Source organism: Mus caroli, unplaced genomic scaffold (assembly GCF_978045245.1).
Source record: "Mus caroli unplaced genomic scaffold, Mus_caroli_1 scaffold_13, whole genome shotgun sequence".
NCBI lineage: Eukaryota > Metazoa > Chordata > Mammalia > Rodentia > Muridae > Mus > Mus caroli.
Window position 1 is genome coordinate 49,315,519 of NW_028227268.1, and position 72,089 is coordinate 49,387,607.

General features: G+C 39.9%; 3 protein-coding genes and 1 pseudogene across 3 annotated transcripts; all 4 read left to right on the plus strand.

Annotated features, from left to right (window-relative positions):
- The first annotated feature begins 5,549 nt into the window (after window positions 1-5,549).
- Window positions 5,550-6,485, plus strand: LOC147001464 (olfactory receptor 1468-like; annotated as a pseudogene).
- A 19,246-nt stretch (window positions 6,486-25,731) lies between these two features.
- Window positions 25,732-30,509, plus strand: LOC110288261 (olfactory receptor 1496-like). The gene is made up of 2 exons (XM_021154655.1): window positions 25,732-26,522; window positions 30,350-30,509. Exons 1-2 carry the CDS (start codon window positions 25,732-25,734, stop codon window positions 30,507-30,509), a joined length of 951 nt encoding a protein of 316 aa, XP_021010314.1.
- Window positions 30,510-43,171: 12,662 nt separating this feature from the next.
- Window positions 43,172-44,110, plus strand: LOC110288262 (olfactory receptor 1468-like). Its single transcript, XM_021154656.1, has one exon. It carries the CDS (start codon window positions 43,172-43,174, stop codon window positions 44,108-44,110), a length of 939 nt encoding a protein of 312 aa, XP_021010315.1.
- Window positions 44,111-67,126: 23,016 nt separating this feature from the next.
- LOC110288287 (olfactory receptor 1468-like) lies at window positions 67,127-68,062 on the plus strand. The gene has a single exon (XM_021154677.2). The coding sequence runs from the start codon at window positions 67,127-67,129 to the stop codon at window positions 68,060-68,062; it is 936 nt and encodes a 311-aa protein (XP_021010336.2).
- The last annotated feature ends 4,027 nt before the right edge of the window (window positions 68,063-72,089 follow it).

The window sequence follows — 72,089 nt, forward strand, 5'->3', positions numbered from 1 at the left end:
GAACATTGGAATCCCTGAGAAGAGTGGAGGTTAAAGATGTATCTAAGGCAGAAGATGCAAACATTTTCTATAATAAATTGTATTTTTCCACCTAAATCCTTCATCTGACTGTATGAAGCTCATCATGTAATTGAGTGTTTCTTATTCATGCAAAGTCCACACACTTTAATGACATTTAGAGAATATCTGCATATCTATTAAAATTATTTAAAAATAAATGTTGGACTTAACCCACTTGATGCATAAATTAATCATCATATATAGAGTAAATGTCTAAGGAATAACAAGTAAAGATTCAAAGAATTTTGTTCCTTCATTTTATAATTTATAAATATATCATCCTATTTGTGTTCCACATCAGAATCAATTACATCTTGATGATTAGAGCATATGAATATGATTTGCAGTCATTGATTCCTCTGAGAAGTGAAACAAATAATTAACCCTAACACTGAAAACATACGTTAGATCTATAACACTCACCATAGAGTGTAAAATTAAGTGTTAACAATTCAAGTATTTATATTTAAATTTATATTTAGATGGTAATTTTTCTACCATTGAGGTTGAACTAATCTGTGTCAATTTGAACTGCAGGAAACAAATATTCACTGGCCAAATTCATGCAACATGATAGGTATTAACCCTAGTTGGAGATTATGAATGATTGTAAACAACAAAATGGAATGAAGTCATATGTGACCTTTCCAGCATATACTTTACAATTGATGGGAATATTGTTTCAAGCCATAATCAAAGTATTAAGTGCATGGTATATAAGTATATGATGCTATAAAGCATGGCTTAGGGTCTCACATAGTATGGGAAGACAGGATAATGTTAGCTGTGTATGTGATAAGCAATAACTGTTACATATGAGTGAGGATGAATGAAATGATATGGAAGGGAAGGGGAGGAAGTGAGAAGCATGAGAACCAAAAATTCTAAAATGAGGATTGTGAAGAGATTGACCCAGAATTGAATAATGAGAGGAAAGCATGTGGTACTGTATGGGATGTACCACTGACACCTGTGAGATAACAAAAGAGAATTTGTGTCCCAGATAGGAGCTTTGTTCTTATCCTCAAAGTAAGAGTGGTAATCTGAAGAATAAATCAGAAAAGATGTGAAGGAACTCCTATGTTAGAATGCCAAGAAAGCAAGGATCCTTCTGATTTCTGTCTGCACCTAGAGCTGACTCTGTGCCACAATGCTCCATACCCAAGTACTACTGTGAGAGAGCTGATCTCTCAGGAGTGCTGACAAGCCTGTGAGCACAGGTATGACCACCACTTCTGGTCAAATTCCTGACCCAAGAGGGTCCTGCCCAGATCCATCAGGATATAGGAACCAAGGAAAAGTCAGGGACAGGATCCTTCCACTTTCTCTATATACCCCAGAGCTGACTCTATGCCAGAGTTATCCATACCCAAATTCCTCCAGGAGAAAAGTGGTCGCCCAGGAGTACTGACACACAGGCTTGCAGGAGGGACAAGTCAGAGACAGCAAGACCAGCTCACAACAGAGATAACCAGATGGCAAGAGGCAAAGGTAAGAACATAAGCAACAGAAACCAAGGCAACTGGGCATCATCAGAACCCAGTTCTCCCACCACAGAAAATGTTGGATATCCCAACACGCCAGAAAAGAAAGACTATGATTTAAAATCACTTCTCATGATGATGATAGAGGACATAAAGAGGTACATAAATAAATTCCTTAAAGATATACAGGAGAAAAAAAGAAAGAAAGAAAGAAAGAAAGAAAGAAAGAAAGAAAGAAAGAAAGAAAGAAAGAAAGAAAGAAAGAAAGAAAAGAGAAAAAAGAAAAAGAAAAAGAAAAAATAAGAAAATAAGACCAGGCATGGTGGCACACGCCTTTAATCCCAGCACTTGGGAGTCAGAGGCAGGCAGATTTCTGAGTTCGAGGCCAGCATGGTCTACAAAGTGAGTTCCAGGACAGCCAGGGCTATACTGAGAAACCCTGTCTCAAAAAACCAAAAAGAAAAAAAAAAGGAAGGAAGGAAGGAAGGAAGGAAGGAAGGAAGGAAGGAAGGAAGGAAGGAAGGAAGGAAGGAAGGAAAAGAAATACAGGAGAACACAGGTAAACAACTAGAACCCCTTAAAGAGGAAACACACAAAAGAAAATCCCTTAAAGAATTACAGGAAAACACAACCAAACAGGTGGAAAAATTAAGCAAAACCTTCCAGGATCAAAAAAATGGAAAGAAGAACCTTTACCCAAAACATCTAGGAATTCAAGTACATAATGAAAAGATCAAACCTAAGAATAATAGGTAAAGAAGAGAGTGAAGATTGCCAACTTAAAGGGCCACTAAACATCTTCAACAAAATTATAGAAGAAAATTTCCCTCCCCTAAAGAAACACATCCCCATAAACATACAAGAAGCCTACAGAACTCCACATAGATTGGACCAGAAAACAAATTCCTCCTGTCACATAATAACTAAAACACAAAATGCACAAAACAAAGAAAGAATATTAAAGACAGTAAGGGATAGAAGTCAAGTAACATATAAAAGCTATCCTATCAGAATTACACCAGATTTCTCACCAGAGACTATGAAAGCCAGAAGACCCTGGACAGATGTCATACAGACCCTAAAAGAACACAAATGCCAGCCCAGGCTACTATATCCAGCAAAACTCTCAATTGACATAGATGGAGAAAACAAGATATTCTATGACAAAACCAAATTTACAAAATATCTTCCCATAAATCAAGCCCTAAAAAGGATAATAGATGGAAAACGCCAACACAAGGAGGGAACTATACCCCAGAAAAAGCTTGAAAGTAATCTTTCAACAAATCCCAAAGAAGATAGCCACACAAACATAATTCCACCTATAACAACAAAAATAACAGGAAGCAACAATAACTATTCCTTAATATCTCTTAACAACAATGGACTCAATTCCTCAATAAAAAGACATAGACTAACAGACTGGATATGTAAACAGGACACAGTATTTTGCTGAATACAGGAAACCCACCTTAGTGACAAAGGCAGACACTACCTCAGAGTAAAAGGCTGGGAAACAAATTTCCAAGCAAAGGGTCCCAAGGAACAAGCTGGAGTAGCCATTCTATTATCTAATGAAATCAACTTTTAACCAAAAGCTATCAAAAAAGATAAGGGTGAATACTTTATACTGGTCAGAGGGAAAATATCTATCAGAATAAACTCTCAATTCTGGACATCTATGCTCCAAATGAAAGGGCACTCAAATTCATAAAAGAAACTTTTCCAAAGCTCAAAGCACACATTGCACCCCACACAATAATAGTGGGAGACTTCAACTCCCCATTCTCAGCAATGGAGAGATCATGGAAATAGAAACTAAATAGAGACACAGTGACACTATGAACCAAATCGATATAACAGATATTTATAGAACATTTTATCCTAAAACAAAAGCATATACCGTCTTCTCAGCACCTCAGGGTACCTTCTCCAAAATTCACCATATAATTGGTCACAAAACCGGCCTCAACAGATATAAGAAGATTTCAATAGTCCCATGCACTCTATCAGATCACCATGGACTAAGAATGTTCTCAAATAACAACAAAAACAAGGGAAAGTACACATGGAAGTTAACGACACTCTGCTCTATGTTAACTTGGTCAAAGAAGAAAAAAAGAAAGTATTTAAAGACCTTTCAGAATTTAATGAAAGTAAAGGCACAACACGCCCAAACACGGGACACAATGAAAGCAGAGGTAGAAGGAAAACTCATAGCTCGGAGTGCCTCCAAAAAGAAACTGGAGAGAGCTTACACTACCAGCTTAACAGCATACCTGAAAACTCTATAACAAAAAAAAGCAAATACACCCAAGAGGAGTAGACAGCAGGAAATAATCAAACTCAGGGCTGAAATCAACCAAGTATAAACAAAAAGAATGATACAAAGAATCAACCAAACTAGGAGCTGGTTCTTTGAGAAAATCAAAAACAGAGAGAACCCAGACTAACCAGAGGGCACAGAGACAGTATCCAAATTGACAAAATCAGAAATGAAAAGGGAAATATAGCAACAGAAACTGAGAAAACTCAAAAAATTATCAGTTCCTACTACAAAAGCCTATATTCAACAAAACTGTAAAATCTGGATGAAATGGACAATTTTCTAGAGAGGTACCAAGTGCCAAAGTTAAATCGGGATCAGATAAACTGTCTAAACAGTCCTATATCCCCTAAAGAAATAGAAGCAGTCATTAATAACCTCCAAATCAAAAAATATAAGCCCAGGACCAGATGGCTTTAGTGCAGAATTCTATCACACCTTCAAAGAAGACTTAATACCAATCAATCCATAACATGAAATAGAAACAGAAGGGACACTTCCCAATTCATTCTATGAAGCCACAGTTACGCTGCATATACTCACTTGGAGATGCAATGGTTTCTGTTTAATCAGGAACTTGTCATAGTTTCCTTTCATAAAGGACTTCATAAGAGTTTTTTTCTACTTCTATCTTGTTTAATGTTCCAAATAGATTTTAAAAACTGGTTGAGTGCATACTACTTTTAGCTTCAGAAGATATCATGTAATGCATTTAAGAGGTATTTAACTATTATAAATTATTTTAAGAACCTAAAAATGTCAATACTAACAGGTATATCTTTTAATGTTATTAATTTAATAATTAAAAAAGAAAACAAAAATGCCACAGAATAAATGAAGCTTGTTGAAGGAGAAAAGAAGGTTCAGGAGACAGGAGAACACAGACATGAACTGAGTCTGCTTCTCTATTCCAGTAAAGACAAGATGTGGTCCTGATAAATGGATAAACTCTCACAGAGAAGAAAGGATGAAATAGGAGGATAATGGAGAAGAGACTTTGTAAAATATGCAACAGCAGTTCAAGTTAAGGGAAAAAATGAATGGATCTAAAATCACAAATTTCTGATGAAAATCTCATTGGCTTTGTGGTTCTATGGGAGACTGGAATGGTAGAAGAACAAGGGATGCATTGGGAAATAAAAATTGACAGCATTAATTTCACTTGGGACTTTGAGCTTGATGCCTGTCATACATGCAATGGAAGGAAGATGATTAGTCAATGGTGAAGCAGAAATCTGTGTTACAGGGACATACAGGACTGATTTTCAAATTGTAATATAACACATTGGGGTATGTGAGATTTTCTTCTATTTTATATTAAATTGTGTTGACAAAGTTTATCCAAATTCATCAAGAATATCAAAATATAAAATCTCATAGAGCAAATTACAAACAACAATTGAGCAGGAGGCCAGAGAGGAAAGAATTAGTCATTTTTTTTCTCTCAATAGAAGTGCTTAGTGGCATTTAGAAAAGGATTGGAAACAGAAATCTGTTAAAGAGAAGTTAAGAATAATCATTAATAATTTTAATGAGTACAGACATTTGGAGTTTTAAAATTATAATTTCTAGGAAGATGGTCAAATCCATTGTTGTAGAATATATACCCTAGATATATATTGATTTATTTTTTATTTAAAGGAACTGACATTTTCCCATTAGGATACTGGAGAGGAAGAATGATAATGAATAACAAAACTGTCATCACCCAGTTCATTCTCCTGGGCCTGCCCATCCTGCCAGAGTACCAGCACCTGTTCTATGCCCTGTTCCTGGCCATGTACCTCACCACCATCCTGGGGAACCTCATCATCATCATCCTCATTTGACTGGACTCCCATCTCCACACACCCATGTACTTGTTTCTCAGCAACTTGTCCTTCTCTGATCTCTGCTTTTCCTTTGTTACAATGCCCAAGTTGCTGCAGAACATGCAGAGCCAGGACACATCCATCCCCTATGCAGGTTGCCTGACACAAATGTACTTTTCCAATCTTTTCGGAGGCCTGGAAATCTTCCTCCTTTTGGTCATGGCCTATGACCGCTATGTGGCCATCTGCCTTCCCCTTCACTACGCCAGCATCATGAGCCCCAAGCTCTGTGTGTTTCTGGTGCTGCTGTCCTGGGTGATTAGTATGCTGTATTCCATGTTGCACACTCTACTCTTGGCTAGATTGTTATTCTGTGAGGACAATGTGATCCCTCACTTCTTCTGTGACATATCTGCACTGCTCAAGTTGGCCTGCTCTGACATTCATATTAATGAACTAATGACATTTTTCTTAGGAGGGCCCCTTATGATCATCCCATTCTTACTCACTGTTGTGTCCTATATACAAATTGTCTTCTCTATTCTAAAGGTTTCATTTACTCGGGCCATCCACAAGGTCTTCTCCACCTGTGGCTCACACCTGTCTGTGGTCTCACTGTTCTATGGGACAATTATTGGTCTCTACTTATGTCCATCAGCTAATAACTTTTCAGTGAAGAAGGCTTCCATTACCATGATGTACACAGTGATGACTCCCATGCTGAACCCTTTCATCTACAGCCTGAGGAACAGAGATATAAAAGAGGCCCTTGTAAGAGTCCTTATAAAGAAAATATCATTATAATGGCAACCCTGGGATTTTTACTTAAATTTTAATGAATACATTGATATTTTAATATTACAAAATGTATCCTTCAAAAGGGACCCACATACAAGAACATAATACATAATAATCTCATTTGCAAAGTGTGGGTACTTCAGAACTTCTTAGAAGGGGAAACAAAATACTCACAGGAGCAAATATAGAGACACAGTGTGGAGCAGAGACTGAAGGAAAGGCCATTCAGAGAATGCCCCACTTGGGGATACATCCCAAATAGTCACCAAACACACCCATTACTGTGGATGCCAAGAAGTAAGAAGATGCCATGCTGATAGGAGCCTGATATAGCTGTCTCCTGAGAGGTTTTGCCAGACAGAGCCTGACATATACAGAGGTGGATGCTTGCAGCCAACCATTGAACTGATCACAGAGTCCCCAGTGAAGGACTTAGAGAATGGACTGAAGGAGCTGAAGAGAGTTGCAACCCATAGGAAGAACAACAATATCAACCAACCAGACCCCCTTCCAGAGCTTCCAGGGACTAAACCACCAACCAAGGAGTACACATGGAGGAACCCATGGCTCCAGCCGCATAAGTAGCAGAGGATGGACTTGTCAGGCATCAATGTGAGAAGAGGCCCTTGGTCCCTTGAAGGCTGGATGCCCCAGTATAGGGGAATGCGAGGGCAAGGAGGCGGGAGTGGATAGTAGGTAGGGGTACACCCTCATAGAAGCAGGAGGAGGGGGATGGGATAGAGTTTCAGAGGGAAAATCGGGAAACGGGGAAACATTTGAAATGTAAATAAATAAAATATCCAATTAAAAAGTGAAAAAAATAATGATCCCATTTGCAAAAGGAAGTTTTACAAAGTAGTTCAGTCAGTGAAAGGGACCTTGGTGACTCACTGATGCCATCCTAAGCCTTGAATAAGTGATTCTAGAAAATCATAAGGGAAGAACTAATGTTTTATTAGATTCTATTCCTTACATTCTTTTTATTGTTATAGAAAATAGAATCTTCTCTCTTTCAATACATGCCAGCCACAGTTTCTTCTCCCTCCACTCCTTTTAGTTCCTCCTACCCCCCTTCCCCAAATTTAACTCCCTCTCTCTTTCCTCTTCTGAAAATATCTGGCGTCCAAGAGAGAAGAACTAAATACCACAAAACAAGGTACAATAAGAAAAGGTGGAAGCCCTCCTGTCAAGGATTGCCAAGAAAACAATCAGGAGGAATAGACTCTTAAGGTCAGGCAAAAGATTCAGAAATAAACCTGAAAACACTGTTTGTAGTCCCACAAAAACACCAAGTTAACAGCCCTAACATATAGGCAGAGGACCTGGTAGAGATCCCTGCAGCACATCTATGTGGAGCAATGGACTATGCACAGACATTCTAGCCAGAATGTCAGAAGCTTGGGACATTGTCTGCATGACTGATAGCTACAGAGCTCCCCTGTGGCGACTGTGGGGCAGTAATTTCGACAAGAGCCAGGGATCCAGGAGACATGCTTGAAGGCTTTCCATCCCATGTAGGTGGAAATTAACACCCACCGGGTTTCACCGGGGTTCAAGACCTAAGCTGGAGACCTAAGACTGGATGGAGACCAGGCTGTCTGTGCATAGCCCATTGCCCCACACCCCTGCTTGCCTTGTCAGGCTTTGGGATCCCTGTGAGCAATTGTTTAGTTAATTTGGTGGGACCATGATCTCCTGGTATCCTCCAACCCCTTTGACTCCTACAGTCTTTCCTCCCCCTCTTCCATAGGGTTTCCCCATCTCTGAGGAGAGGGAAACAGTGGAATACTTCAATTTATACTGTCTTTATGCATAATGCTTGGCTGTGAGTCTCTGCATCTGCTCAATCTGGTGCCAGAAGAATTCTATCTGATAATATCTGGACAAGACTCTAACATATGTGTACAGAATAATATCATTAGGAGTCATTTCAATTACTTTTCTCTAGTAATGTTTGGTTCTACTCTAGGTCTCTTCTCTATTCATTCTCTGGATCCTGGCTATCTAGCCAGTATAGGGCATGAGGTCATTTCATCTACACTCTGAGGAACAAAGACATAAAGAAGGTCCTTGTAAGAGTTACGTGCAATAAAAAAATCCTTTGTATTGGTAGCATTTGGAATGGTTATAAATGTATTGAGGCAAATATTTTATATCAGATACTATCCATCGTCATAGGAGCTACATGAAAGAACATGGTACCTAACTGTTCAATACATGCAATAGAGGATGTTTAGCAGAATAGCCAAAGTAGGAAAGGATGTCTTTTATATCTGGCTACAACTTCCTCCTTATCTCACATAAACAATCCTGGAAGTGCATATTGACTAAGGCATTTCCAGGTATTGTCTAATATGGTCTCCATTCACGTTAGGTCACTGCAAACATTTATCATTTTACCCTAATTTCTGTGTTCACTGATAGAACAGTTAAAATAGTTTAAGCAATGGATTCATGACACTGGATAGCAATGAAACATCTTCACTACCCTGCTTCCTTCTAAAATTTTCAACTGATATACAAACACTAAATTTGACATTATTTTTCCCTCAACTCCCCCACATTCTCCCCATATACCCATGTTATCTTTGCTGACAAGTCTTTACACTGAACAAATTAGTTAGAATCATTTTGTACAATTGTCATTTGTATAATTTTTGTCTTAAATTGGAATTGATTGATAAACGGGGCAATTCAATTTACTTCTCTAAGAGCAAAGGGAAAAGAAAAAAAGCTAAAATCTTGTAAAGTCTAATGTATGTTCATATTTTACTTTATAAAACATGTTTCTAGTGGGTGGCTTTATTTTACTCTTATGACAATTTCAAGGAGGTAGAGAAACTTCTGTTTCACAGACTAAAGAATGAGAAGTTCACTGATTTTCCATCTCACACAGAGGGGCAATTAATGAGCATGATTGTGGTCACAGAGCAATTCCCCTATTTTGTCCCATTTCTGTAGAAAAAAAGAATTTTTCTTTACTTTTTAAAATTCTTTGCCTCACTATGGCATGAAATAACCCTGGCCCCTTATTTCCTCAGGTGTCCTTGTTAGGTGCTGGCACACAAACCCAGATCTTTCTTTTTTCTTTCTTAATTTTTTTTTTACTTAAATGTTTTATACATCAAACATATTAATAATATTGAGTATTTTTTTTGTTTTTTGAGACAGGGTTTCTCTGTGTATCCCTGGCTGTCTTGGAACTCACTCTGGCCTTAAACTCAGAAATCCACCTGCCTCTGCCTCCCAAGTGCTGGGATGAAAGGCATTCGCCACCACCGCCCTGATAATATTGAGTATTTTGAGAATCAAATAATACATAAAAGATTTGTTCAACTTTTATATTCATACCCTTTCTTACCCTAAAAATATTAATGAATATTTCATACTATACATAACTAAAGATCCTATATCTAATGTTTAATACCAAATTGTTTCAAAACCTACAAAATATTCTTTGAGTGTTAAGCATTTACTAGTAAAAGAGGAAAAAATATTAAAATGAATCATTAAGAAATACATTCAAAAGCCCTTATATGAAACCACCTGACATAGTGAGAGAATATTTAAAACACATTATATATCTGTGTACATTGTCTAACAATCAGTTTACTTAAAAAAGATTATCAGTGTTTCTAGGAGAGAAACTATTTTATCAGTAACAATATTTTAAAAATTTCAAAATAGCAAAAACTGTTTGAAGTTAAACATTAAGAAAATGTTAATTTCAAGCACAGTGAGAAAAATTATCAATATTTCCATGATTTTTATAGAATATGATTCCAATATTTTCAACTGTTAATATTTGCCAAACAGAATAATTATTTTAAGATATATTTCGCTGTTATGGCTCCCTTCTCATTTCTGATTTTATTAATTTGGATACTGTCTCTGTGCCCTCTGGTTAGTCTGGCTAATGGTTTATCTATCTTGTTGATTTTCTCAAAGAACCAGTTCCTAGTATTGTTGATTCTCTGTATAGTTATTTTTGTTTCTATTTGGTTGCTTTTAGCCCTGAGTTTGATTATTTCCTGCCATCTTCTCCTCTTGGATCTATTTGCTTTTTTTGTTCTATAGCTTTCAGATGTGCTGTCAAGCTGGTAGTATATGATCTCTCCAGTATCTTTTTGGAGGCACTTAGAGCTATGTGTTTTCCTCTTATCACTGCTTTCATTGTGTCCCCTAAGTTTTGATATGATGTGTCTTATTTTCTTTAAATTCCGAAAAGCCTTTAATTTCTTTCTTTATTTTGCCTTGGCCAAGTTATCATTGGGTAGAAAATTGTTCAGGAGCCATGTGTAAGCAAAATTTGCTTATACTTTTTACTGAAATAGAAGAAAATAGCATTCATACAGAAGAAAAGATCTTGGATATCCAAATAAATCAGTGAGATCTTCAAAATAATAAGAAAGTACAATTTGTTAGCGTTTTTCTTCTATTATCCTCTGTAGGGCTAGATTAGTGGAAATATAGTGTTTAAATTTAGTTTTGTCATGGGATATTTTGTTTTCTCCATCTATGTTGAGAGAAATTTTTGCTGTGTATAGAAGTCTAAGCTGGTATCTATGATCTGTTAGACTTTTAAAGTCTTTGTTGAGAAGTCTAGTATAATTCCAATAGGTCTGCCTTTATATGTTACTTGGCCTTTATTCCTTGAAGCTTTTAATATTCAAATATGTTGATTGCAGCTTTCTTTGTAAAAGCCAAAAGCTGGAAACAACCTAGATGTTCCTCAGCTGAAAATAGATAAAGAAAATGTGGTTCATTTACACAATGGAATACTATTCAGTTGTTAAAAACAAGAGAACTTGTAGAGTTCACCTTCAATAGAAAGATAGGACATCAAGTTGAAGTATGGGGATGCCATCCTACAGTCAAAAACTCTGGCCCAGAATTGTTCCTATCTAAAGAAACTTCAGAAGCAAAAATGGAGAAGGGCCTGAAGGAAAGGAGGTCCAGTGGCAGGCCCAAATTGAGACCCAGCTCAAAGGAAGGCCTCGAGGCTTGACACTATTACTGATGCTATGGTGTGCTTACAAACAAGGGCCTGTCATTACTGCCCTCCAAAAAGGCCCAAAAAGCAGCTGAAAGAGTCAGATACAAATATTTATACCCAACCAATGGACAGAAGCTGGTGACCCCTGTGTTTGAATTAGGGAAAGGCTGGAAGAAACTGAGCAGGAGGGCAACCCTAAAGGAAGACCAGCAGTTTCAACTAACCTGGACCCCCAGGATCTCTCAGTCACTAAGCCACCAACCAGGCAGCATACACCAGCTGATATGAGACCTCCCAACACATATACAGCAGAGGACTGCCAGGTCTGGACTCAGTCAGAGAAGATGCACCTAACTGTGGAGAGACTTGGAGCCCCAGGTAATGGGAAGATCTGGTTGAGTTGAGGGGGTGAGGGTGGGACTTTGATAGGCAGCCTATTTTGTTTGAATGGGGCTTGTTCCAGTGAACCAGTAGAGAACTCTACAAGGGATGGAAAAGTGAGCCACATTCCCAGAATCAGGTGCCTGAAATCACAGAGCCCCCAACTCCATTATTCTGTGACTATCAGTGATGTAGACAATGTCCTAAGCTTCTGTCATTCTGGCTTGACTCCACCCCCACAGTTACCTGACTATAGCCAGGTATGCTCCTCCCCACAATTACCTGGTAACAGCAAGATAGCTCAGCCCACTGTAAGAGGGGCTGCTTGGCCCCTCCTTGCTCTCTTTAAGCTCTTACCTTACTCTCTAGCCCTCCTTCTCTCTCTCCCTTTCCCTCTCTCTCTCCACGTGGCCATGGCCAGCCTCTCTCTTTCTACCTTCTCTCCTTTTTCCCTGCCTTTCTACAATAAAGCTCTAAGACCTTAGAATGTCTCTGATCATCAAGGCCTGCCATGATTGAATGATGGGATAGGGTTTCCCCTACAAGTTGCATCTAACCTCCCACCAGAAGGCCACCCTGTGCTCCAGCCATGGACCTGACCAAGGACTCTTGCCGGTGTGGGAACCATCCAGCACCCCCTCTATCCCTGCCCTCTGCTTCCTTTGGCCCCAGGGCTCAGTGCCACCCCAGGACCCCCATTCTGTTCTCAGCTATTCTGCAGTATCCAGGGTGGAATGTCAGAGGCTGGGAACCTGGTGCCTAGGATTGCCCCTTGTCCACCACCCACCAAGTGGGGTCAATGGCTTCACACAGCCAGACACCCACCCAAGACCATGTGGAAAGTGTCCAGCAGTCCTCCTGCATCCGCCCGCCAGAGCACCAGAACTCTGGCAGGATGCAGGTTCTCTCCCAATCCCCTCTTTCCCCCACACCCATGGCCCCACAAATGGGGGCACCCTCTTAGAGGTGGGGGGAGGAGGTGTGGGATGTCAAACAGTTTGAGAGTGGACTGGGACAGGGATAAAATCTGGACTGTAAAAAAAAAGATTAAAGAATAAATTTTAAAAAGAACAAGGATATCATGGATTTTGCAAGGAAGTGGATGAAACTAGAAAAGATACTGAGTGAGGTAGCTCAATATCTAAAAGGAGATGCATGCTATGTATTCACTTATAGATGAATAATAGCCTTAAAACCCAGGATAACCACTCTATAATCCACAGACCCAAAGAAGCCAAATAACGAGGGTCAAAAAGGATGCTTTCATAGAAAGAGGAAAGCTTTCACAGAAGAGGAAATAAAATAATTATCTGAGGTGGATGGATGGAGGCAAATGGGTGACAGAAGGGATGAGAGGGTCAGGAGTAGAAAGAGCAGGAAGAGAAAATGATATCAGCAGGGGAGGATCTCTAGATAGACCTGAGACCTGTGATGGGGAGATGCTCCAGGTTGTCTACAGAAGTGACTCTGACAGAAACTCCTCGCAATAGGGGATACAGATCCTGAAGTGTACACTTCCTTTAGCCAGACAGGACTCCCAGTGGAGGGAAACATGTAGGCATAATAAATTTTTCTCAGCCTACTTTAATAAAGGTTCAACTTCCCCTCTAGCCCACCACCTATCAGAGATAGTGTGGGGGGGGGTTATTAGGAAAAGGAGGAAGTGGGCCTAATTAGAAATAGTTCTTTGGGACAACTCCAATCTTAATGGTTTTCAGTCCAGTTCACTAGCAAACGCCACACATGAATCAGCAGCTGCAGTCCAGTCCACTAACCAAAACTCCCAGCAGTAAGAAGGCCCCACATGTGAATCAGCAAGGGCAGTTCAATCCAGAAAAAAAAATGCAAGGCTTGCAAACCACCTCTAGCTCACAAATGCAGCAAGAAGCTGCAGGAACCTCACAGGAAGTTCTTTGGCAAATTCCTTTCTATAAAGTCACCACAAGCAAGCTTAGCAATGCAATGTATTGAAGTTTGTATTGTAATACAAAGTGCAGGTCCCCAAGATCTGGAGTTTGCATGTAAACCCAAGTGACACTATGTGACCCTGCCCCCAACTTATTTCTGATTGGTAAATAGAGAAGCCAACAGCCAATAGCTGGGCAGAAGGAGCATAGATAAGGTTTAGGATTCTTGGGATTGGGGTTGAAGGAGAACCATGAGAAAGAGAAGAAGGTGAATGGAGGAGGAGCCACCATGGGTTAGGTGACATCAAGAGAACATAGCCCTGAAGGCTGGCCAAATGGAGCTAAGAGCAGCCCAGATGAAACATAATAAGTAATAGCTCAGGGTTATTGGTAGTAAAAGTAGATTCTAATAGTATAGAGGTAGATATCTGTCCAGATCTCATGCTGTTTAAGACTTATTGTAAATATAAAGGTTGTACATGCCTTTTATCCAGGAACTGAATGGTCAAAGACAGGGTAGAAACCATGGGTTGGGACTGAAATTTCTACAACAGCAATGTAAGAAGAAGAAATACATGTGTGTTGTCAGCAAAAAATTGATATGGAGCAAGGCAAATCAATGCTCAAGCACCCACTGTCTCTGGGTCATATCTATATTCTTTCTAAACATCACATGTCATTCCACATGTCTCCTATAGAAAAACATCCTTTCATATGTATTTGCATCAGTGGAACATTCTTTCACATGACAGCTTCATCAATATATTCTTTCACCTGTGAGCCCCTGAAAAACATCATTTGGCATAACTGAGTTTCCAAAGAAACCAGAAGTTTCCACTTTAGATAAGGACTGAAACCCACCTACAGAACCTTTGACCCAAAATGTGTCCTGCCTACAAAATATACAAAGACAAACATAGAGCCGAATTGGAGGGAGTGACCAACCAATGATAACACCAAGTTGAGACCCATCCCATGAGCAAGAACCAATCTCTGACACTATTAATGATACTCTGCTTAACTTCCAGACAGGATTCTAGCATAAATGTCCTCCAAGAGGCTCCACCCAGCATTCAATTGAAATAGAAGAGACTCACAGACAAACTTTAGATGGAGCTCAGGGAGTCTTGTGGAAGAGTTGGAGGAAGGATTGAGGGACACAAAGAGGATAAAGGATGCCACAGGAAGACCAACATACTCAATTAACCTGGACCTTTGGGGCTCCCAGAGACTGAAGCAACAGTCAAAGAGTGAGCATTGGCTGAATATAGGCCATATGTAGCAGATGTGCACCTTGTTCTTTGTGTATATATAAAATCCTGGACACGTTCTTAGATCCCACTTACTATTCCACATTTAAAAACAAAAGGTAATTATCTCTATGAGCCAAATAAAGGTTAAATTGATAAGAATCAAGGTTCCCTGGGCTTGGAAGTTGTGTTTTGTTATTATGTACAAAAGTTTATCCAACTGATGACAGCCATGTTCAGCAAACTATCCTGAAGGAAGAGGTTATAAATGCCATAAATGGCCTCATGATCAGTAGTGAACATATACAACATGGAATCATAATGTAATCTCACATATATGGAAGGAAGTTGGATAATGGTGGTAGTAGGTACAATTAACATTTTCATAGAGATGTAAAAATGCAAAATGAGTGAACAGTCGTGGGAATATGGACTGCTTTTGTATTAGCCTGAAAAACCTTACACATGCCATCTGCTTGCAAAAGTCCTTATTCTTTCACAAATGAAGTTGAAATTTTTCAAGAAGATTGTATATGTGCCTAAAGTACTTCTGCACATAGTCAACCATATTCAATTGAGTTGCTATCCACAGAAGCTTCCCAGTGTGTATGGTTTTCTACAGTATCTTTCTAATTAAAAACTACTGTTGATAGCTCAGTGGTTAAAGGCTAGGCACACAGCCAAAAATATAAAAGTTACTGATGGTTTCTTGTATGAACTTTTGTTGTATGAAACACTTTCAAAGCAAAATTTTCCTGATAATGTGGGATGTTTTACAGTCAGCCTTCTTCCCTTTCCTAGCTAACAAAATGTACTCCACTCAACAGAAGCCATGTTGATTACCTGAATATGAAATGAGTATGCATCTTTCCATGCTTTTTTGGATTTCTTGTTGCTATTTATTGATTAGTTTGTTTTTGTTGTTGTTCTTTAAATTCTACATTTTCTTAAGTGTAAGAAATATTGATCAGTGACTGTAATTGGTCTCCACTAGAGATTCCTGAGGGAAATTGGTCCTAGAAAGAAAGGTCCTTGGTAATTACTATGTCTTTAATGAGTTCTACAGGATCTGGTCTCCCTTGGGATGCTGGGCACTTAAGGCTCAGAGATGCCAGCCGAGGTGTATGAGTAGGGATGCTACAGATAGGTGAGGGTACAGAGGCTGCTATTCTTCTGTCTGCATATAAAATAAAATTAAGTAGGATCATGAACCAGAAATTATGACCTGGCTTTTGTCAAGTTGAGTATATTCAGAAAACTCATCAAGTGTCTTGCTGTCAGTTGAAATTCCTGTTTTATGTAGGACCCTTTTTCAGGTATGATGACTTTCATCTTTCCTCTGCCCCTCAAGATTTCCCCATACTATTTGCTCATGGTCATCATGTAACCCATTTCATATCAAAGGTTCATTCCAATTTCTCATTATATATTTTTTCTCTCAATATCCTACCGTTTCAACATAAGAGCAGCCCTCTCAGGTAGAGTTCAGTGCTGAAGGGTTTTTTAATATACTTTCACCATTGAGGTCTTAACAAACTGTAAACTATCTTCTCCAATATTATGATTAATTTTATCTACACAAGTTCACAAATCTTTGTTTTACTGTTATCGTTGGTAATTACTCCTAAGTGCAACCCATGAAGAATGGCATTGATAACATTTAGGTGTTTGTGTAAATGTACAATGAGAGCTACTGAACCAAAGTCAGTGCTTGTATAGACTCCATGATGTTATGCAGGTGCACCAAATGTTAGAACCATATTTCTTGCAGTTTTCATGTGCTGTTTAATTTGAGAACTGTGGTCTTAACATATAGAAAGTTATTAGGTTCATTAACCAATCAATGGTAACAGTTGATACTGATTCCTCTGGTTTCTGAGCTTTCCAAACATGCCTACATAACACAAAGATACTGTTGAATTACAGGAGGAGAAACTGGGCATGGAGGCACATGCATGTCATCCCAGTGCTCAGGATGCAAATTGGGGAATGTTGCATGTTTGAGGCCAGTTTGGGATACATATGGAGAGCATCTTTTTAAATGGTATGTGTGGTTTTTCTCTACATGGTTTGCACTCTGTAATACTAATACATACCATCTAAATGTGCAAACTCTGAAGTCAGCTGTATTAAACATGTCAGTTTGTGAAGGTGCAAGCAGTCTGACTAGGTTGTAGCATTTCAGAAATAGTTGCTTTGATCTCTTGTTTCTTTTGTTTTGTCAGCTCTGAGACCTGACATTAGATTCATTAGCCAGTGTTGCCTAGAATTACAGAATGAGATATGTGTGTTTCTGTTTATGTGTATTGGTGTGATCATGCATCTGACTTAAGATACAGATGGATCAGAGTTAGAGACTGATACGGGAAACATTTGAAGAACTATATAGAACATTGGAGACCCTGAGAAGGGTGAACATTACAGACTTGTATCTAAGGAAGAAGAGGCAACTTTTTTCTACACAAAATATCCTTTTCATTAATTCCTTCATCTGAATGCATGAAAGCCACCATGTGATATAGTGTTGGTTACTTTACTCAAAGTCTAAAGATTTTAGTGTCATTTAAAGAATATATGCATAGCAGCTAGTATTGTCCAAAACCACTATCAGGGCTTAACCAACATGATGCATAAGTTAATCATCACATACACTATAGACATATGAGGAGTAACTGAAGATTCCAATAAAGCTTGTTGCTTCTTATTATAATCCATAAAATTTTGCATGCTGTCTCCTTTCTGCACCAATATCGATGACATTTTGTGGATTTAAAGTATATGGTTATGAATTGTAATCATCAGTATTACTGCAGAGTGATACAAAGAATTAACAGTAACACTGCAAAAATACATTAGATCTCTGAATATCAGTATAAAGTTTCAAATTTAGTGCTAACTGTTCAAGTCTTTTTATATTAAATAGGGATTTTTCTACCTTTAAAGTTAAAGAAATCTGTATCACTTTGAGCCATTTATAACATCTTCACTGGTCAAATTTATGTATCATGACAAATATATTGACCCTAGTTGGAGATTAAGAATGATTTTAAACAATCAAATGGGAGGAGGATATATATGACATTTCATGCATGTAGTTTAGGGTTGATGGGAAGATACATTAAATCAGTGATCTAAGTATTGATTTTTTTGAGATACATGTAGTATGCTAGGGAATGTGGCTGAAGGCATCTTAGAGAAACAGAATAAATTTAGCTATGCATGTGATAATCAATATGCCTGACATATTAATGATGAAGAACCAAATGAAGGGAAACATAAAGGCCAGAGGAGGAGCAATGCTAAACAGTGAAAGGTGAAGAGATTTACCCCCAGCACTAAATAATGAGAAAAAGGCATGTGAGACCATCTGGGGTGAAACGCTTGCACCTAAATGAGATGATGAAACATATTTGTGTCCCTGATAGGAGCTTTGTGGTTATCCACAGAGCAACAGTGGTAATCTGCAAATAAATAATAAAAAGTGTGAAGGAACTCCACTGTTAGAATGTCACAGTGTAAATGAAGCATGTTGAAGGATAAGAGAAGACAAGAGAACATCAATGTGAACTGAATCTGCCTTTGTATTCTAGTAAAAACAAGATGCTGTGGTCCTCATATATTGATATAATCTCACAGTGAGGAATGGATGAAATAGAAGAATGAAGGAGAGACTCTGTATAATGTAAAACCAAAGTTTAATTTAGAAATGAATGAATAAAACTTCACATAGATCTAGCACAAACCTGAATTTCTTTCATCATATTATATCAGACCGGAGAGGTAGAAGAATGAGGAATGCTTTGGTAGACACTAAAGTCAAGACATGCATTTAACCTGGAGTTTTTGAGCTTATCATGCTTGTCATGTGTGGAATGGAAAGAAGGTGATTACTTTATTGTGGAGCAAAACTCTATGTTACAGAGATATTTAGGAATAAATTTGAAATGGTAATCTTAGGCATTGGAGTATATATGTTTTTCTTAAAATTTATAAAAAATAATTGCTGATAAAATTTAAGCAGATTTTCTTTTTTTATATTTTATTAGGTATTGTCCTCATTTACATTTCCAATGCTATCCCAAAAGTCCCCCATACCCTCCCCCCCACTCCCCTACCCACACAATCCCAATTTTTGGCCCTGGCATTCCCCTGTACTGGGGCATATAAAGTTTGCATGTCCAAAGGGCCTCTCTTTCCAGTGATGGCCGACTTGGCCATCTTTTGATACATATGCAGCTAGAGTCAAGAGCACAGGGGTATGGGTTAGTTCATAATGTTGTTCCACCTACAGGGTTGTAGATCCCTTTAGCTCCTTGGGTACTTTCTCTAGCTCCTCCATTGAGGGCCCTGTGATCCATTCAATAGCTGACTGTGAGTATCCACTTCTGTGTTTGCTAGGCCCCGGCATAGTCTCACAAAACAGAGCTATATCTGGGTCCTTTCAGCAAAATCTTGCTAGTGTGTGCAATGGTGTCAGTGTTTGGAAGCTGATTATGGGATGGATCCCCGAATATGGCAGTCTCTTGATGGCCTATCCTTTCGTCACAGCTCCAAACATTGTCTCTGTAACTCCTTCCATGGGTGTTTTGTTCCCAATTCTAAGAAGGGGCAAAGTGTCCACACTTTGGTCTTCGTTCTTCTTGAGTTTCATGCGTTTAGCAAATTGTATCTTATATCTTGGGTATCCTAAGTTTCTGGGCTAATATCCACTTATCAGTGAGTACATATTGTGTGAGTTAAGTTGTGATTAGGTTAGCGCACACAGGATGATCCCCTCCAGGTCCATCCGTTTGCCTAAGAATTTCATAAATTCATTCTTTTTAATAGCTGAATAGTACTCCATTGTGTAGATGTATCACATTTTCTGTATCCATTCCTCTATTGAGGGGCTTCTGGGTTCTTTCCAGCTTCTGGCTAGTATAAATAAGGCTGCTATGAACATAGTGGAGCATGTGTCCTTCTTACGGGTTGGGATATCTTCTGGATATATGCCCAGGAGAGGTATTGTGGGATCCTCTGGTATTACTATGTCCAATTTTCTGAGTAACCACCAGACTGATTTCCAAAATCATGGTACAAGCTTGCAATCCCACCAACAATGGAGGAGTGTTCCTCTTTCTCCACATCCTCGCCAGCATCTGCAGTCACCTGAATTTTTTATCTTAGCCATTCAGACTGGTGTGAGGTGGAATCTTAGGGTTGTTTTGATGGGCATTTCCCTGATGATTAAGGATGTTGACCATTTTTTCAGTTGCTTCTCTGCCATTCGGTATTCCTCAGGTGAGAATTCTTTGTTCAGCTCTGAGCCCCATTTTTAATGGGGTTATTTGATTTTATGGAGCCCACCTTTTGAGTTATTTATATATATATATTGGATATAAGTCCCCTATCTGATTTAGGATAAGTAAAGAAACTTTCCCAATCTGTTGGTGGCCTTTTTGTCTTGTTGACGGTGTCTTATGCCTTGCAGAAGCTTTGCAGTTTCATGAGGTCCCATTTGTCGATTCTCGATCTTACTGCACAAGCCATTGCTGTTCTATTCAGGAACTTTTCCCCTGTGCCCATATCTTTGAGGCTTTTCCCTACTTTCTCCTCTATAAGTTTCACTGTTTCTGGTTTTATGTGGAGTTCCTTAATCCACTTAGATTTGACCTTAGTACAAGGGGAAAGGAACGGATCAATTCACATTCTTGTACATGATAACCACCAGTTGTGCCAGCACCATTTGTTGAAAATGCTCTTTTTTCCACTGGATTGTTTTAGCTCCCTTGTCAAAGATCAAGTGACCATAGGTGTGTGGGTTCATCTCTGGGTCTTCAATTCTGTTCCATTGGTCTACTTGTCTGTTGCTATACCAGTACCATGCAGTTTTTATACAATTGCTCTGTAGTACAGCTTTAGGTCAGGCATGGTGATTCCACCAGAGGTTTTTTATCCTTGAGAAGAGTTTTTGCATTCCTAGGTTTTTTGTTATTCTAGATGAATTTGCAGATTGCTCTTTCTAATTCGTTGAAGAATTGAGTTGGAATTTTGATGGGTATTGCATTGAATCTGTAGATTGCTTTTGGCAAGATAGCCATTTTTACAATGTTGATCCTGCCAATCCATGAGCATGGGAGATCTTTCCATCTTCTGAGATCTTCTTTAATTTCTTTCTTCAGAGACTTAAAGTTCTTAACATACAGATCTTTCACTTCCTTAGTTAGAGTAATGCCAAGGAATTTTATAATATTTCTGACTATTGAGAAGGATGTTATTTCCCTAATTTCTTTCTCAGCCTGTTTATTCTTTGTGTAGAGAAAGGCCATTGATTTGTTTGAGTTAATTTTATATCCAGCTACTTCACCGAAGCTGTATATCAGTTTAGGAGTTCTCTGGTGGAATTTTTAGGATCACTTATATATACTATCATATGATCTGCAAAAAGTGATATTTTGACTTCTTCTTCTCCAAATTGTATCCCCTTGATCTCCTTTTGTTGTCGAATTGCTCTGGCTAGGACTTCAAGTACAATGTTGAATAGGTAGGGAGAGAGTGGACAGCCTTGTCTAGTCCCTGATTTTAGTGAGATTGTTTCCAGCTTCTCACCATTTACATTGATGTTGGCTACTGGTTTGCTGTAGATTGCTTTTATCATGGTTAGGTATGGGCCTTGAATTCCTGATCTTTCCAAGAATTTTATCATGAATGGGTGTTGGATTTTGTCAAATGCTTTTTCCACATCTAACGAGATGATCATGTGGTTTTTGTCTTTGAGTTTGTTTATATGCTGGATTACATTGATGGATTTCCGTATATTGAACCATCACTGCATCTCTGGAATAAAAGCTACTTGGCCAGGATGGATGATTGTTTTGATGTGTTCTTGGATTCGGTTACCGAGAACTTTATTGAGGATTTTTGCATTGATATTCATAAGGGAAATTGGTCTGAAGTTCTCTATCTTTATTGGGTCTTTTTGTGGTTTAGGTATCAGAGTAATTGTGGCTTCAGAGAATGAGTTTGGTAGGGTACATTCTGTTTCTATTTCGTGGAATAGTTTGTGAAGAACTGGGATTAGATCTTCTTTAAAGGTCTGATAGAACTCTGCACTAAACCCATCTGGTCCTGGGCTTTTCTTGGTTGAGAAACTATAAATGACTGCTTCTATTTCTTTAGGGGATATAGGACTGTTTAGATCATTAACCTAATCTTGATTTAACTTTGGTACCTGGTATCTGTCTAGAAACTTGTCCATTCCATCCAGGTTCTCCAGTTTTGTTGAGTATAGCCTTTTGTAGAAGGATCTGATGGTGTTTTAGATGTCTTCAGGATCTGTTGTTATGTCTCCTTTTTCATTTCTGATTTTGTTAATTAGAATGCTTTCCCTATGCCCTTTAGTGAGTCTGCCTAAGGGTTTATCTATCTTGTTGATTTCCTCAAAGAACCAGCTCCTCGATTGGTTGATTCTTAGATTAGTTCTTCTTGTTTCTACTTAGATGATTTCGCCCCTAAGTTTGATTATTTCCTGCCTTTTACTCCCCTTGGGTGAATTTGCATCCTTTTGTTCTAGAGCTTGAAGGTGTGTTTTCAAGCTGCTAATATGTGCTCTCTCTAGTTTCTTTTTGAAGGCACTCAGAGCTATGAGTTTTCCTCTTAGAAATGCTTTCATTTTGTCCCATAAGTTTGGGTATGTTGTGGGTTCATTTTCATTAAACTCCAAAAAGACCTTAATTTCTTTCTTTATTCCTTCCTTGACCAAGGTATCATTGAGAAGAGTGTTGTTCAGTTTCCACATGAATGTTGGCTTTCTATTATTTATGTTGATATTGAAGATCAGCCTTAGTCCATGGTGATATGATAGGATGCATGGCACAATTTCAATATTTTTGTATATGTTGAGGCTTGTTTTGTGACCAATTATGTGGTCAGTTTTGGAGAAGGTACCATTAGGTGCTGAGAAGAAGGTATATCCTTTTGGTTTTGGTTAAAATGTTCTTTAGATATCTGTCAGATCCATTTGTTTCATAACTTCTGTTAGTTTCACTGTGTCCCTATTTAGTTTCTGTTTCCATGATCTGTCCATTGGTGAAAGTGGTGTGTTGAAGTCTCCCACTCTTATTGTGTGATGTGCAATATGTGCTTTGAGATTTATTAAAGTTTCTTTAATGAATGTGGCTGCCCTTCTATTTGGAGCATAGATATTCCAAATTGAGAGTTCCTCTTGGAGGATTTTACCTTTGATGAGTATGAAATGCCCCTCCTTGTATTTTTTGATGACTTTGGGTTGGAAGTCGATTTTATTAGATATTATAATGGCTACTCCAGCTTGTTTCTTCACACCATTTGCTTGGAAAATAGTTTTCCAGCCTTTCATTCTGAGGTAATGTCTACTTTTTCTCTGAGATGAGTTTCCTGTAAACAGCAAAATGTTGGGTCCTGTTTGTGTAGCCAGTCTGTTAGTCTATGTCTTTTTATTGGGGAGTTGAGTGTATTGATATTAAGAGATATTAAGGAAAGGTAATTGTTGCTTCCTGTTATTTTGTTGTTAGAATTGACGTTTTGTTCTTGTGGCTCTCTTCTTTTAAGTTTGTTGAGGGATTACCTCCTTGCTTTTTCTAGGATGTGGTTTCTGTCCTTGTATTGTTTTTTTTCTGTTAATATCCTTTGAAGGGCTGGATTCGTGGAAAGATAATGTGTGAATTTGGTTTTGTCGTGGAATACTTTGGTTTCTCCATCTATGGTAATTGAGAGTTTGGCTGGGTATAGTAGCCTGGGCTGGAATTTGTGTCATCTTAGTGTCTGTATAACATCTTTCCAGACTCTTTTGGCTTTCATAGTCTCTGGTGAAAAATCTGGTGTATTTCTGATAGACTTGCCTTTATATGTTACTTGACCTTTTTCCCTTACTGCTTTTAGTATTCTATCTTTATTTAGTGTATTTGCTGTTCTGATTATTATGTGTCTGGAGGAATTTCTTTTCTGGTCCCGTCTATTTGGAGTTCTGTAGGCTTCTTGTATGTTCATGGGCATCTCTTTCTTTAGGTTTGGGAAGTTTTCTTCTATAATTTTGTTGAAGATATTTGCTGACCCTTGAGTTGAAAATCTTCATTCTCATCTACTCCTATTATCCATAGGTTTGGTCTTCTCATTGTGTCCTGTATTTCCTGGATGTTTTGAGTTAGGATCTTTTTGCATTTTCCATTTTCTTTGATTGTTGTGCCAATGTTCTCTATGGAATCTTCTGCACCTGAGATTCTCTCTTCCATCTCTTGTATTCTGTTGCTGATGCTCACATCTATATTTCCAGATTTCTTTCCTAGGGTTTTTATCTCTAGCATTGCCTCACTTTGGGTTTTCTTTATTATGTCTACTTCCCTTTTTAGGTCTTGGATTGTTTTATTCAATTCCACCACCTGTTTGGTTGTGTTTTCCTGCAATTCTTTAAGGGATTTTTTGTGCTTCCTCTTTAATGTCTTCTACCTGTTTAGCAGTGTTCTCCTGTATTTCTTTAAGTGAATTATTAAGATTCTTCTTGATGTCCTCTACCATCATCATGAGATATGCTTTTATATCTGGGTCTAGCTTTTCGGGTGTGTTGGGGTGCCCTGGACTTGGTGAAGTGGGATTGCTGGGTTCTGATAATGGTGAGTGGTCTTGGTTTCTGTTAGTAAGATTCTTACATTTACCTTTCGCCATCTGGTAATCTCTGGAGTTAGTTGTTATAGTTTTCTCTGTTTAGAGATTGTTCCTCTGGTGATTCTGTTAACCTCTATCAGCAGACCTGGGAGACTAGCTCTCTCCTCTGATTTTCAGTGGTCAGTGCACTCTCTTCTTGCAAGCTCTCCTCTTACAGGGAAGGTGCACAGATATCTGGTGTTTGGACCTCCCTTCTGGCCGAAGATGAAGGCCCAAAACAGGAACTTTCCCAGAAGCTGTGTTGCTTTGGCCTGTCACAGAAGCTGTTAGCTTCTGTGTGCACACTCTCACCTGTGCATACTACTTTTTGGCGGAGTCCCGAAACCAAGATGGCCCCCGCCATTCCTGAGGCAAAAGCCTCCCATTCCAGGTGGACACCTGTCCTCTGGCCAGGGAGGTGGTCGGATGTCTGGAGCCCGAAAAGGGCACTGCCTCAGAAGCTCTGTGGCTCCTGCCTGTCCCAGAAGCTGTCAGCTTCTGTGTGCACACTCTCACCTGTGCAGACTACTTTTCGGCAGAGTCCCAGAACCAAGATGGCCCACGCTGATCCTGAGGCAAAAGTCTCCCATGCCGGGTAGACACCTGTCCTCTGGGCAGGAAGGTAGTCGGATATCTGGAAAAGGGCGCTGCCTCAGAAGCTCTCTGGCTCCTGCCTGTCCCAGAAGCTGTCAGCTTCTGTGTGCACACTCTCACCTCTGCAGACTCTAAGCAAATTTTCAAGAACATCTACATACAAAGTAACATAGAACAAATTGCTAATGAATAAACAAGTTACAAAATGTGTGCAGATAGTAGGAGATAACAGCATTAGTCCTCAACTATTTCAGTGGAAATAGCCTAGAACTACCTAGGAAAGGATGGGACATAGAAATCTATTAATGTTGAGAAAAATCATTAATATGTATAACTTTAGGAGTTTTGAGATTATAGTTACTATGATGACTGCCAGATCCATTGTTCCAGAAAGTATAAACAAGATCATTTTATTTTAATTTTCAAGGGATCCTGATATTTTCCCATTAGGATACTGGAGGGGAAAAATGATAATGAACAACCAAACTGCCATCTTCCAGTTCCTCCTCCTGGGCCTGCCGATTCCCCCAGAGCACCAGCACCTGTTCTATGCCCTGTTCCTGGCCATGTACCTCACCACTGTCCTGGGGAACCTCATCATCATCATCATCATCCTCATTCACCTGGACTCCCATCTCCACACACCCATGTATTTGTTCCTTAGCAATTTGTCCTTCTCTGACCTCTGCTTTTCCTCTGTCACAATACCCAAATTGCTGCAGGACATGCAGAGCCAAGTACCATCCATCTCCTATGGAGCCTGCCTGACACAAATATACTTCTTTCTGGTTTTTGGAAACATGGAGAGCTTCCTTCTTGTGGTAATGGCCTATGACCACTATGTGGCAATCTGCTTCCCTCTGCATTACACCAGCATCATGAACCTTAAGCTCTGTACTTGTCTAATGCTGCTATCGTGGATGCTGACAACAACCCATGCCATGATGCACACCCTGCTTGCAGCAAGATTGTATTTTTGTGAAAACAAAGTAGTTCTCAACTTCTTCTGTGACTTATTTGCTCTTCTAAAGCTGGCCTGCTCAGATACTTATGTTAATGAGTTGATGATATTTCTTGTGAGCGGACTCCTTGTTGTTATTCCATTCCTACTCATTGTTATCTCCTATGCAAAGATTGTCTCCTCCATTCTCAGGGTTCCATCTACCAAGGGCATCTACAAGGTCTTCTCCACCTGTGGTTCTCACCTGTCTGTGGTGTCTCTGTTCTATGGGACAATTATTGGTCTCTACTTATGTCCATCAGTATCCTGAGCTTTTGATCCCACCGGCAAGAACATGCTCAGGACAACCGGAATCTTCTGCAGCAAAAGCTTTATTGCTCACTTCTTCAGGAGCCAGTGGAGAAGAGAGAGGAAAATGGCGGAGCCCCATCCCTTTTATGGAGGATTGTCCTCCGCCTCGGACGTGTCGCTCCCTGATTGGCTGCAGCCCATCGACCGGAGTTGTCGTCACGGGGAAGGCAGAGCACATGGAGTGGAAAGCTACCCCGGCACATGCGCAGCTTGCTTGTTTACTACTTAGAATACGGGTGTCAGCGCCATCTTATAATGGCAAATCTGAGGGCGGCTCCTCACATCTCCCCCTTTTCTTTTATTTAAGAGCAATAGGCCACCCATTCTAATGAGAGTGGAGATAGAGGTCAAATCCCCAGTGTGCAGGTAAAGGAGCCATACACAAAACCTCCTCCCAGGCTCATCACCCGGAGGTGTCCTGGTCTGGTCCCGTGTCGTTTTTCCTGGAGGAAGGACACTTGTACACTCAACCTTCTTGAAAGATGACATGTCTTCCTAGAATAGGCTCATATATGCCACAGAGCCCTTCTACTGCAGTGCTTAGCCGTGCAACTCTGTCGGACTGCTGAAGCACACTCACTCTATCCCGTGCAATGAGACTAGCCTCGTGGGGTGCAAGAGCTGAGTGGCCAGCGACCTATTGCTTAAACATAGATAACCATATATCAGGGGAAGCACCATGTTCTAGTGCTGCAAGCGCCTGGGCAATAACTACCTTGTCTCTCCTAGTTTGGGCCTTAAGCTTACAGACCAACCAGAGAAGCAACACTAATCCACAGCAAAGAACAGCTCTAAATAATCTCACCCCCACCCATTCTTTAAAGAAGGAAAATGCTGAGGAGATAATTCTTTGGTCAGGGACAGGTCCAAGTGCGTGGGGCAAGTCTCAATTTTCGAAGGGTCTGTTCAAATTTAGCCGTCCAATTCTGTATCTCCCAACGCTGCTTTCCCTTTGTTGTTGTTGCCCTGGACATCACCAAGACAAGGGACATCAGTATTCCCTTGATCAGTCTGGATTTTTCGGGTGAGTCTTTCTGGTATCCAAAATGGGTTGTCTTCATTCTGTGGAAAAACACAAACAGCTCCCCTGGATCTTATCAAAATAGGATCCGGTCCTTTCCATTTGTTACTTAAAACATCTTTCCATTTAACCATCTCATTGGGCCTATCTGGCTCTGAACAATGATGTTCAGCCACAGTATGGCCATGAGAATCAAGATTTAAAAAACTGAGTGTAAAGAGTGCCATAGACACAGACACTCTTGGTACTTGGGGTAGAGCCTCCTCGACTCCCCCTTTCTGTTTTATTAGATAGGATTTGAGGGTGCGATGTGCCCGCTCAACAATACCCTGTCCTTGGGGGTTGTATGGAAGTCCAATCAGGTGGGTCACGTCCATCTGACGGCAGAACTGTTGGAATTTTTGAGATGTATAAGCTGGTCCAATATCAGTCTTAAGGAGTTTGGGTTTTCCCCCAAGCACTCCATGCCTCAAGGCACTGTTGAATCACATGTGAGGCCTTTTCTCTGGTTAAAGGAGAGGCAAACATGATGCCAGAGCATGTGTCAATGGACACATGGAGATATTGAAGTTTTCCAAAGGAAGAAACATGTGTAACATCCATTTGCCAGACCTGTAGAGGTCGAATACCACGTGGGTTAATTCCCACATGAGGAACTGGCAAGAACTCACAGCAGCTTTGACATTGAGTAACAATGTCACAGGCTTCTTTTCTTGTCAAGGAGAAATGACAGCGTAATGTTTCAGCCGTCACATGAAAATTGTTATGAAAATTTCTTGCAGCCTCTACCGGGGATGATAGGGCAGCAGCCACCACTTTAGTGGCCTTATCTGCCAAATCATTTCCCAGAGCCATGGGACCAGGTAGGCCTGAATGGGCTCTAACATGAGTAATATAAACAGGAAATCTTCTAGATAACAAAACTAATTGTATCTGCTGAAAAATATTGGCAACTTTACTGGAAGGCTTAATCACTCCAGCCACTTCTAAAAAATTAAGGGGTTCTAAAAAAGTTTTTTTTTTTTTTTTTTTTTTTTTTTGGTTTTTGAGACAGGGTTTCTCTGTGTAGCCCTGGCTGTCCTGGCACTCACTTTGTAGACCAGGCTGGCCTCGAACTCAGAAATCCGCCTGCCTCTGCCTCCCGAGTGCTGGGATTAAAGGCGTGCGCCACCACGCCCAGCTAAAAAGGTTTTTAAAACTTCTAAAACCACTAAACATTCTACCACTTGAGGTGAATTTTCATTATATTGTTTGGATACTACTTTACCATTAGCCACATAGGCATCTATGCCAGTTTTTGATCCATCAGTATACACCACAACCCCATTTTTAAGTGGGTTTCTTACTGTTATTTGTGGAAACACAACAGATTGATTTTGGGCAAACTGTAAAATTGGATGTTTTGGATAATGGTTATCTATTTGTCCTGAAAAGGGGGTAACTAAAACTGTCCAATCATTAGATGTGGCTGCCAAGGTTTGAACCTGTCAAAAGTCTAATTTCTCTGCTCTGGAGTCAAAGCAGCAGTGTTTGCTCGGGCCTGTGTTTGTGCAGCCTCTTGCCATAGAGCTCTCCATTCCATATATTTGCCCATATTGGAGAGAGCGGCTTTTGCAATCATTTGCCAGTCGGCAGGAGTTAGTGCCATGCCTGGCAAGCCTGTCTAACTGCACCAAGGTAAAATTAGCATTGGCTCCATATTTACGGACCGACTCGGCAAGCTCTTTAATCTGTATATACTCTACCGGAGCGTGGACACGCCCACCCTCGACTCCTTCAAAGACCGGAAATGCCTGTTGCATCTTCCTTTGTTCCTCTCTTGGAATGAACGAGTCTGCGCACTGCCTCTCTGTGCAGGGCTGACGCACTACACAGGGCGGGGGCTCCACATAGGGCGGAGGTGCACTATGACCTTGAAGCCGACTGCCTGGAGGCCGAGCAGCAAGCTGGCCTTTGCCAGCCGCTTTTGGCTTTTTTCTTGACTTATAAGCTCGCATTTTATCTAGCTGGTACTTTTCTCTCTCATAACGAGCTACTTCCTCCTCCAAGTCTGTTTCCTCAGAGGTGCTAATTTCTTCATCTGATTCACAGCTACTAAGAGCTAGCTCCTTAAACTCATCTTTTTTCTCCTCTTTTCTTCTAATCTCTCCCCAGGTATTCTTCCCTGATGTTAACTTTTCCTCGGGTTCAAGACCCGTGGAAAGGCCTGTATACTTATTTGGTGCACCATGTTTCCTCTTTGCTCCTGCTCTCTCTCCCCACTTTACTTCTGATAGACTGTCTTGAATTTCGTACAGAATTCTCCACCCTGCCTTAACCACTTGTTGACATGTGAAAAGGAACAAAAGGGCTTTTAACACTAGAGAAAGTTCAATACCAGACATACCTTGTAAAGCTGTAATGCGCGGTTTCTCGGCGCCACTTATCCTGGGCTTTCGTCCCCACTGGCAAGAACACGCTCAGGACAACTGGAATCTTCTGCAGCAAAAGCTTTATTGCTCACTTCTTCAGGAGCCAGTGGAGAAGAGAGAGGAAAATGGCGGAGCCCCATCTCTTTTATGGAGGATTGTCCTCTGCCTCGGACATGTCGCTCCCTGATTGGCTGCAGCCCATCGACTGGAGTTGTCCTCACAGGGAAGAGCACATGGAGTGGAAAGCTACCCCGGCACATGCGCAGCTTGCTTGTTTACTACTTAGAATACGGGTGTCAGTGCCATCTTATAATGGCGAATGTGAAGGCGGCTCCTCACACATCAGGTAATAATTCTACTGTAAAGGAAAATGTCATGGCAATGATGTACACAGTGGTGACTCCCATGCTGAATCCTTTCATCTATAGCCTGAGGAACAGAGACATGAAGGGAATCCTAGTTAGAGTTGTCTGCAATAAGAAAATCAGTTTGAAATGGTAGCTATTACGATTTTTACCTAATTTTATGTAATAAATGTATGGATATTAATATTTTATGGCAGGTGCTGTCCATCATCATATAGCCCACATAGTCCAATAGACAAAAGAGAGAAAGTTTAGTGGAGTAGTCAAAGTAAGGAAGATCATCTTTGATATTCATCTACATATTCCTTCTTACCTAGCATAAATGATCCTGGAAATGCGTAATGAAGGAAGTATTGCCAAATATGATCTACATTCCTGGCATTCTTAAGTTACTTCAACATTTTATCATTCTATCCTAACTTCTGTGTTGTCTGGGGTATCTGTTAAAATAGTATAAGCAGTTGATTTATAACAATGAAATCTCTCCACCACCCAACCTCCTTCTACAGGATTTCCACACTGATTTTGACATAATTTTTACTCTTAGCTCCTTTCATATTTCCCAGTTCATATTAATTTTTTTACCAGTTTTAACCTTGAGCAAATTTGGGGGAATTGTTTTGTACAACAGTGTCTTTTTTATAACTTTGGTGTTATTTTGATTAAAAACCAGGGACCATTCCATTTAATTTACTTCTCTAAGATGAGGGAAAGAAGAAAGAAGGCTAGAATTTGGTAATGCCTCATGTGAATTTCATATTTTACTTTGTAAAATATCCATTTCTAGTGGATGGCTTTATTTTATACTTCTGACCATCTCAAGGAGATAGAAAATTTCCTGTTTCACAAACTGAAGAATGTGAGCTGCAGTGACTTCTCATCTCACACAAATAAGCAATGGGTCAGTGATTATGAGACCATAGATCAATTCCACTCTTTTGTCTCATTTATGTAGAAAGATAATTTTTTCTTTATGTTTTTTATATTCTTTGCTTCACTATTGCATGTAATAACTTTGTTCCATTTATATCCTCTGTTGGCCTTGGTAGGGTGATGACACAAAACACTTTTTACTCTGCTGATCCCCCATACAAACACATACACACAAACACCTTTGCCGTGGCCATTATCATCATCATCATCATGTGAAAACAATCCTGCCTCTAGGGCTTCACTACATGGGGAACATCCCTACTTGAACCTCTGTGTAATCTTTAATAGGATTATGCACACCTTGAACTTTTATGCTCCCACACAGTCTTCTCTTTGTTTTGTTTCTTTAATTATTATGTCATCTTCCACCCAGTGATATACATAAGCACTTCAATGTATATATATATATATATATATATATATATATATATATATACACACAGGGGGTAGGGATGGAGGGAGAGAGAGACACATATATTTACAAAAGTTGATAATAGCTCATAGAATTTTGAATTCTGCCTTTTTATTAAATAGTTTTAAATATTTATTATTGTTATTTTGCTATTCCCATGTAGTTAAGGTAGCACTGATTTTGGTCAGTGCTAAACACTGAAATCACATCATCATAGTATGACAGAATTATCAGGGGCAAACAGAAAAGATGTAAATTAAATCACTTTCCTTCTCATGTGAAAAACAGTTTAAAAGACAGAAATTATTATATATTCAATAGCAATGGCATTAGGTGAAGATATAAGAAGAAAGCAAAAGCTCTGCTGAGTAATACAAAACAGTACCTCAGTGCAAGAATAGAGCCTAGACACATATATAGCAAATGGGTGCCTTGTCTGGCCTCAGTGGGAGAGTATGTGCCTACTGTAGCAGAGACTTGATGCACCAGAGTGGGAGAATGACCGGGGGAGGGAGCTGCCTTCACTGAGGCAAGTGTTGAGGGGGAATAACAGGAAAAACTCTTCAAGGAGGACCAGAAGGGGGCAGCATTTGGGATTTAAATAAAGAAATAAAAGGGAAAATATGGCCTATAATGTACATGTCTTCAAAAAATCTAAATATTTAATTAGTACATAAAATCATACAATTGTATTAACAAACCACTGTGCAATGTGTATCATATGTAATGTAGAAGATGGACTGTGTCACCATGGTTTAAAGAGAAGAGAAGGAAGTGGGGAAAAAGAGAGGTTTGCTGAAAAACTGAACAAAGTATAAGTAAAAATCAGGCCAGGTGTGATGAATCATGCCTGAGATCTGAGCACTGAGAACGCTCCAGGCAGAAGGATCAATATAAATGTGAGTTCAGTCTCAATGCACAGAGAGATTCCGTAAAGTCAGCCTCATTGCACATGAGGCTGTGAGACCATTCCAAGCTGCACAGTGAGATCCTGCAGAGGAAATGAAACTCCAAAACATCAAAGTCTAACTTTGAAACATGGCATTTGCTCTAGGAAAAAGACTATTTGACAAAATATTGAACATAGAGTTACCATATGACTGAGAAATTGTACACTTGGACACACATATGACTGAGAAATTGTACACTTGGACACATAGCTACAACAGTTGTGGGATTCAAGCAAATGGTTATACTTCATTATGCATGCAAGTACAATGTATAATGGTCAATAAGCAAACCGAGCAATCAAATGATGGCCAGGTATATTCAGTATTATATTCACAGAATGAAACATTATTCAACAACATAAATGAATGAACTATTGGTAGATACTACTGTGTGGTTCTGTGGTAACAAGAAAGGCAACTGTCAAGACCAGATATTGAACAACTGAAAATTCAATTAAATGTCTTTTAAAAACATATGCTGTGAAACTGCCTTCCAAACATTTATGTTTTAGCCTATACATTTGTGGTGCTCTCAACCTTGGGCAAAGAAGCTTCTAATCAGAGTGGGTATTGGCTAATCTTTTGTTACTTTGGTTGGTTGGTTGGTTGGTTGGTTGGTTGGTTGGTTGGTTGGTTGTTTGATTGTGGTGTTTGTTTGTTTCTTTGTTTGTTTGTTTGTTTGTTTATTAGATATTTTCTTTATTTACATTTCAAATGTTATAACCTTTCCTGGTTTCTCTTCTGAAAATCCCCTATCCCTCCCTTCCCCTGCTCACAAACCCACCTACTCCCACTTCCTGGCCCTGGCATTCTTCTACACAGGGGCATAGAGCTTTAACAGGACCAAGGACCTCTCCTCCCATTGATGACTGACTAGGCAATCCTCTGCTACATATGCAGCTGGAGCTATGAGTCCCACCATGTGTACTCTTTGGTTGGTGGTTTATTCCCTGGGAGCTCTGGAGGTACTGGTTAGATCATATTGTTGTTCCTTCTATGGGGCTGCAAACTCCTTCAGCTCCTTGGGTCCTTTTTCTAGCTCCTCCGTTGGGGACCCTGTGCTCAGTCCAATGGTTGACTGAGAGCATCTAACTCTGTATTTGTCAGGCACTAGCAGAGCCTCTCAGGAGACAGCTATATCAGGCTCCTGTCAACAAGCACTTGTTGGCATCCACAATAGTGTCTGGGTTTGGTGGCTATGTATGGGATTGATCCCAAGGTGGGACAGTCTGTGGATGGTCTTTCCTTTAGTCTCTGCTCCACACTTTGCTTTTGTATCTTCTTCCATGGGTATTTTGTTCCCCCTTCTAAGAAGAATTGAAGTATCCACACTTTTGTCTTCCTTTTTCTTGAGTTTCATGTGGTCTGTGAATTGTTTCTTAAATATTCCAAGCTTCTGGGCTAATACCCACTTATCAGTAAGTGCATATCATGTGTGTTCTTTTGTGATTGGACTACCTCACTCAGGATGATATCCTCCAGATGCATCCATTTGCCTAAGAATTTCATAAAGTCATTGTTTTTAATAGCTGAGTAGTACTCCATTGTGTAAATGTACCACATTTTCTGTATCCATTCCTCTGTTAAGGGATATCTGGGTTCTTTTCAGCTTCTGACTATTATAAATAAGGCTACTATGAACATAGTAGAGGAGGTGTACTTATTACATGTTGGAGCATCTTCTGGGTACATGCTCAGGAATGCTATAGCTGGGTCCTCGGGTAGTATTATGTAAAATTTTCTGAGGAACTGCCAAACTGATTTCCAGAGTGGTTGTACCAGCTTGCAATCCCATCAGCAAAGGAGGAGTATTCCTCTTTCTTCACATACTCACCAGCATCTGTCCTCACCTGAGTTTTTGATCTTAGCCATTCTGACTGGTGTGAGGTGGAATCTCAGGGTTGCTTTGATTTGCATTTCCCTGATAACTATGGATGTTTAACATTTTTTTAGGTGCTTCCAGGCATTCGATAATTCTAGGTTAAGAATTCTTTGTTTAGCTCTGTACCCCATTTTTAACCGGGTTACTTGGTTCCCTGAAGTCTAACTTTTTTAGTTCCTTGTATATGTTGTATATTAGCCCTCTATTGGATTTAGGGTTGATAAAATCTCAGTTGCTGCATCTTCAATGCAACCACTACACCCAAGGCTATGGCACCATCTTGGAAAAGGGAATGAAAATTATAAAAACCAGAGAACCAGTACCTTGCTGCAAGATAGTGTCTTCTAGAAATGATTGGAAAGGGGCACTCATGAAATTAATCCCTTTATGAATTTGAAAAAATATTAAAAATTTATATGCTATGCTTTTGAACATATGTGTCTGGTACCCACGTTGGACAAAAAAAAAAAAAAAAAGGTTAATAGTTCTCCTGGAATTGGAATTATATATTATTGTGGGCTCCCTCATTAGTACTGGGAAAAGACTCTGGATCCTCTGCAAGAGCAGCAAGAACACCTAACTACTGTGCCAGTCCACCCATTAATCATACATATTTGTATGTATGTGAGAATGTCTATAGATGTCAGAACCCTAAAACATGACATGTAAGAGGGGGAAAATGGAGACCTTAAGGAAAAGGATTAGAAGGAAAAAATAGGTGATATGAAAGTATAAGAGAGAATGCTGAGTTGCAACAGGGTAAAAGCAGAAAGTTGGAATAAAGAAGGTGTTGAGCAGATGGTTGACAAACTAAGTATAAATTAAAATGCTACAATGATTCCAACTACATTTTATGTTAATATAACAAATAATAGCTTTTAATTTAAACTAAGCTAAAAATTTAAAAGGAAATGCCCCTTCTGATGGAGAATTACCATTTGACTATGTGCATACACACAGTAATTGATTCAAATGAATGACTGTATATTGATGTTCAGAGAAATGCTACTTATCATTGTCCAGTTGAAAGACCTATCAAATGACTGAGTAACTATGACATATCTGTACAATGACAAATTATTTGGCAATAAAAATAAATTATTGATGCATAAAGCTATACAGACATACGTTGGAAACATGCAAATAGACAGAAGCTGGCCATGAAGAACTTATATTCACATGAAATATCAAGAATAGGAAAATCTGTGAAAACAGAAAGAGTAGAATTGACTGTAGATTGTTGGTGGTGACAGTATGTTTGAATGGACACAGGAACCCTTTGGGGGATTATGACTGCTAAACTGCATTGTAGATTGCTTTAAATGACTTTGAAAATACTAAGGTGACTCCCTGCTCCCTCTCCTCCACCTCCATCAGACTCCTGAACAATATAGGTAAGTTTCCTTTCCCCCAACTGAACTTCCCTGCTCTTTGAGTTGTCTGGGCCAAGCTAGCCTTTCTTGGAGAGCCTGCTGTCCCAGGGCAATATCCATTCTCCTGACACCTCTCCGCTCACCATTTCTAAAGCTTAAATCACACATCAAAACACAAAAATTAACGGTAGGAGACTTCAACACCCCACTCTCACCAACTGACAGGACATCCAGACAAAAACTAAACAGAAACAATCAAACTAATAGACATTATGAATAAAATGGACCTTACAGACATATATAGAATATTTCACCCAGAGACAAAAGAATGTACCTTCTTCTGAGAAACTCATGGATCCTTCTCCAAAATTCACCATATAGTCAATCATAAAGCAAGCCTCAACAGATATAATAGAATTGAAATAATGCCTTGTATTTTATCAGACCACTATGGATAAAAGCTGGACTTCACCAACAACAGAAACATTGGAAAGTCTACACACTCTTGGAAATTGAACAATTCTCTACTCAATGATCTATGGGTCAGAGAGAAATAAAGAAAAGTTATTTAAAAACTTGCTAGAATTCAACAAAAAATGAATGCACAAAATACCAAACTTTATGGTACCCAATGAAAACTGTCCTAAAAAGAAAGTTCATAGCATTAAGTGCCTCCATAAAGAAATTAGAAAATTCTCATATATGCAATTTAAATGTGCACCTGAAAGCTCTAGGGGAAAAAGCCAGCATACCAAAGAGGAGCAGAATGTAGGAAATAATCAAAATCAGTGCTGAAATCAGACAGGTAGAAACAAAGAAAACAATAAAAAGAATCAATGAAACCAAGATCTAGTTCTTTGTGCAAAGCAACAAAATAGACAAAGCCTTAGCCAAACTAACCAAGAGACAGAGAGATAGTTTCCAAATTGACAAAATAAGAAATGAAAGGAGAGAGATAACAAATGACACTGAGGAAATTCAAAGATTCATTATATCTTACTTCAAAAACCTGTACTCCACAAAATTGGAAAATCTTAATAAAATGGGTGATTTTTCTAGACAGATACAACTTACCAAAGTTAAATCAAGATCTTGCAAACTATACAAACAGTCCCATAATCCCTAAAGAAGTAGAACCTGTTACTTAAAATTTTCCAATCATAAAAATCCCAGGGCCAGATGATTTTAGTGCAGAATTCTGGCAGACGTTCAAAGAAGAGCTAATTCCAATACATCTCAAACTGTTCCACAGAACAGAAACAGAAAGAACACTGCCAAAATCATTCTATGATGCCACAGTCACCCTGATACCTAAACCACACAAAGAATCAACAAATGAAGAGAACTTCAGACTGATTTATCTTATAAACATTGATGCAAAAATACTCAGTTAAATACTCACATATTGAATCCAGAAACACATCAAAGACAGTATGCATCAAGATCAAGTAGAATTCATCCCATAGATTCAATGACAGTTCAGTGTATGAAAATCCATCAAGGTAATCCACAATATAAACAAACTGAAAGAAAAATCACATGATTATCTCATTATATATTGAAGAGGCTTTTGATAAAATCCAACACCCCTTCATGTTAAAGGCATTAGAGAAATAAGGGATACAGGGCACATACCTAAACACAATCAAAACAATATGCAGCAAGCCAATAACCAACATTAAACTAAATGGAGAGAAACTTAAAGCATTTCCACCAAAATCAGGGACAAGACAAGGCTGTCCACTCTCTCCCTATCTATTCAATATAGTACTTAAAGTTCTAGCCAGAGCAATAAGACAACTAAAGGAAATAAAGGGGATATAAATTGAAAAGGAAGAAGTCAAAGTATCATTATTTGCATGTGATATGATAGTATACATAAGCAACCAAAATATTATACCACAAAAATTCTACAGTTATCAACACCTTCAACAAAGTGGTTGAAGTAACTCAAAGAAATCAGTATAAGTGGATATTACCCATAAAATATAGGTACCATGTTACATTCCACAGACCCAAAGAAGCTTAACAAGAAGGCCCAAGTGAGGAAGCTTGAATTTCACCTAGAAGGGGGAATAAAATAGCTATAAGAAGCAACTGGAGGGAGGGATCTGAGAAAGAAGGAGAATGGGGGAAGGAATGGGGATTCAGAATCAGGTGTGGAGGACAGGAGATATGAATAGATGGTCATGAAAATGAATGAAAATCTGCAACTGGGGTGAGGATATAGAGGGCATTGCCAGGATGAGAGAGAGACCCAGGATAAGGGAGGCACCCAGGAATTAATGGGGGTAATCTTATCTGTGACTCACTATTTGGGGGGTATAGAACCTAAAGAAGCCACCTCCTGTAGCCAGACAGGAACATCAGTGGAGAAATAAAGACACCAACCCACTCACAAAACTTTAAGTCTCTAAGTAATGCAGGCATGGAGAGGGAGCAGAGACTGGGAGCATGGCCAACCTATAACCTGCTCAACTTGAGACCCATCTTATGGGCAAGCACCAATCCATAACATTACTAATAATACTCTGTTATGCTTGCAGACAGATGCATGTTGTCCTCTGAGAGGCTCAACAGAACAGCTGACTCTGCCAGATATAGATAACCACAGCCAAACTGTAGATGGAGCTTAGGAACTCTTATGGAAAATAGGAGGAAGGATTACGGGTACCTAGGAGGATAGGAATATCCAACAAAAGACAAAAAGAGTCAACTAACCTGGACCCTTGGGGCTCTCAGAGTCTGAACCACCAACCAAAGTACATAAACAGGCAGGACCTAGACCTCCCAGCTTACATGTAGCAGATGTCCCGCTTGAGCTTCACATGGGTCCCGGACAACTAGAATGGGAGCTACCCCAAAAGATGTTACCTGTGGGTGGGATATGTTCTAATAACTGGGCTGCCTTGTCTGGCCTCAGTGGGAGAGGAAGCACCTAGCTTCACAGAGACTTGGGTGGTTGAGGAGGACACCTAGAGGGCCCCCACCCACTAGAGGAAAAAGGGGAAAGGGACAGAAGTATGGGAAGGATTGTGTGTGGGGGAGACTGGGAGGGAGGCAGTGAGTGGGATATAAAGTGAATAAGTAAAAAAAATTAAATTAAATTAAAATTTAATAAAGAAAGAAAATACTGAGGTTATTTAGTTAGATATATGCAAGTGAATATCACAATTCTTAAGGATAATTGAATTAGAACTTGAGTGCACCATATAACTCTATTTGCTTCCATGTCAACTAAATCACAGAGAGTAGCCACATCATTCCTTTTGGAGTAATTGAAAGCACTCTATTAGCAAGGATAACGTGGTTGTTCTAGACAACAAAAGCAGGCAGCACTGTGTCTAAAATACTGAATACATCCTTAGATCCCACTTACTATTTCCACACACACAAACAAGAGCTAATCATCTTTAAAAACCCAATAAAGGTTAAACCAATAAAAATAAAGATTCCCTTGGGTTTAAAGTTTGTATTTCATTATTATGTACAACAATTCATCCATTTTATGACTGCCAAGTTTAGGAAATTATCTTTAAGGAAGGTATTATAAATGCCACATATGTCCTTTAAATCAATGGTGAATTCATACAACATGAAATTATAAAGTAATCTCACATAGATGGTGGGTGGTTGGATAATGGTGGTAGTAGGTACAATTAACATTTTCTTTTTTTTTCACTGTCAAACCATCAACTGATTTTAATTTTACAATTAACATTTTCACAGAGAGGTAAGAAGGCAAAATGAGTGAACAAGCACAAGAACCTGGACTGCTTTCCTATTGGCTTGAGGAAGCCTTAAACATGACATCTGCTTGCCATTTTCTTTCCATTTTCACATATGGTCACACATAAAAAGTTAGACAATGAATTTAAATTTTTCTAGAAGGTTGTATATGTGCCCTAAGTCCTCTTCTTACATGTGGCCAGCCATGTTGAATTGAGATTCTTCTTGGAAGTCTTCCCAGTGTATGTGGTTTTCTATGTTCTCATTCAGCTAAAAAACTACTGTTGGCCAGAACACATGACTTTGCTCTTAAACACTAGGAGGTTAGGCTCACAACCAAAAATATAAAAACTACTAATGACTTCTTATGCAAATTTTTGTTGTATGAGACACTTTAAGTAATTAATAATCAGAATAATCTCTAATAACATGAGGTGGTATCCTCACTTTCCCCCAGAACAAATTGGGTTTCAGTCAACAGAAGCTTTGTTCATTATATATAAACATACAATGAGCATGCATCTTTTCATGCTTGTTTTGCTCTGCTTTTGCTATTTGTTTCCTTGGTATGGTGGCTATTGTTCTTTAAATTCAACTTTCCACTAAGGGTAGGAAATAGTGATTGGTGACTATAATTGGTATCCACTAGAGATCCCTGAGGTAAATTGGTCCTAGAAAGGCCCTGAATAATTGCTATGTCTATAATGAGTTACTCCAGATCTGGACCCCTCTGAGACACAGAGTTACTAAGACCAAGGGATAGAGGGGTGTGAGTAGGAATGATGCAGATAGGTGACAAGTACAAAAACAGATAGGTCCTGCACCTGCAAATAAATGAAGGTGAGCGGGATTGTGAACTAGAATATATGACTCAGCCTCAACAGAGCTGGATACATGCAGGAAAAGAGTGTGCCTTGCTGTGAATCCACATGAATTTCCAGTGTGATACAGAACTTTTTCCTGGTATGATAACATTCTTCTTTTCTCTATCTCCCAAAACACTGTGCAAGTATTTCTTTCATGATCGTATTGCCTCTTTAATATTGATGGGTTTGTTACAATTTCTCCTTATGTATTTTTCTTTCAGTATCCTACCATTTCAACACAAGAGAAGCCCTGTAAGTTGGAGTTCAGTACTGTAGTTCTGAAGGGTTGTTAATTATGCTTTCACCTGTGGAGTCTAAACAAACTCTGAACTAACATCCTAGTTAAGATGATGGTTAATTTTATTTTTACAAGCTCACAAATTTCTGTTTTACTGGTATTATATGTAATTGCTCCTAAGTGTAGTCCATCAAGGGTGACATTAATATCATCTGTGTGTTCATCTAAATTTACAAAAATGAATACTCAAATAAAGTCAGTGATTTCTACATAATTCCAGATGATGTGAGGCTGTACTAAATGTTAGAAATATATCCCTTGTGATTTTTATGTGCTGTTTCATTTGAGAAACGTGGGCTTGACATCTAAGAAGGTTATGAAGTCCATTAGCCCATCAGTTTTAATAGGTGGTGGTTATTTCTCTGGCTTCTGATCTTTACAAACATGCCTACATAACACAAAGGCACTATTCATTTAGAGAAGCAGAAACATGGCATGGACACATGCCTATTATCCCCATGCTCAAGATGCAGGGTCAGAAGTGTTACATGTTTGAAGTAGTTTTGGATACATAAGGAGACCATCTTTTTAAATGATGATTTTTTTGTCATACATGGTTTCCCCTTCTGTAATTCTAAACCACCGTTTCTAACTATATAAACTTTGAATTCAGCTGGCTCAAACTCTGTAAATCTGTAAAGCTTCAGGCAGTCAGACTTGGTTGTAGCATTTCAGAGAAACTTACTTAGATTTCTTGATATTTCTCCTCTTCTGTCAGCTCTGAGACAGAGGATAGATTTATTACTCAGTGTTGTCCAAAATCGCATGTTAACATTTGTGCCTATATGTGAATTTTCATGTGTGTATGCATGCCTGTGCATATCAGTTTGTGTGTGCATACATGTGACTATGATATAGACTGCATCAGACAGATGTTGGCTGTAATGGGAGATTAAGAACAATTGTAAACAATCAAATGGAATGGAGGTATATGTGACCTTTCCTACATATAGTTTACAATTGATGGGGAAATAGTTTAAAGAGGTAACCAACATATTAAGTGCATGGGATATGTATAAAATGCTAGAGAACATAGTTAGATATCTCAATTAGTATAGAGACACAGAAAAATTTAGCAGACTATGTAAAAGGCAGTATGCCTGATATATGAGTGAGGATGAACCAGGTGAAAGGGACACAGAGTCGAGGGAGTGATAGGCAAGAGGAGGAGCAACTCTAAAGGGTGGGAGACAGAGATTTACCCCAGCACTAAATGATGAGAGAAAATCATGTGAGACCATGTGGGATGTACCACTGACACCTGTGAGAAAATGAGACAGCTTTGTGTCCCTGACAGGAGCTTTATACCTATACTCAGAGCAACATTGGTAATCTGAAAAATAAATCAAAAAAGAAGTAAAGGGACTCCTCTGTTAGACTATGACAGTGTAAATGGAGCATGTTGAAGGAGGAGAAAAGGTTCAGGAGACATGAGAACATGAAGTCTGTGTCTGTATTCCAGTAAAGACAAGTTGTTTTCCTCAATATTTATATAAGCTCACAGAGAGGAATAAATCAAGTCAGAGGAGAATGGGGACAAACTGTGGATAATGTATGAAGGCAAATTAATTCAGAAAAAAATGAATAGATCAAAATTCACATAGGTCTGACTCAAACCTAACTTTTTTCCATTATACTATATCAGAATGGAGAGATAGCAGAATGAGGAATGCTTTCAGAGACATGCTTTACACTTGGGGCTTTTGAACTTCTGGTGTCTGTTGCACATGAAATGGAAGGAAGGTAATTAGTTAACACTGGAGCAGAAATATGTATGTTACATATACATGCAGATCTGAGATTGAAATGGCAATCTAATACATTAGAGTATGTGAGTTTTTCTTGGAATTTATACAAAATTATGATGGTGAAATTTAAGAGAATTTTTCAAGAGCACCAACATATAAAATATTATAAAGAAAATGACAAATGAGTTGAACAACAGTTACCCAGAATGAGCAGGTATCAGGAGAAAATTAGTCCATTTTATATCTCTATAGAAAAGTCATAGTTAAAGCTATCTGGGTAATTGCAGAGGGGAAACCAGGAAGGGGGATAATAATTGAAATGTAAATAAATAAAATAACAAATAAAAAAGCTGTCTAGGAAAGGAGCAGAGGTTGAAACCTATTTTTAAGTGAAAAAATAATGATTGTAAGGACCATAGATGTTTGAGGTTTGAGATTATAATTACTATGAGGACTTTCATATTCATTGTTTTAGAATATATATATATATATATATATATATATATATATATATATATATATATACTCTACACTAGATATAACTATATTTTTATTTTGACTTTCAAGAGATACTGATATTTCCTCATTAGGGTACTGGAGAGGAAGAATGATAATGAACAACCAAACTGTCATCACTCAGTTCTTCCTCCTGGGATTACCCATCCCCACAGAGCACCAGCAACTGTTCTATGTCCTGTTCCTGGCCATGTACCTCACCACTGTCCTGGGAAACCTCATCATCATCATTCTTATAATACTGGACTCCCATCTCCACACACCCATGTACGTGTTTCTCAGCAACTTGTCATTCTCTGATCTCTGCTTTACCTCGGTCACAATGCCCAAGTTGCTGCAGAACATGAAGAGCCAGGACACACCCATATCTTATGTGGCTTGTCTGACACAAATGTACTTTTTCAATGTTTTTGGAAGCCTGGAGATCTTCCTTCTTGTAGTCCTGGCCTATGACCGCTATGTGGCCATCTGTTTACCCCTTCAATATTCCAGCATCATGAGCCCCAATCTCTGTGTGTGTCTGGTGGTGCTCTCCTGGGTATTTACTGTGTTTTATGCCATGTTTCACACATTACTCTTGGCTAGATTGTCATTTTGTAAAAACAATGTAATCCCACACTTTTTCTGTGACATATCTGCCCTTCTGAAGTTGGCCTGCTCTGACATTTATATTAATGAACTAATGATGCTTATTTGGGGAGGGTTTCTTCTCATCATCTCACTCTTACTCATCATTGTATCCTATGTACAAATTGTCTCCTCAATCCTAAGGATTTCTTCTACTCGGGCTATCCACAAGCTCTTTTCTACCTGTGGCTCCCACCTGTCTGTGGTCTCACTGTTCTATGGGACAATTATTGGTCTCTACTTATGTCCATCAGCTAATAACTCTACTGAAAAGGAGACTGCCATGTCCCTGATGTACACAGTGGTGACACCCATGCTGAATCCCTTCATCTACAGCCTGAGAAATAGAGATATGAAAGAGGCCCTGATCAGAGTCCTTTGCAAGAAGAAAATCTCTTTTTAATGGCAACACTGGAATTTTTATTCAAATTTCATCTAGTAAATATGTTGGTATCAATATTTAAAATGTGTCACTACAATGGAATACAAGAATATACTGCATAATATTTCTACTGTAAAAAGTAGTTTTGCAAAGTAGTTCAGTTAGAGAAGGGAATTTTAGTGACTCCGTGATACCATTCTCTGCCTTGGATATGTTATTCTAGAAAAACATTAGGTGACAGCCACTGTTTTATCAGATATACATTCTTTACATTCTTTTTATTGAAAATAGATTATGTCTCACATAATACACCCCAAACACAGTTTCCTCTCCCAAAACTCCTCCTAGCTTCTCACACTGACACCCTCCTCATATCCACTCCTTCTCCATTTCCTCTTTAGAATAGAGTAGACCTCTAAGACATGAGAGCCAAACAGGAGGAAACTAGATACATTAAAACAAGGTGAAAGCCCTCATGTTGATTCAGTAAAAGGTAGCCCTGTAGGAGGAAATAACTTTTAAGAACAAGAAACGACTCAGGGGTAGATCTGTTCCCACTATTGTGAGTCTGACAAAACAACAACAGCAACAATAAAATCAACAAGCTAACAGCCCTAACATAAACTCAGAGGACCTGTCACAGATCCACATGTGCTCTATGCTTGCTATTCTGGGCTCAGAGAGACGTATGAGCCCTGCTTAGTTGACTTGGTGGGCCATGTTCTCCTGGTGTCCTCCATTCCCTGATTTGTACAGTCTTTCTTCCCCTTTCATGTGTGGTTCACTGATCTCCAAGGGAAGAAACTGATGAAGACCTCCTGTTTAGACTCTCTCTCTCTCTCTCTCTCTCTCTCTCTCTCTCTCTCTCTCTCTCTCAATAATCTCAGCTGCTGAGTGGAGACTCTCTAATGATGACTGCACAAAGCACTGATTTATGGTTATAGTATACTATCACTAGAAATCATTTCGTGGCCATCTTGGGTTCCTGGATTCCACCAAGACTGGTCTGCGCAGGTGAGAGTGTGGACTGCAAAGGGTAACACCTTCTGGGACAGGCAGAACCCACAGAGATTCTGGGGCAGACCATGTTTCGGGATCCAGACACCTGGGCACCTTCCCTGTCAGAGGAGAGGTGTCCACCCTGCCCGGGAGGGCTTTGTCACAGCATCTGGGGGAACCATCTTGGTTCTGGGATTCCACCTAGACTAATCTGCACAGGGGAGAGTGTGGACTGCAGAAGCTAACAGCTTCTGGGTCAGGCAGAAGCCACAGAGATTCTGGGGCAGACCACATTTCAGACTCCAGACATACGGACACCTTCCCTGCCAGAGGAGAGGTGTCTGCCCCGCCCAGGAGGGCTTCACCACAGCATCTGGGGAAGCCATCTTGGGTTCCCAGATTCTGCCAAAAATGGTCTGCGCAGGGGAGAGTATTGACTGTAGAGGCTAACCGATTCTGGGACAGGCTGAAGCCACAGAGCTTCTAGGGCACCATTTCGGGCTCCAGACATCTGGGCTCCTTCCCTGCCAGAGGAGAGATGTCCAGCACACCCGGGAGGACTTTGCCGCAGGATCTGGTGGAGACATCTTGATTCCCGAATTCTGCCGAGACTACTCTGCACAGGTGAGAGTACTACAGAAGCTACACAGATTCTGGGACAAGCCCTGTTTCAAGCCTTCATCTTCTGCCAAGAGGCAGGTCTGAATGCCAGATATCTGTCCACCTTCCCTGCAAGAGGAGAGCTTGCCTGCAGAGAGTGCTCTAACCACTGAAACTCAGGAGAGATCTAGTCTTCCAGGTCTGCTGATAGAGGCTAAAAGAATCACTAGAGGAACAAGCTCTAACCAGAGACAACTATAACAACTAACTCCAGAGATTACCAGATGGCAAAAGACAAACATAAGAATCTACTAACAGAAACCAAGACCACTTACCATCATCAGAACCCAGCACTCCCATCTCAGCCAGACCTGGATACCCCAACACATCAGAAAAGCTAGATGCAGATTTAAAACCATATCTCATGATGATGGTAGAGGACATCAAGAAGGACTTTAATAACTCACTTAAAGAAATACAGGAGAACACTGCTAAAGAGTTACAAGTCCTTAAAGATAAAGAGTAAAACACATCCAAACAGGTGATGGAGATGAACAAAACCATACTAGACCTAAAAAGGGAAGTAGACACAATAAAGAATCGCCAAAGTGAGGCAACACTGGAGAGAGAAACCCTAGGAAAGAAATCTGGAACCATAGATGTGAGCATCAGCAACAGAATACAAGAGATGGAAGAGAGAATCTCAGGTACAGAAGATTCCATAGAGAATATTGGTACAGCAATCAAACAAAAGTGCAAAATGCAAAAATATCCTAACTCAAAAAATCCAGGATACAATGAGAAGACCAAACCTACGGATAATAGGAGTAGATGAGAATGAAGATTTTCAACTCAAAGGGCCAGCAAATATCTTCAACAAAATTATAGAAGAAAACTTCCGAAACCTAAAGAAAGACATGCCTATGGACATACAAGAAGCTTACATACAAGAACTCCAAATACACTGGACCAGAAAAGAAATTCCTCCTGACACGTAATAATCAGAACAACAAATACACTAAATAAAGATAGAATACTAAAAGATAGAATATTAAAAACAGTAAGGGGAAATGGTTAAGTAACATATAAAGGCAGGCCTATCAGAATTATACCAGACTTTTCACGAGAGACTATGAAAGCCAGAAGAACCTGGACAGATGTTATACAGACATTAAGAGAACACAAATGCCAGCCCAGGCTACTACACCTAGCCAAACTTTCAACTACCATAGATGGAGAAACCAAAGTATTCCACGACAAAACCAAATTCACACATTATCTTTCAACGAATCCAGCCCTTCAAAGGATAATAATAGAAAAAAAAAAAATACAAGGACGGAAACCACGTCTTAGAAAAAGCAAGAAATAAATCCTTCAATAAATCTAAAAGAAGACAGCCACAAGAACAAAATGCCAACTCTAACAACAAAATAATAGGAAGCAACAATTACTTTTCCTTAATATCTCTTAATATCAATGGACTCAATTCCCCAATAAAAAGAAATAGACTACCAGACTGGCTACACAAACAGGACCCAACATTTTGCTACTTACAGGAAACCTATCTCAGGGAAAAAGACACTACCTCACAGTGAAAGGCTAGAAAACAATTTTCCAAGCAAATGGTCTGAAGAAACAAGCTGGAGTACCCATTTTAATATTGAATAAAATCGACTTCAAACCCAAAATTATCAAAAAAGACAAGGAGGGGCATTTCATACTCATCAAAGAAAATCTTCCAAGAAGAACTTTCAATTCTGAATATCTATGCTTCAAATGCAAGGGCAGCCACATTCATTAAAGAGACTTTAGTAAAGCTCAAACCACACATTGCACCTCACACAATAATAGTGGGAGACTTCAAAACACCACTCTCATCAATGGACAGAACGTGGAAACAGAAACTAAACAGGTAAACAGTGAAAGTAACAGAAGTTATGAAACAAATGGATTTATCAGATATCTACAGAAAAATTTATCCTAAAACAAAAGGACATGCCTTCTTCTCAGCACCTCATGGTACCTTCTCCAAAATTGACCGTATGATTGGTCACAAAACAGGACTCAACAAATGAAAAATATTTAAATTGTCCTATGCATCCTATCAGATTGCTATGGACTAATGTTGATCTTAAATAACAACATAAATAATAGAAAGACAACATTCACGTGGAAACTGAACAACACTTTTCTCAATGATACCTTGATCAAGGAAGGAATAAAGAAAGAAATTAAGGACTTTTTGGAGTTTAATGAAAATGAAGCCACAACATACCAAAACTTATGGGACACACTGAAAGCATTTCTAAGAGGAAAACCCATAGGTCTCTGTACCTCCAAAAAGAAACTAGAGAGAGCACACAATAGCAGCTTGACAACACACCTAAAAGCTGTAGAACAAAAGGTAGCAAATTCACCCAAGAGGAGTATATGGCAGGAAATAATCAAACTCAGGGACGAAATCAACCACACACCTATGGTCATTTGATCTTTGAGAAGGGAGCTAAAACCATCCAGTGGAAAAAAAGACAGCATTTTCAACAAATGGTGCTGGCACAACTGGCTGTTATCATGTAGAAAAATGCTAATTGATCCATTCCTATCTCCTTGTACTAAGGTCAAATCTAAGTGCATCATGGAACTCCACATAAAACTAGAGACAATGAAACTTATAGAAGAGAAAGTGTGGTAAAGCCTCAAAGATATGGGCACAGGGGAGAAATTCCTGAATAGAACAGCAATAGATTGTGCTGTAAGATCGAGGGATACCGAATGGCTGAGAAGCACCTGAAAAAATGTTCAGCATCCTTAATCATTAGGGAAATGTAAATCATAGCAACCCTGAGATTCCACCTCACACCAGTCAGAATGGCTAAAATCAAAAACTCAGGTGACAGCAGATGCTGGCAAGGATGTGGAGAAAGAGGAACACTCCTCCATTGTTGGTGGGATTGCAAACTTGTACAACCACTCTGGAAATCATTCTGGTGGTTCCTCAGAAAATTGGTCATATTACTACCAGAGTATTCCACAATACCTCTCCTGGGCATATATCCAGAAGATGTTCCAACCGGCAAGAAGGACACATGCTCAACTACGTTCATAGAGGCCTTGTTCGTAATAGTCAGAAGCTGGAAAGAACCCAGATGCCCCTCAACAGAGGAATGGATACAGAAAATGTGGTACATTTACACAATGGAGTACTACTCAGCTAATAAAAAGAATGAATTTATGAAATTCCTAGGCAAGTGGATGGACCTGGAGGGCATCATTCTGAGTGAGGTAACCCAATCACAAAAGAACTCACAATATATTTACTCACTGATAAGTGGATATTAGCCCAGAAACTTAGAATACCCAAGATACAAGATTCAATTTGCAAAACACATGAAACTCAAGAAGAATGAAGAAGAAATTGTGGACACTTTGCTCCTTCTTAGAATTGGAAACAAAACACTTATGGAAGGAGTTACAGAGACAAAGATTGGAGCTGAGATGAAAGGATGGACCCTCTAGAGACTGCCATACCCGGGGTTCCATCCCATAATCAGCTTCCAAACGCTGACACCATTGCACACACTAGCAAGATGTTGCTGATAGGACTCTGATATAGCTGTCTCTTGCGAGGCTATGCTGGGGCCTAGCAAACACATAAGTGGAGTCTCACAGTCAGCTATTGAATGGATCACAGGGCCCCCAAAGGAGGAGCTAGAGAAAGTACCCAAGAGCTAAAAGGGTCTGCAACCCTATAGGTGGAACAACAATATCAACTAACCAGTACCCCCTGGAGCTCCTGTCTCTAGCTGCATATGTATCAGAAGATGACCTAGTCGGCCATCAGTGGAAAGAGAGGCCCATTCATCTTGCAAACTTTATATGCCTTAGTACAGGGGAATGCCAGGACCTTGAAGTGGGAGTAGGGGGGAGGGAAGTGCGGGGGGGGGGAACTTATGGGGTAGCATTGGAAATGTAAATGAAGAAAATACCAAATTAATAAAAATAATTTTAAAAATAAATCTTTTCTTTGGTTTTTTTGTTTCATTTTGTGTTTTGTTTTGTTTTGTTTTGTTTTGTTTTGTTTGTTCCTTTGGTTTTTGCTTGTTCTGTTTAGTTCTACCCTAGATTTCTGGGCAATCCAATCCCTGGTTCCTGGATATCCAGGCAGTATAGAGTATGGACTTCCTCTTATAGAATGGCCTCAAGTTAAATCAAATGTAAATTGGACAGTTCCACAAGCTCTGCATCACCAGTGTTCCATCAAATCTTGCAGGAAGAATGGATTGTAAGTGGAGGGGTTTGTAGCTGGGTAGGTGTCCAGGTTTCTCTTTCCAAAGCCTGCAGAGTACTTTCCTGAACCAAAAAGACTAGAATCGTTTTTATTTCCCCTTCCCAGGAGATCCATGTTTTTCTCCCTATATTCCTTCTCTTTGCATAACCTCACTGAGTCTGTGGGTTGTGGCTTGATTATCATTTCCTTAACAGTTAAAATTCACTTATAAGTGAATGAGTAGTTTATTTGTCTTTCTGTTTCTGGGGTACCTCACTCAGAATGAACTTTTGTAGTTGTAACCACTTAAATGCAAATATCATGATGTCATGAGTTGTTTTATTTTAATGGCTGAGCAAAATCATGTAAATATACTGTATTTTCTTCATCCATTTTCAACTGAGGGACATCTAGGTTGTTTCCAGTTTCTGGATATTATGAAGAAAGGCACAATAAATATAGTTGAGCAAGTGTCCTTGGGATAAAATGGGCATTGTTTGAGTCCACATACACAAGAGTAGTATAGTTAGGTCTTGAGATAGACTGATTCTCAATTTTCCGAAGATGTTTTATTGTATTCAAATTTCTATGTTTACTGTAGTATAACACTTAAATATGAAAAAGTAATGTATCATAATCCTAGGCTGATGCTCCATAGCATCCAAATATCTCAAACACAACCTTTTTCTAATGTCTCCTACTGTTCTTACTATACAATTTTTTTACATCAGCTCATTTTTTTAACTTTCCCTTATCTTTTTATTTCTGTGTTACCTTTTCGGGCCTATCCTCACCCTCAATATATTTTTGAGATACTCTTGCATAACAGTGTTATTTGTGCCATTTTTCTATTCTGAAATTATTAGCAAGCAGCCATTTAAAGTTATATGCACAAAACCACAGAAAAATTCAGGAATCTGGAAAAAAAATAGCTCTTAGCATTGCCTCTCATATTCTCTTTATTTTGCCTGTAATGTTCTTTATGTAGATATTTTATAGTACTTGAAAAATGTGCTGTATACGACAACCAATTTAAACTTATCCCAGACTAGCTTACAAATAAATGAGACTCAGATTATGGTTATTTTATTTGGCTTTGACAATTACTGGAGGGTAACCCTAGTCAACTCGTCTAACTTCTGGCCTGACTACCTCCCCAAAGGAAAGCCCCAGATATTGCTGTTCTTTCTGACCATGCATTGATGTTCCATCTCTGCTTATAGTGGCTATCTCCTTTCCTCTCATGCTTTCCACCTTCTCCTCATCTCTCTTCATTCTTCTCTCTCCTCCACTCTGGATTTAAACCCCACCTATCTACCTCTAATGCCTCCAGTAACTGGCTATAGCCAATTTTATTTAACCAATGATTTTAAATCAAGAAATAAGGTTTGCAAAACAAAAGCCTAATATGTGAGAATTTGCTCATAGGCTTAGATCTTCCAGGCACATAATTTAGCATTAGAATACATAGCAACAGACAAAACCTCAACAATGCTGTTCAACAACTTTCATCTCCCATGAATGGTTATATTCTCTTCTGCCATAATCCATCCATTCCCATAGTTTCACCCATAAGTTATGGAATAAAAATTGTTCCTATGAAAGTGACTCATTCACTTTCTCACATTCATTCAAAGAACTGCTCTTCCAGAGGTCTTTGTTATTCTGCATGTCTGTCAAGGGAACATCATCATGTAAGGCTCTGTGCGCATTAAAATCTTTTTTTTTTCCTTTTTTTTTAATTAGGTATTTTCCTCAATTACATTTCCAGTGCTATCCAAAAAGTCCCCAATACACTCCCCCCCCCAGTCCCCCACCCACCCACCCCTACCCCTTGGCCCTGGCATTCCCCTGTACTGGGGCATATAAAGTTGGCAAGTCCAATGGGCCTCTCTTTCCAGTGATGGCTGACTAGGCCATCTTTTGATACAAATGCAGCTAGAGTCAAGAGCTCTGGGGTACTGGTTAGTTCAAAATAATGTTCCACCTATGGGATTGCAGTTCCCTTTAGCTCCTTGGGTACTTTCTCTAGCTCCTCCATTGGAGGCCCTGTGATCTATCCAATAGCTGACTGTGAGCATCCACTTCTGTGTTTGCTAGGCCCCGGCATTGTCTCACAAGAGACAGCTATATCTGGGTCCTTTCAGCAAAATCTTGCTAGTGTATGAATGGTGTCAGCGTTTGGAAGCTGATCATGGGATTGTTCTCTGGATATGGCAATCACTAGATGGTCCATCCATTCGTCACACTTCCAAATTTTGTCTCTGTAACTCCTTCCATGGATGTTTTATTCCCTATAATAACAAGGGGCAAAGTGTCCACACGTTAGTCTTCGTTCTCTAAGTTTAATGGGTTTAGCAAATTGTATCTTATATCTTGGGTATCCTAAGTTTCTGGGCTAATATCCACTTATCAGTGAGTACATATTGTGCGAGTTCCTTTGTGATTGGGTAACCTCACTCAGGATGATGCCCTCCAAGTCCATCCATTTGCCTAGGAATTTCATAAATTCATTCTTTTTAATAGCTGAGTAGTACTCCATTGTGTAAATGTACCACATTTTCTGTATGCATTCCTCTGTTGAGAGGCATCTGGGTTCTTTCCAGCTTCTGACTATTATAAATAAGGCTGCTATGAACATAGTGGAGCATGTGTCCTTGCCGGTTGGAACATCTTCTGGATATATGCCCAGGAGAGGTATTGCTGGATCCTCTGGTAGTATTATGTCCAATTTTCTGAGGAACCGCCAAACTGATTTCCAGAGTGGTTGTACCAGCTTGCAATCCCACCAACAATGTAGGAGTGTTCCTCTATCTCCACATCCTTGCCAGCATCTGCTGTCACCTGAATTTTTGATCTTAGCCATTCTGACTGGTGTGAGGTGGAATCTCAGGGTTGTTTTGATTTGCATTTCCCTAATTATTAAGGATGTTGAACATTTTTTCAGGTGCTTTTCTGCCATTCGGTATTCCTCCGGTGAGAATTCTTTGTTCAGTTCTGAGCCCCATTTTTTAACGGGGTTATTTGATTTTCTGGAGTCCACCTTCTTGAGTTCTTTATATATATTGGATATTAGTCCCCTATCTGATTTAGGATAGGTAAAGATCCTTTCCCAATCTGTTGGTGGTCTTTTTGTCTTATTGACGGTGTCTTTTGCCTTGCAGAAGCTTTGCAACGTTATGAGGTCCCAATTATTGATTCTCGATCTTACAGCACAAGCCTTTGCTCTTCTATTCAGGAATTGTTCCCCTGTACCCATATCTTCGAGGCTTTTCCCTACTTTCTCCTCTATAAGTTTCAGTGTCTCTGGTTTTATGTGGAGTTCCTTAATCCACTTAGATTTGACCTTAGTACAAGGAGATAGGAATGGATCGATTCGCATTCTTCTACATGATAACCGCCAGTTGTGCCAGCACCATTTGTTGAAAATGCTGTCTTTTTTCCACTGGATGGTTTTAGCTCCCTTGTCAAAGATCAAGTGACCATAGGTATGTGGGTTGATCTCAGGGTCTTCAATTCTGTTCCATTTGTCTACTTGTCTGTCGTTATACCAGTACACTGCAGTTTTTATCACAATTGCTCTGTAGTACAGCTTAGGTCAGGCATGGTGATTCCACCAGAGGTTCTTTTCTCCTTGAGAAGAGTTTTTGCTATCCTAGGATTTTTGTTGTTCCAGATGAATTTGCAGATTGCCCTTTCTAATTTGTTGAAGAATTGAGTTGGAATTTTGATGGGGATTGCATTGAATCTGTAGATTGCTTTTGGTAAGATAGCCATTTTTACAGTGTTGATCCTGCCAATCCATGAGCATGGGAGGTCTTTCCATCTTCTGAGATCTTCTTTAATTTCTTTCTTCAGGGACTTGAAGTTCTTTTCATACAGATCTTTCACTTCCTTAGTTAGAGTCACGCCAAGGTATTTTATATTGTTTGTGACTATTGAGAAGGGTGTTGTTTCCCTAATTTCCTTCTCTGCCTGTTTATCCTTTGTGTACAAAAAGGCCATTGACTTGCTTGAGATAAATTTATATCCAGCTACTTCACCGAAGCTATTTATCAGACTTAGGAGTTCTCTGGTGGAATTTTTAGGGTCACTTATGTATACTATCATATCATCTGCAAAAAGCGATATTTTGACTTCTTCTTTTTCGATTTGTATCCCCTTGATATCCTTTTGTTGTCTAATTGCTCTGGCTGGGACTTCAAGTACAATGTTGAAGGGGTAGGGAGAGAGTGGGCAGCCTTGTCTAGTCCCTGATTTTAGTGGGATTTCTTCCAGCTTCTCACCATTTACTTTGATGTTGGCTCCCAATGGAGAAGCTAGAGAAAGTACCCAAGGAGCTAAAGAGATTTGCAACCCTATAGTTGGAACAACATGATGAACTACCAGTACCCCGGAGCTCTTGTCTCTAGCTGCATATGTATCGAAAGATGGCCTAATCGGCCATCACTGGAAAGAGAGGCCCATTGGACTTGCAAACTTTATATGCCCCAATACAGGGGAATGCCAGGGCCAAAAGAATGGGAATGGGTGGGTAGGGAATTGGGGGGGTGGACTATGGGGGACTTTTTGGATAGCATTGGAAATGTAATTGAGGAAAATACGTAATAAAAAAATATAAAAAAAAAAGAAAAAGAAAGAAAGAAAGAAAATACAGCCTTCATAGTACGAGAAATCTTTGTCAGGTGCATACCTGAAAGGAGATTAACATCCAGAATACAAAAGCAAGTCAAAAATATGAAGAATGAGAAAATAATAAACAATAAAAATAGATAAAAGACTAAATGGAGAGTTCTCAAAAGGAGATATGCAAATGGCCAATACACAGTTTTTCAAGTATTCAATATTCCTCACCTTAAGGTAATCAAAATGAAAATTAACTTGAAGTTCCATTTCATTCAATTAAAAAAGACCATCATCCGAGGATGCGGAGAAAGCGGAACTCTCCTCCATTGTTGGTGGGATTGCAAGCTTGTACAACCACTCTGGAAATCAGTCTGGAGGTTCCTCAGAAAATTGGACATAGTACTACTGGAGGATCCAGCAATACCTCTCCTGGGCATATATCCAGAAGATGTCCCAACCGGTAAGAAGGACACATGCTCCTCTATGTTTTAACAGCCTTATTTATAATAGCCAGAAGCTGGAAAGAACCCAGATGCCCCTCAACAGAAGAATGGATACAGAAAATGTGGTACATTTACACAATGGAGTACTACTCAGCTATTAAAATAATCAATTTATGAAATTCCTAGCCAAATGGATGGACCTGGAGGGCATCATCCTGAGTGAGGTAACCCAATCACAAAGGAACTCTCACAATATGTACTCACTGATAAGTGGATATTAGCCCAGAAACTTAGGATACCCAAGATATAAGATACAACTTGCTAAACGCATTAAACTTAGAGAATGAAGACCAAAGTGTGGACACTTTGCCCCTTCTTAGTATAGGGAACAAAACATCCATGGAAGGAGTTACAGAGACAAAATTTGGAAGTGTGACGAATGGATGGACCATCTAGTGATTGCCATATCCAGAGAACAATCCCATGATCAGCTTCCAAATGCTGACACCATTGCATACAATAGCAAGATTTTACTGAAAGGACCCAGATATAGCTATCTCTTGTGAGATTATGCCAGGGCCTAGCAAACACAGAAGTGGATGCTCACAATCAGCTATGGAATGGATCACAGGGCCCCCAATGGAGGAGCTAGAGAAAGCACCCAAGGAACTAAAGGGAACGGTAACCCTATAGGTGGAACAACATTATGAAATAACCAGTACCCCGGAGCTATTCTCTCAAGCTGCATATGTACCAAAAGATGGCCTAATAGGCCATCACTTGAAAGAGAGCCCCATTGGACTTGCAAACTTTATATGCTCCAATACAGGGGAACGCCAGGGCCGAAAAGGTGTAGTGGGTCGGTAGGGGAGTGGGGGGCTATGGGGGACTTTTGGTATAGCATTGGAAATGTAAATGAGCTAAATACCTAATAAAAAATGGGAAAAAAAGAAATAAGAGAAAAAAATAAAGAAAAGTTTTATACCTAAAAAAAAAACCAAATAAATAAAAATAAATAAAAAAAGCCATCATCAAGAGAGCAAATGTCAACAACAATTTGCAAGAGAAGTTATTCTCTGTTCATATGACACATCTGTACTATGACACTAGGTAGAAGTTGAAAATAAATTATTAGCACATAGAATTACACAGACAAAACTTGATTTATTGTCAACCCATTCAACATGGAATTACTAAGAAATCTCACATAGATGGAGAACGGTTTGATAATGATAGTATTAGGTACAATTAATGTTCTCACAGAGAGGTAAGAAGGCAAAATGAGTGAACTGACATGAAGAACATGGACTACATTTCTGTTCCATTGAGGAAGACCTAAACATGCCATCTGCTTACTATATTCCTTCCCTTTTCACATATGGGCACAGCTAGAATGTTGGATGATGAAGTTTAAATTTTTTCAGAAAGTTGTATGTCTGCACTGTCTCCTTTGGGTAGTCTCTCATGTTGAATTGACATGTTGTCTTTTGGAAGATTCACAGTGAATGTGGTCTTTTATGATCTCATGCTGCTTAAAACCAACCATAGGATGGGCTGTAGACATAGCTTGGGAGTAAATCTAGCCTCACATCCAAAAATGTAAAAACAAATAGTGTTTGGGTAAATTTTGGTTGAGAGCGAGACACTTTAAATTGTTTATAATCAGGAAAATTCCTGATAATTTGGGATGCTGTGCAGTCACCTTTCTCCTCTTTCTCTGCTAAAAAGGTGAGCTCCAGTCAAGTAAAAGCCAAGTTCATTATCTGAGTATGGAATGACTATGCATCTTTCAAGTCTTTTAGGCTTTTATTGGTGCTATTTTTTACTGAGTTTTACTTATTGTCTTTAAATTTTACCTTTTATTAAGTTCAGGAAATAGTGATCAGTGGCCATAATTGGTCTCCACTAGGGATCCCTGTAGTAAATTAGTCTGAGAGAGGTCCTAATTAATTACTATGCCTTACTTAGTGAGTTATACAGGATCTGGACTCCTCTGGGATTCTGGGCACTTGAAGCCCATGGATGGCAGGGGGATGGATATATGCAGGGATGGTGCAGATAGGTGATGAGTACAGAGTCTGTGAGCCCTGTGTCTGCAAATAAAATGAAGGTGAGCAGGATCATCAATCAGAAACTTGGACTCAGCCTCAGGAGAGCTAAGTTTAGTCAAGAAAATAAGCAGGTGTGTTTCTGTGAATCTACATGAATTTGCAGCATGATGCAGGACAGTTTTTCAGGTATGATAACATACTTCTATTCTCTGTCTTCCAAGACTTCCTCATACTGTAAAAACTATTTTTGTCTCATGATCCTCATGTAACCTCTTTCATATTGGTGGGTTCATTACAATTATTGACCATATTTTTTCTTTCAGTATTAAACCATATCATCACAAGAGCAGCCCTGTGAATGGAGTTCACTGCTGTTGTGCTAAAGAGTAGTTTTCTATACTTTAACCTGTGGGAACTTAACAAACTCTTAACAATGTCCTCTCCATGATGATGATTAATTTTATCTTCATGAGTTCACAAACATCTATGTTACTGGCATTGTATGTTATTACCCCTAAATGCAGTCCATCAAAGGTGACATTTATATCATCTAGGTGTTCCAGTAATGTAGAATGAGAACTACTCATCAAAACTCAGTGATTCTACAGAATACAAGATGAAGCACAGATGTAGCAAATGTTAGAAACATATTTCTTCTGATTTCCCTTTGCTGTTTAATTTGAGAACTGTGGTTTTAACATCTAAAGAAGGTATAAAGCCCATTGGCCCACTAGTGGTAACAGTTGACAGTCATTTCTCTGGATTCTGATCTTTGTTTGCATGTATAACACAAAGTCACTGTTCATTTACTGGAGAAGCAGAAACTGGACTTGCTGACACATTCCTTTCCTTTCAGCACTCAGGAAGGAGAGCCTGAAGTCTCTCTTTAAGCAAGGCTGAGATACACAAGAAGAGCATCTTTTTAAATGCTGCATGACATTTTTTGCTATATGATTTTCCTGCTGTAATGTTTATCCAATATGCCTAAAGTCTATAAGCTCTGAATGCAGCTGGACTAAACACTATCAGTCTGTAAAGACACAAGCATTCAGCCTAGATTGTAACATTTCAGAAATCTTACTGAGATCTATTGATGTTTCTCCTGTTTTGTTATTTTGAGATGCATCATAGTTTCAAATTATCCAGTGTTGTCAAGAATCACAGTGTGTGTGTGTGTGTGTGTGTGTGTGTGTGTGTGTGTGTGTGTGTGTGTGTGTGTTTCCCATGCATATGACGTCTATACAGACTAACATTGGCATCCCTGAAAACAGTAGAGGTTAGAGAGTTGTATCTAAGGCAGAAGATGCAAACTTTTTCATCATCACCAAACTCCTACCTCTGATTGTATGAAGCTCATCACGTGATGGAGTGTTTCTTTTTACTCAAAGTCCACACATTTTTTTTCTTTTTTTTTTAATATTTTTATTACATATTTTCCTCAATTACATTTCCAATACTATCCCAAAAGTCCCCCATAGCGCCCCCCACTTCCCTACCCACCCATTCCCATTCTTTTGGCCCTGGCATTCCCCTATATTGGGGCATATAAAGTTTGCAAGTCCAATGGGCCTCTCTTTCCATTGATGGCTGACTAGGCCATCTTTCAATACATATGCAGCTAGAGACAAGAGCTCCAGGGTTCTGGTTAGTACATCATGTTGTTCCAACAATAGGGTTGCAGATCCCTTTAGCTCCTTGGGTACTTTCTCTAGCTTCTCCATTGGGAGCCCTGTAATACATCCAATAGCTGACTGTGAACATCCACTCCTGTGTTTGCTAGGCCCCGGCATCGTCTCACAAGAGACAGCTATATTTGGGTCCTTTCAGCAAGATCTTACTAGTGTATGCGATGGTGTCAGCGTTTAGAAGCTGATTATGGGACGGATCCCTGGATACAGCAGTCTCTAAATGGTCCATCCTTTCATCACAGCTACGAACTTTGTCTCTGTAACTCCTTCCCTGGGTGTTTTGTTCCCAATTCTAAGAAGGTGCACAGTGTCCACACTTTGGTCTTCATTCTTCTTGAGTTTCATGCGTTTATAAAATTGTATCTTATATCTTGGGTATCTTAAGTTTTGGGCTAATATCCACTTATCAATGAATACATATTGTGTGAGTTCTTTTGTGATTGTGTTACTTCACTTAAGATGATGCCCTCCAGGTCCATCCATTTGGCTAGGAATTTCATAAATTCATTCTTTTTAATAGCTGAGTAGTACTCCATTGTGTAAATGTACCATAATTTCTGTATCCATTCCTCTGTTGAGGCACATCTGGGTTCTTTCCAGCTTCTGGCTATTATAAATAGGGCTGCTATGAACATAGTGGAGCATGTGTCCTTTTTACCGGTTGGGACATCTTCTGGATATATGCCCAGGAGAGGTATTGCTGGATCCTCCGGTAGTACTATGTCCAATTTTCTGAGGAACGTCCAGACTGATTTCCAGAGTGGTTGTACAAGCTTGCAATCCCACCAACAATGGAGGAGTGTTCCTCTTTCTCCACATCCTCGCCAGCATCTGCTGTCACCTGAATTTTTGATCTTAGCCATTCTGACTGGTGTGAGGTGGAATCTCAGGGTTGTTTTGATTTGCATTTCCCTGATGATTAAGGATGTTGAACATTTTTTTCAGGTGCTTCTCTGCCATTCGGTATTCCTCAGGTGAGAATTCTTTGTTCAGTTCTGAGCCCCATTTTTAATGGGGTTATTTGACTTTCTGGAGTCCACCTTCTTGAGTTCTTTATATATATTGGATATTAGTCCCTTATCTGATTTAGGATAGGTGAAGATCCTTTCCCAATCTGTTGGTGGTTTTTTTGTCTTATTGATGGTGTCTTTAGCCTTGCAGAAGCTTTGTAGTTTCATGAGGTCCCACTTGTCAATTCTCGATCTTACAGCACAAGCCATTACTGTTCTATTCAGGAATTTTTCCCCTGTGCCCATATCTTCAAGGCTTTTCCCCACTTTCTCCTCTATAAGTTTCAGTGTCTCTTGTTTTATGTGAAGTTCCTTGATCCACTTAGACTTGACCTTAGTACAAGGAGATAGGAATGGATCGATTCGCATTCTTCTACATGTTAACAACCAGTTGTGCCAGCACCATTTGTTGAAAATGCTGTCTTTCTTCCACTGGATGTTTTTAGTTCCCTTGTCGAAGATCAAGTGACCATAGGTGTGTGGGTTCATTTCTGGGTCTTCAATTCTATTCCATTGGTCTATTTGTCTGTCACTATACCAGTACCATGCAGTTTTTATCACAATTGCTCTGTAGTAGAGCTTTAGGTCCGGAATGGTGATTCCACCAGAGGTTCTTTTATCATTGAGAAGAGTTTTTGCTATCCTAGGTTTTTTGTTATTCCAGATGAATTTGCAGATTGCACTTTCCAATTCGTTGAAGAATTGATTTGGAATTTTGATGGGGATTGCATTGAGTCTGTAGATTGCTTTTGGCAAGATAGCCATTTTTACAATGTTGATCCTGCCAATCCATGAGCATGGGAGATCTTTCCATCTTCTGAGATCTTCTATAATTTCTTTCTTCAGAGACTTGAAGTTTTTATTATACAGATCTTTCACTTCCTTAGTTAGAGTCACGCCAAGATATTTTATATTATTTGTGACTATTGAGAAGGGTGTTGTTTCCCTAATTTCTTTCTCAGCCTGTTTATTCTTTGTGTAGAGAAAGGCCATTGATTTGTTTGAGTTAATTTTATATCCAGCTACTTCACCGAAGCTGTTTATCAGGCTTAGGAGTTCTCTGGTGGAATTTTTAGGGTCACTTATATATACTATCATATCATCTGCAAAAAGTGATATTTTGACTTCATCTTTTCCAATTTGTATCCCTTTGATCTCCTTTTGTTGTCGAATTGCTCTGGCTAGGACTTCAAGTACAATGTTGAATAGGTATGGAGAAAGTGGACAGCCTTGTCTAGTCCCTGATTTTAGAGGGATTGCTTCAAGCTTCTCACCATTTACTTTGATGTTGGCTACTGGTTTGCTGTAGATTGCTTTTATCATGTTTAGGTATGGGCCTTGAATTCCTGATCTTTCCAAGACTTTTATCATGAATGGGTGTTGGATCTTGTCAAATGCTTTTTCCGCATCTAACGAGATGACCATGTGGTTTTTGTCTTTGAGTTTGTTTATATACTGGATTACGTTGATGGATTTCCGTATATTGAACCATCCCTGCATCCCTGGGATGAAACCTACTTGGTCAGGATGGATGATTGTTTTGATGTGTTCTTGGATTCTTTTAGCAAGAACTTTATTGAGGATTTTTGCATCAATATTCATAAGGGATATTGGTCTGAAGTTTTCTATCTTTGTTGGGTCTTTTTGTGGTTTAGGTATCAGAGTAATTGTGGCTTCATAGAATGAGTTGGGTAGAGTACCTTCTGTTTCTATTTTGTGGAATAGTTTGTGAAGAACTGGGATTAGATCTTCTTTGAAGGTCTGATAGAACTCTGCACTAAACCCATCTGGTCCTGGGCTTTTTTTAGTTGGGAGACTATTAATGACTGCTTCTAATTCTTTGGGGGATATAGGGCTGTTTAGATCATTAACCTGATCTTGATTCAACTTTGGTACCTGGTATCTGTCTAGGAACTTCTCCATTTCATCCAGGTTCTCCAGTTTTGTTGAGTATAGCCTTTGGTAGAAGGATCTGATGGTGTTTTGGATGTCTTCAGGATCTGTTGTTATGTCTCCTTTTTCATTTCTGATTTTGTTAATTAGGATGCTTTCCCTGTGCCCTCTAGTGAGTCTGGCTAAGGGTTTATCTATCTTGTTGTTTTTCTCAAAGAACCAGCTCCTTGATTGGTTGATTCTTTGAATAGTTTTTCTTGTTTCCACTTGGTTGATTTCACCCCTGAGTTTGATTATTTCCTGCCGTCTACTCCTCTTGGGTGAATTTGCTTCCTTTTGTTCTAGTGCTTTTAGGTGTGTTGTCAAGCTGCTAATGTGTGCTCTCTCTAGTTTCCTTTTGGAGGCACTCAGAGCTATGAGTTTTCCTCTTAAAAATGCTTTCATTGCATCCCATAAGTTTGGGTATGTTGTGGCTTCATTTTCATTGAACTCTAAAAAGTCCTTAATTTCTTTCTTTATTCCTTCCTTGACCAAGGTATCATTGAGAAGAGTGTTGTTCAGTTTCCACGTGAAGGTTGGCTTTCTATTATTTATTTTGTTATTGAAGATCAGCCTTAGTCCATGGTGATCTGATAGGATGCATGGGACAATTTCAATATTTTTGTATCTGTTGAGGCCTGTTTTGTGACCAATTATGTGGTCAATTTTGGAGAAGGTACCATGAGGTGCTGAGAAGAAGGTATATCCTTTTGTTTTAGGATAGAATGTTCTGTAGATATCTGCCAGATCCATTTGATTCATAATTTCTGTTAGTTTCACTGTGTCCCTGTTTAGTTTCTGTTTCCATGATCTGTCCATTGTTGAAAGTGGTGTGTTGAAGTCTCCCACTATTATTGTATGAGGTGCAATGTGTGCTTTGAGCTTTACTAAAGTTTCTTTAATGAATGTGGCTGCCTTTGTATTTGGAGCATAGATATTCAGGATTGATAGTTCCTCTTGGAGGATTTTACCTTTGATGAGTATGAAGTGTCCCTCCCTGTCTTTTTTAATGACTTTGGGTTGGAAGTCAATCTTATCAGATATTAGAATGGCTACTCCAGCTTGTTTCTTCATGCCATTTGCTTGGAAAATTGTTTTCCAGCCTTTCATTCTGAGGTAGTGTCTATCCTTTTCTCTGAGATGAGTTTCCTGTAAGCAGCAAAATGTTGGGTCTTGTTTGTGTAGCCAGTTTGTTAGTTTATGTCTTTTTATCGGGGAGTTGAGTCCATTGATATTAAGAGATATTAAGGAAAAGTAATTGTTGTTTCCTGTTATTTTTGTTGTTAAAGTTGGCATTCTGTTCTTGTGGCTGTCTTCTTTTAGGTTTGTTGAGGGATTACCTTCTTGTTGTTTCTAGGGCGTGGTTCCTGTCCTTGTATTGGTTTTTTTCTGTTATTATCCTTTGAAGGGCTGGATTCGTGGAGAGATAATGTGTGAATTTGGTTTTGTCGTGGAATACTTTGGTTTCTCCATCTATGTTAATTGAGAGTTTGGCTGGGTATAGTAGCCTGGGCTGGAATTTGTGTTCTTTTAGTGTCTGTATAACATCCGTCCAGGATCTTCTGGCTTTCATAGTCTCTGGTGAAAAGTCTGGTGTAATTCTGATAGGCTTGCCTTTATATGTTACTTGGCCTTTTTCTCTTACTGCTTTTAGTATTCTATCTTTATTTAGAGCATTTGTTGCTCTGATTATTATGTGTCGGGAGGTATTTCTTTTCTGGTCCAGTCTATTTGGAGTTCTGTAGGCTTCTTGTATGTTCATGGGCATCTCTTTCTTTAGATTTGGGAAGTTTTCTTCTATAATTTTGTTGAAGATGTTTGCTGGTCCTTTGAGTTGAAAATCTTCATTCTCATCCACTCCTATTATCCGTAGGTTTGGTCTTCTCATTGTGTCCTGTATTTCTTGGATGTTTTGAGTTAGGATCTTTTTGCATTTTACATTTTCCTTGATTGTTGTGCCGATGTTCTCTATGGAATCTTCTGCACCTGAGATTCTCTCTTCCATCTCTTGTATTCTGTTGCTGATGCTCGTATCTATGGTTCCAGATTTCTTTCCTAGGGTTTCTATCTCCAGTGTTGCCTCATTTTGGGTTTTCTTTATTGTGTCTACTTCCCTTTTTAGGTCTAGTATGGTTTTGTTCATTTCCATCATCTGTTTGGATGTGTTTTCCTGTTTTTCTGTAAGGACTTCTACCTGTTTGATTATGTTATCCTGTTTTTCTTTAAGGATTTGTAACTCTTTAGCAGTGTTCTCCTGCAATTCTTTAAGGGATTTTTGTGCTTCCTCTTTATTGTCTTCTGCCTTTTTAGCAGTGTTCTCCTGCATTTCTTTAAGTGTGTTATTAAAGTCCTTCTTGAAGTCCTCTATCATCATCAGGAGATATGCTTTTAAATCCGTGTCTAGCTTTTCCGGTGTGTTGGGGTGCCCTGGACTGGGCGAAGTGGGGGTGCTGGGTTCTGATGATGGTGAGTGGTCTTGGTTTCTGTTAGTAAGATTATTACGTTTACCTTTCGCCATCTGGTAATCTCTGGGGTTAGTTGTTATCGTTGTCACTATTTAAAGATTGGAGCAGAAGCTGTGTTCCACTCACCAGCAGTCTCTAAATCCTGCGGCGGGGGTCGTGGGTAGCTGATGGTACCCCGGTGCTGGTCCAGCCGGAAGAGGCCTGTGGTCCTACTCAGGCCGTTTTTCTGCTTCCCTAACTAATGCAGTCTCTGGTCCCACGTGCAATTGGATTGGAGCAGAAGCTGTGTTCCACTCTCCAGAAGCCTTAAGATCCTGTGGTGGGTGTTGTGGGTAGCTGGTGAGTGTCAGCCGACCCTGCGCCCCAGCTGCCCCGGTGCTTTTCTGACCGGAAGAGGGTTGTGGCCCTATGTAGGCCTGATTTCTCTCTCCCCAACCAGAGCAGTCTCAGGTCCCGCGTGATTGGACTGGAGCAGAAGCTGTGTTCCACTCACCAGCAGTCCCAAAATCCTGCGGCGGGGTCATGGGTAGCTGGCGGGTGTCAGGCAACCCTGCGCTCCCGCTACCCTGGCGCTGATCCGGCCGGGTGAGGCCTGTGGCCCTACTCAGGCCGGTTTCTGCTTCCCTAACTAATGCAGTCTCAGGTCCCGCGCAATTGGATTGGAGCAGAAGCTGTGTTCCACTCACCAGCAGTCCCAAAATCCTGCGGCGGGGGTCGTGGGTAGCTGGCGGGTGTCAGGCAACCCTGCGCTCCCGCTACCCCGGCGCTGATCCAGCCAGATGAGGCCTGTGGTCCTACTCAGGCAGGTTTCTGCTTCCCTAACTAATGCAGTCTCAGGTCCCGCGCAATTGGATTGGAGCAGAAGCTGTGCTCCACTCACCAGAAGTCTTAAGATCCTGTGGCGGGTGTTGTGGGAAGCTGGCGAGTGTCAGCAGACCCTGCGCCCCAGCTGCCCCGGTGCTTTTCTGACCGGAAGAGGGTTGTGGCCCTATGTAGGCCGGATTTCTCTCTCCCCAACCAGAGCAGTCTCAGGTCCCGCGTGATTGGACTGGAGCAGAAGCTGTGTTCCACTCACCATCAGTCCCAAAATCCTGCGGAGGGGGTCGTGGGTAGCTGGCGGGTGTCAGGCAACCCTGCGCTCCCGCTACCCTGGCGCTGATCTGGCCGGATGAGGCCTGTGGCCCTACTCAGGCCGGTTTCTGCTTCCCTAACTAATGCAGTCTCAGGTCCCGCGCAATTGGATTGGAGCAGAAGCTGTGTTCCACTCACCAGCAGTCCCAAAATCCTGTGGCAGGGGTCGTGGGTAGCTGGCGGGTGTCAGGCAACCCTGCGCTCCTGCTACCCTGGCGCTGATCCGGCCGGGTGAGGCCTGTGGCCCTACTCAGGCCGGTTTCTGCTTCCCTAACTAATGCAGTCTCAGGTCCCGCGCAATTGGATTGGAGCAGAAGCTGTGTTCCACTCACCAGCAGTCCCAAAATCCTGCGGCGGGGGTCGTGGGTAGCTGGCGGGTGTCAGGCAACCCTGCGCTCCCGCTACCCCGGCGCTGATCCAGCCGGATCAAGTCCACACATTTTAATGACATTTAGAAAATATTTGCATATCTGGATATCAAATAAAATTATTTAAAAACTAGCATAGGGCTTAACTAATTTGATTCATAAATTAAATTATCCATAATATATAAAATTATATTTATACATAGAATAAATGTCTGAGGAATAACTCAAGTGAACACTCAGAGTAATTTTGTTGCTTCTTCATTTTATAATTTATAAATATTTCATCCTGTGTTGCACATCAAAATCAATTACATTTTGAGGACTAAAGATTATGGATATTATATGTAGTCATTGGCACTTCTGAGAAGTGAAACCAATGGTTAACTCTAACACTGAAAACATGTTAGATCTCTCACACTCATAATAGAGTGTAAAACTTAGTGGTAAGTATTCAAGTATTTATATTTAAATGGTAATTTTTCTACCATTGAGGTTGAACTAAATTTGAGCTGCAGGTAACAGATTTTCACTGGCCAAATACATGCAACATGATAGGTATTGACCCTAGTTGGAGATTATGAATGATTGTAAATAACCAAATAGAATGAAGGCATTTGTGACCTTTCCTGCATAAACTTTACAACCGATGGGAAGATAGTTTAAAGCCATAATCACAGTATTAAGTACATGGGATGTAAGTATAGGACGCTATGAAGCATGGTTGAAGGTATCAAATAGTACGAGAGGAGAGGGTAAGTTTAGTTATGTATGTGATAAGCAATAACCATTACATGTGAGTGAGGATGAACCAAATGAAAGGGAAACAGAAGGGAAGAAGTGAGAGGCAGAAAACAAGCAACTCTAAAATGTGGGTTGTGAAGAGATTGACCCCAGCATTGAATGATAAAAGGAAAGCATGTGGGACCATGTGGGATGTACAACTATCACCTGTGATATGACAAAAGAGAATTTGTGTCCCAAATAGGAGCCTTGTTCTTATCCACATAGCAAGAGTGCTAACATAAATAATTAATCAAAAAAATGTGAAGGAACTCCTCTGTTAAAATGCCACAGAGTAAATGACACATGTTGAAGGAGAAGAGAAGGATCAGGAGACAAGAGAAGATGGGCATGAACTGAGTCTGCTTCTATATTCCAATAAAGACAAGGTGAGGTCTTGATAAATGAATAAAATCGCACATAGAGGAATGGATGGAATAAGAGAATGGAGAAGAGACTTTGTAAAAAAAAAAAGAATTAGAGATGCATATATTTTAAAGAAAAGTTAAGAAAAAAATCATTAATAATTTTAATGAGTACAGACATTTGGTGTTTTGAAATTATAATTTCTACAAATATGGTCAGATCCATTGTTGTAGAATATGTTCCCTAGATATATGTTGATTTTTTGTTTTAAAGGATCTGATGGTTTCTCATTAGGATACTGGAGAGGAAGAATGATAAAGAACAACCAAACTCTCTTCACCCAGTTCCTCCTTCTGGGCCTGCCGATCCCTGCAGAGCACCACCAACTGTTCTTCACCCTGTTCCTGTCCATGTACCTCACCACCATCCTGGGGAACCTCATCATCATCCTCCTCATTCGACTGGACTCCCATCTCCACACACCTATGTACTTGTTTCTCAGCAACTTATCCTTCTCTGATCTCTGCTTTTCCTCTGTCACAATGCCCAAGTTGCTGCAGAACATGCAGAGCCAGGACACATCCATCACCTATGCAGGTTGCCTGACACAAATGTACTTTTTTGTTCTTTTTGGAGGCCTGGAAATCTTCCTGCTTGTGGTCATGGCCTATGACCGCTATGTGGCCACCTGCCTTCCCCTTCACTACACCAGCATCATGAGTCTCAAGCTCTGTGTGTTTCTGGTGCTGCTGTCCTGGGTGATTAGTATGCTGAATTCCATGTTGCACACTGTACTCTTGGCTAGGTTGTCATTCTGTGAGGACAACATGATCTGCCACTTTTTCTGTGACATGTCTGTCCTGTTCAAGTTGGCCTGCTCTGATATTTATATAAATGAACTTATGATATTTATCTTGGGAGGGCCCCTTACGCTCATTCCATTCTTATTCATTGTTGTGTCCTATGTACAAATTATCTTCTCTATTCTAAAGGCTTCATCTACTCGGGCCATCTACAAGGTCTTCTCTACCTGTGGCTCCCACCTGACTGTGGTGTCACTATTCTATGGGACAATTATTGGTCTCTACTTATGTCCATCAGATAATAACTTTACAGCAAAGGAGACTTCTATTGCCATAATGTACACTGTGGTGACTCCCATGCTAAACCCTTTCATCTATAGCTTGAGGAATAGAGATATAAAGGAGGCCCTTATAAAAGTTCTTATCAAGAAAATACCTTTATAATAGCAACTCTGGGATTTTTACTTAAATTTTTTAGTGAATATATTGCTATTAATATTACAAAATTTATCCATCCTAGGGAACCCACATACAAGAACATAATATATAATATTCTCATCTGCAACAGAGAGTTTTAAAAAGTACTTCAATTGAAAAAGGGGACCTTGGAAATCCAGTGATGCCATCCTCTGCCTTAAATGTGTGATTCTGCTGGGTCTAGTGGTACACACCTTTAACCCCGGCACTGGGAAGGCAGAAGCAGGTGAATCTCTGAGTTCGAGGCCAGCCTGGTCTACAGAATGAGTTCCAGGACATCCAGGGCTACACAGAGAAACCCTGTTTTGTAAAACAGACAAACAAAATAAATAAATAAATAAATAAATAAATAAATAAAAACAAGAACAAAAACAAAAAAAGTGTGATTATAAGTAATCATTAAGTAAAAGCCAATGTTTTATCAGATTCTGTTCCTTACATTCTTTTTATTTTTATGGAAAATAGATTCTTCTCTCATCCCATACATGCCAGCCACAGTTTCCCCTTCCTCCACACCTCTATGCTTCTTCCTCAAATATACTCCTCCCTTTCCTCTGCTGAAAAGATCTGGCCTCCAAAAGAGGACAACTAAACATTACAATACAAGATACAGTAAGAAAAGATAAAAGCCCTCATATCAAAGATGGATAAGACAACACAATAAAAGGAAAAGACTCTTAAGATCTGGAAAAAGACTCAGAGATAAACCTGATCACACTGTTTGGAGTCCCACAAAATCACCAAGATAACAGCCCTAACATATAGGCAGATGACCTAGTAGAGACCACTGCAGGACCCCTGCGTGTCTTTTCAGACTCTGGGAGCCCATGTGAACCATTGCTTAGTTTTAGTGTGGGACTGTGTTCTCCGGGTGTATTCCATCCCCTTTGCTTCCTACAAACTTTCCTCACCCTCCACAGGGTTCTCCTATCTCTAAAGTGAGGAACCCAATGGAGGCTGCCAATGTTTGGGTATAGATTTCTACATCTTCTCCCATCTGATACCAGAAGAGCTCTGTCTAATAATGACTGTACTGTTGCCCTACCTAGCCCTAAGCCCCTTAGCATGGTAGTTGGGGGTAGTTGATAAGGAATGAAATCAATGATAGAACCCCTGGGGACCAGGTGAGAAATAGAAGCAGACTCATTTATTGTAGTAGTGGGGAGTGCTGTTATGCCCTCTGTCCATGTCCCCTCAGTCTGTAAATGCTTGTTCTACATAGCTGGCACCAGCCAATTGGCTGCTCTGGTCATAAGCTCTGTCTTTGCTCATCCCCAGGTATCAGGAAGGCTATCAATGTGGATGTGCCTTTTGCAACTGTCTGGGCCATTGCAGACTGCTAGTCAGAACATGCTGACTCACTCCTTCTACATATCCACCCTTTTTCTTTTAAAAGTTGGCAGCTCAGTGGGAGCCAGAGTTCTATGCTCTGACCTTGTTGACTCCACCTCAGGGGGCAACCAGCATAAGGAACTATGCCTGTCTTAGGTTGCCCCAGCTATTGGGGTCTTTCCAATCATTGACTACAGGCTTTGGAAGATCAGCCTCCCTGGAGAACATGCCCAGGTGGAGTAGATAAGCCTATTCAGAGGCCTTTGTATCTATAGCCTCAGGAGGGGTGCCCTGTTCAGGGCCATCAACACTTGGAGCAAGGTCTTATTGATTGAACACTGGAGCAACATATGCTGCATAAGACACTTATGGAGAAAGATTACTAACCAAACTCCCCCTAATATTGTGTAAATGTCCATCCAAGAGGGGTTAAAGATCCTTTTAAAGTCTTTACTTTAAGGTCTCATACTTTAATGATAAAGCTCATTTCAAGTACATAGCTGGAGGTCTAGTGAAGTTTAACTATTTGTTCCCTGAAGATTATAGAATAATTGAGGGACTTGGTGAACCATGTCTTCTTGATGTATAGACCAACTTCATCCTATCTGAGGTGAAATTATGTACCTGATAGGGGGTCAGGTAGAAAGGCCTAAACCTAGGGTCACAGGCAAGAAGAGACATGTCCTGTACCATCTCAACAGGTCAACCTGTTGTAAAATATGGATGACCTAGTAAAGATAATTAAGCATCTCCTATGCCTGGAGGGCATCAGCAGAGTGGAATTTTACTCTGTCTAATGTTTCTACTGTTTTCATAGGCCACTGTTGTTGTAGTTGGCCCCACTACAGCTGCAAGATGGTCCTAATTGTGGACACAGTGATGCCAAAATCTTATTTGACCTGTTGTAGGGGTTGTAAGTCAGTTTTAGACATCAAAGTGATAGGATGGAAATGAGTTGCATTAGTCATAGGTATCCATATTTCAGCAGGTTCACATAGGAAGATGGCCAATTTGGTGTGTTTGGACCAGAATATCATTAGATGTCATGGTAAAAAACAGATTGGCACTTCTTTGAGGTCAGAAGCATTTGTTAGAAAAAAGGAGAATGGGGGTAACGGGGTGAAGACATATTAGAGTGAGGAGCAGTAGACCATGAGAGAAAGCCAGGTCCTTGCTTGACCTGAAGGCTTGAAGCCCTGGAGGAATGGTAAGAAATTTTCCTGCTCCTGGCACTAAGCCTCTGTCATGTAGCCTCAAATCCTCATAGATTTGTGGCCATCGGTCATGTAAGGGCAACACCCCAACCCTTCCACATGTACATGGGCATCCCTAACAACTCAGATCAAGACAATAGGAAAACAGATGTGACCTATGGTCACATAAGCTCAAGACAGAGATGTCCATGCAAAAAAAGGTATGTAGAGGTCCAGAAAGTGTTGCCAATATGCTTCCCTTTTCAGACATTCCCTGCAAAAGATATTTAATCTCAGACCTACCCTGAGAAGTGGGGTATGGTTTTATACATCAACTTTCCGCCATGACAATAAATGTCTCAGAACCATGGACTACTATCTCTTTTCATTGAGATCTTCCATGGGTAGCCATGGAGAAGTTCTTTGCCTACAGAACAACAGTCTAATCTCCTATAGAAGGCCTCTCTTTATTCTTAGCTACAACTGCCACCAACCCAAGGACTTTCCCCATGGGATAAGCCAGATCGTCCCTTTCTACCCACCCCAACCCTGGGCTAGACATAGCCCACAGGCATCCAAATCTAGTCTCTGCTCTTCTGCAGCTCTCAGCAGCACCTCCGTGTCCAAAGGTCTGAGAACCATATGGCCCCAGCCTCTTTGCAGGCCCTGGGACTCCCAAGCCAGCCACTGGCTTTCCTACAACTCAGACTGAGCTTTCCCACCCCAAGCAGTGCATCAATGCTTCCCTACAGCCTTACACTTGCCAGGCACGGTGTGGAATAAACACAGTTAAACTCCCTGCATCCCACCTTCCCAAGAAGCCTTGGGAAGAGAGGTTGTGGGCCCAACATAACCCTACACTGGGGTAGACCCCAAAATAATTTGGGAAAATTAACTATTTTTACATTCATACTATTGCCAGATGGGTCAATACAAGTCCCATTTAAGATACTACCACCCCTTAACAGAAAGAGCGGGTGTAGGTTGATACATCCAGAGACCCCACAAGTGCCCCTGTTTCCAAAAATTGTATCATATCAAGTCTGGGTGAATGTTCTAAAGGAATATGGCTGGTCCTCATCTGGTAGGAAGCAACATAGCCCTAAGGTATAGGAGGACACATAAGAATCATTGGACTTAACAATATGTACCCCATAAACCTGGACTTGGCCAGAGGGGGTATAGTTGACAGTGTTCCCACAGGATTGGAAGTTTGACTATGGTGGGCAGTCTATTTGTAGGGAGATAGTGAGGAACAGTAGTGTGATAGATACCCCGCTGAGATGGAGAGGAAACAGGGCCAGCTTAGGACCAAACACCAGGGGAAAGAATCTCCATACCCAGCGCCTTCCCACAGTTTTATTGCCATGAAAATCCCATTATGGGGTTCTTAAGCTGGTTACAAGGGAATCCCTCAGCTTCTATCACAAAACAGATGATTCTAGTTACAGGTCAAGTGCTAGTAATCA

Bases quoted from the DNA above. Each gene is read 5' to 3' on its own strand.
- LOC110288262 (XM_021154656.1), top strand. From the start codon at position 43,172: ATGATAATGAACAACCAAACTGTCATCACTCAGTTCTTCCTCCTGGGA.
- LOC110288261 (XM_021154655.1), top strand. From the start codon at position 25,732: ATGATAATGAACAACCAAACTGCCATCTTCCAGTTCCTCCTCCTGGGC. The intron at 26,523-30,349 runs ATCAGTATCCTG...GGCTCCTCACAC, and splicing joins ATTGGTCTCTACTTATGTCC to ATCAGGTAATAATTCTACTG.
- LOC110288287 (XM_021154677.2), top strand. From the start codon at position 67,127: ATGATAAAGAACAACCAAACTCTCTTCACCCAGTTCCTCCTTCTGGGC.